The 72,089-nt window shown below is 47.1% G+C and overlaps 1 protein-coding gene across 1 annotated transcript; it reads left to right on the top strand.

Annotated features, from left to right (window-relative positions):
- Positions 1–12,057: 12,057 nt before the first annotated feature.
- On the top strand, positions 12,058–57,466 carry LOC141157715 (uncharacterized). The gene is made up of 5 exons (XM_073645261.1): positions 12,058–12,199; positions 35,172–35,309; positions 55,144–55,261; positions 55,378–55,592; positions 55,994–57,466. Exons 1-5 carry the CDS (start codon positions 12,058–12,060, stop codon positions 57,097–57,099), a joined length of 1,719 nt encoding a protein of 572 aa, XP_073501362.1. The 3' UTR covers positions 57,100–57,466.
- Positions 57,467–72,089: the final 14,623 nt, after the last annotated feature.

Genomic DNA, 72,089 nt, shown 5'->3' with positions numbered 1-72,089 from the left:
ATGGGGGTGTCTTATAGACGCCTCTCCATTACTAACCTGGGCTTGATGTCAGCTGGCATTATAAGCTGTCATCAACCCCAACCCTATTACCCCCTGCCACCGCACCAGGGCAGCGTGGAAGAGCGAGGCTAAGTGCCAGAATTGGCGCATCCTATGAATGCGCCATTTCTGGGGCGGCTGACGGCTGGTGTTTCTAGCCTGGGAGGGGGCCAATATTCATGGCTCCCTTCCTGGGCTATTAATATCAGCCCCCAGCTGTCTGCCTAGCCTTTGCTAGCTATTAAATTAGGGGGGACCCCACGTCATTTTTTTTGGGAGGTCCCCCATTTTAATAGCTAGTAAAGGCTATGTATTCAGCTGGGGGCTGATATTAATAGCCTGGGAAGCTCCGTGGGTATTACCCCCTTCCCAGGCTTCAAACATCTGCCCCAGCCGTCTGCTTAACCTCCGCTAGAGCCTAAAATTAAGGGGAACCCCACGCCAATTTTTTTAATAATAAATCCTTTATTTTAATACTAAATGACAAGTACAGTAACCAACACTATCACTGTACTTCATATATATGTGACTGACATGTTTCTATCTATCTAATCTATGTGTGATGCTCTATCTTTCTGTTCTAAATTGTCGGGTACCGCTGCTGAATTGCAGGCCGGCTTTTTTAAAGAGACAGTGCATGAAAACACTATTATTTTTTTAAATAAATCCTTTACACTAAATGACAAGTACAGTAAGCAACACTATCACTGTACTTATTATATATGTGACTGACATGTTTCTATCTATCTAATCTATGTGTGATGCTCTATCTTTCTGTTCTAAATTGTCGGGTACCGCTGCTGAATTGCCGGCCGGCTTTTTTAAAGAGACGGTGCATGAAAACACTATTATTTTTTTAAATAAATCCTTTACATTAAATGACAAGTACAGTAACCAACACTGTCACTGTGCTTCTTATATGTGTGACTGACATGTTTCTATCTATCTAATCTATGTGTGATGCTCTATTCCTTCTTGTCTAAATTGTCGGGTACCGGTGTATGCCGCTGCTGAATTTGCCGGCCGGCTTTTTTAAAGAGAGTGTCTTCTGAGCAGTTTGTCAGCTTTTGGACACCTTTGCAGGTGTTTTCTATGTGTTTCTATGTGTTTTTGTTTGCCTGCCATTGGTTTTAACGGTGTTCGACGGTGTTCTAAGGTGTTCGACGAACAGTTCGACGAACAGTTCCTCGAACATCCCGGTGTTCGACGAACCGAACCCGAACACTACGGGGGTGGCTCAACACTAATAGTGAGCAGTGTCAGCTGAGGATATCAGTGGAGGAGAACCCCCAAGTGTATTACAGCTCAAGGCTGCTACATCAGGGAGGAGCAGTTGTAGTATAAAGCTGGTACCTGCTCAGCCTGCACCTACTGGAGGATGCTATTAATTTATTCCTCAGAGCCGCCTTTTATGGCACTGAAGACTAATTGAATAACACACCCAAGCGGGTACAGGCTGTGTATCAGCTGTATACTACAGCCAACACCGTGCTGCACCAGACACATTGGAGCCTGACTGATCAGCTGCAAACAAGTCCGTCAGTCGCTGGATGCAAACACATTGAAAGTAGTGGCTGAGCCTCGCACCATTCAATGTGTGGCAGCTACTGCCAATTATTGGAGAGCAGCTTCTACCATTTTGATCAGGAGCTGTGTTGCAGGACCTGGCAGAGGCAACTACACTTGGAGATGCACATTTTCTTGTATGACACAGTGATGTAGCAGCTACACAGAGCAAACTTTAGCCGAACGACTTCTGTCGCTGTAAAATCCCAACCAAAATTTAACAATGCACAGTGCCATAACGGCATTTTTCTAAGTAGCCCCAGATCTCACTTTAGTTTTAGACCCCTGATATAAGCTAACCAAAATATGTATTGCAACTAGTGATGAGCGAGTATGTTCTGTTAACCCTTTCGGCGAGCATGCCCGAGCGAACACAGAGTATCTTCAGAGTGCTCAGGTGTTATGTTTCAGTCTCTGTGTGCATGATTTGCGACTGTTTGACAGCTTTAATACATGTGAGGAATGCCTAAGAAACAGACATTCCTTACATGTATTAAAGCTGTCAAACAGTCGCAAATCATGCACACAGTGAGACTGAAATATAACTCCCGAGCACGATGAAGATACTCAGTGTTCGCCCGAGCATGCTCACCGAAACTTTTAGCAGAACATACTTGCTCATCACTAATTGCAATCATTCAGAGCACACAGACCACTACATCAGACATGTATGGAATAATGGAATAAGCATGAGGATTCTATGAAAGAAAATGAAATGCAAAAACAATCTGATATTCCCCGTAATGCTAATAAAAAATATATAGATTATATAATTCAGCGACTACATTTAAAAAATTTAAAGTTATAGGCCTGAGACGGCTGAATAGGATTATCATATTACAATCATTCATGATTTCATTTCTAACTGTATTGTCGGCCCCATACATCTGAAACTGACTACTACATAGGCCAATTGTCATTTAAAAATAATGCGCCAATGCGCCCTCTGCAGGAGGGCAGAGCTTTATCAGCTTTACCACCACATCACCGCCACACTGTCAGGCTGAATCCGAATTCACATCATTGTTCAGAAATGATTCAATCAAATCTACTAGATGTGGACATTGATGTGGATGGTGAATTTCATCCAACCAAGATCTCAATACAAAGTCTTGTCATAGTTCTAGCAATCATAATTGTGAACATGTCAGTAATTGGTGAATAAATGTAGGAATCATCTGTACTAATACTTTCTATAATCCAGGATGAGATTCATAGAGATTTTATAGTGAGATCCACAAATAAGAAACGGAGCAGAAAAGTTTGTAAATGTTAATTATTCTATTTATGCAGAAACAACAATACCCACTATGGAACCAAGCACAGAACAAACTACTACTGCATTATCAACCAACACAGGACCAGCAACAACAATCACACAGCCTCCAACTCCCACAGAGGCTCCAACTCCCACAGAGGCTCCAAGTACCGCCACAGAAAAAACTACTACTGCATTATCAACCCCCACAGAGGCTCCAACTCGCACAGAGGCTCCAAGTACCGCCACTGCGTCTCCAGCCCCCGCAGACTCCACCATCGGCACTAAGCCCACAACGATTACTCTGCCAAAGATAACCACAACTCCTAAAAACGTAGTTCCGTTAAAATTCAGGATTATAAACAGATCATATACGGAAAGTCTCAGAGACACATCGTCTGCAGACTATAGAAGACAGTCCACTGAAATAGTTAACATAGTAAGTAACAGTGAATTTATCTCCATACTCTTTTTCATAATCTTATTGTTAAGAAGTAGTCTATATATATTTCATAGGACGTTGATTTTCTACCATGTACTACCAGGCAGATATATGGAAGTTTTTTTTCTCTCTTCTGATCCTCTCCACTGCGGGGGATTTCTTCTAATTGAATGGATTATAGTAAACCACATGCATTAAGGCCTCATTCAGACGTCCAAGAATTTTGTACATGTTCTGTTATTTTCAAAGATAAAACACGTACTTAATATTAAAGTCTATGGTGCTAGTCACATGTCTGTGGTTTTGTGCACTTTGTGTCCGCACAAAAATCCCTGGGACATGTCTATTTTTAATTGAGTTACATATCAAAATTTCCCAGACAAGTCTCTGGTCAGTGAAAAATTACGGACAGCACTTGGATGGCATCAGTGTGAGCTGCCCGTGTGCTGCCCATGATTAACATTGTAATAGATAGGAGAAGCTTTAATATCATTTTTTTTTCATACATGGAAATAACTGATGAACTCTTGACGGTAAAAACTCTAACACATGGACCAAACTGATGAAAATCGGATACAAAACACTGCTGGCACTCAGACTCTTTATACGGATGTCGGAATGAGGTCTAATAGTGTTTTTTTACACCAGTCTTCGAAGGGAGGTGAAATTAACTCATTAAACGGCGCCCACGATATCAGTAATGTTTTGCATTTTTAACTTTTTGACAGTTATAATAATGAAATCTACGACTGATCAGAACAGATGTAGTAGATTTGGGACACATTTTGCACCATTTCCTCTTCCTTTAATTACATGTTCATCATCTGCTGCGTCGGTCAAATCTAGGAGTGTAGACTGCAGCAGACCAGACTAGAAGCTACAACACCGGATGATGAGGGTATTACCACTGTCATTACTGGAGCTCTCACCCTTTTCTCCTTTCATCTCTCTAAAGGTGATGTTATTTTTAGGGAGAATTTTCATCGTTCGAAGCATATCCATCAAAGAATTAATGTAAGTAATTATTATTAGTGTAGAGCGAGCACTAAAATGCTCGGGTGCTCGAAGCTCGGGCCGAGCCCGCCGTGATACTCGGGTGCTCGACCCGAGCAACGAGCCCAATGTAAGTCTATGGGAGACTCGAGCATTTTTGCGGCGGCTCCCCCGGCAGTCTTTTAAAAGCCTAACAAGTGCCCAAAACGATAGTGACAGTGCTCAAATGACATGGGGACAGCATGGGGATCGCCCCAGGAAGCATTTCTGACCCCCAGGTCACTGCTGTCAACAACGTGGTCAGAGGTATTAAGCCACTTTTACAGGCTCAAAATAAAACGTTCTAAAACTAAAGTGAAAGTGCTTTCCTGTGAAATATGTTAAGGATAGTGTTGAGCGATACCTTCCGATATCAGGAAATATCGTATCGGATTGGATCGGACCGATACCCAAAAAGTATCGGATATCGCCGATTCCGATACCGGAAACCAATGCAAGTCAATGGGACACAAATATCGGAATGAAAATAAACCCTTTCTTTCCTTGTAGGTTAATTCTACATGAAGTAAAACAACTAAGAATAATGTAGAATGTATTACACGAAAAGCCGGCAATTCATCAGCGGCATACACCGGTACCCGACAATTTACAACAGAAAGAATAGAGCTTCACACATAGATTAGATAGATAGAAACATGTCAGTCACATATATATGAAGTACAGTGACAGTGTTGCTTACTGTACTTGTCATTTAGTGTAAAGGATTTATTTAAAAATATAATAGTCTTTTCATGCACCGTCTCTTTAAAAAAGCCGGCCGGCAATTCAACATCTGTACCCGACAATTTAGAATAGAAGGAATAGAGAATCATACATAGATTAGATAGATAGAAACATGTCAGTCACATATATATGAAGTACAGTGACAGTGTTGATTACTGTACTTGTCATTTAGTGTTAAAATAAAGGATTTATTTAAAAAAAAATTGGCGTGGGGTTCCCCTTAATTTTAGTCTCTAGCGGAGGTTAAGCAGACGGCTGGGGCAGATGTTTGAAGCCTGGGAAGGGGGTAATACCCACGGAGCTTCCCAGGCTACTAATATCAGCCCCCAGCTGAATACCTAGCCTTTACTAGCTATTAAAATGGGGGACCCCCTCAAAAAAATGACGTGGGGTCCCCCCTAATTTAATAGCTAGCAAAGACTAGGCAGACAGCTGGGGGCTGATATTAATAGCCCAGGAAGGGTGCCATGAATATTGGCCCCTCCCAGGCTAGAAACACCAGCCGTCAGCCGCCCCAGAAATGGCGCATCCATAGGAGAGCTGAAGCTGTCGTGGGAACCATGGAAAGGTAAGGATGAGGTTGCTTTATTATTTTTCTTTTATTGCAGGAGATCGTTGGCTTCAGCTGGAATGGGCGTGACGGTAAGTATAGTTTAATTTAGAACAATAAAGAATTGTGTGTTTATTTCAATTAAAGGACTTTTTTCTGGGTGTTGTGTTTTTTTTAAATACTTTACTAGAAATTCATGGTGGTCATGTCTAATATTGGCGTGACCCCATGAATTTCGGGCTTAGGGCCAGCTGATAATGCCAAGCTGGCCTTAACCCCTTTATTACCCAGTGAGCCCTGGATGAGTTGGGTACAGCGCCAGAAGATGGCGCTTCTATGAACGCGCCATTTTCCGGGGTGGCTGCGGACTGCAATTTGCAGCGGGTGGGGCCCAGAAAGCTTTGGCCTCCCTGCACTGCGGATTCCAGCCCCCAGCTGCCTAGTTGTACCTGGCTGGACACAAAAATAGGGCGAAGCCCCACGTATTTTTTTTTTTAATTATTTCATGAAATTCATGAAATAATTAAGAAAAAAAGGGCTTCCCTATATCGTTGTGTCCAACCAGGTACAAATAGGCAGCTGGTGGTTGGGGGCAGCCCGTTCCTGCCTGCTGTACCTGGCTGGACACAAATATAGTGCGAAGCCCCACGTCAATTTTTTTTAAATTATTTCATGAAATAATTTTTTAAAAAAAGGGCTTCCCTATATTGTTGTGTCCGGCCAGGTACAAATAGGCAGCTGGTGGTTGGGCGCAGCCCGTTCCTGCCTGCTGTACCTGGCTGGACACAAATATAGGGCGAAGCCCCACATCAATTTTTTTTTAATTATTTCATGAATTTCCTGAAATAATTTAAAAAAAAAATACGTGGGGCTTCTCCCTATTTGTGTGTCCAGCCAGGTACAACTAGGCAGCTGGGGGATGGAATCTGCAGCGCAGGGAGGCCCAAGCTTTCTGCCCCCCCCTGGTGCAAATTGCAGTCCGCAGCCACCCCGGAAAGAAGCTGGATGCTGTACCTGGCTGGCATACAAAAATATGGCAAAGCCCACGTCAAAATTGTTGGGAAAAATTAATTAAAAAATAAATAATAATTTAGGGACTGCATCTTTATTAACTCCTCAAATGTCATTTAGTGTTAAAATAAAGGATTTATTTAAAAAAAAATTGGCGTGGGATCCCCCATAATTTTAGGCTCTAGCGGAGGTTAAGCAGACGGCTGGGGCAGATGTTTGAAGCCTGGGAAGTGGGTAATACCCACGGAGCTTCCCAGACAACTAATATCAGCCCCCAGCTGAATACCTAGCCTTTACTAGCTATTAAAATGGGGGACCCCCCCAAAAAAAATGACGTTGGGTACCCCCTATTTAATAGCTAGCAAAGGCTAGGCAGACAGCTGGGGGCTGATATTAATAGCCCAGGAAGGGTGCCATGAATATTGGCCCCCTCCCAGGCTAGAAACACCAGCCGTCAGCCGCCCCAGAAATGGCGCATCCATAGGATGCGCCAACTCTGGCACTTAGCCTCGCTCTTCCACGCTGCCCTGGTGCGGTGGCAGGGGGTAATAGGGTTGGGGTTCATGTCAGCGCCAGCTGCCATGAAGCCCAGGTTAGTAATGATGGGCGTCTATAAGACACCCCCATTACTAACCTACAAATTGTTAAAAAGAAAAAACACACTACACCCAGAAAAAAAATAATTTATTTGAAATAAAACACACTATTTTATTTAATTCTTAGTTTACTAAAAAAAAATAGTTACCTTTCCACGTTCCTGCACTGATCTCCCATGCACAGCTGTCACATCTGGAGATGGTGACAGCTGTGCATGGCTGCTGTAAGCACACACTGCCGGGAACACGTCCGTTCCCGGCAGCGGGAGCCACTGACTGAGGTCACCGGAGTGCATTCAGGCAGCGCAGCTCCGGAGACCTCCTTTACGGCACTGCTGTACCGTGGGAATTTCTCATGATACAGCAGGGCTGTAAAGGAGCTAACCGGAGCAGCGCTGCCTGAACTCCGGCGAACCCGCTTATGCAATGACGCGGCTGCTTTACGGCCCCATCATTCTAGCGGCGGCAGCGGTTCAGAGCGGTCACATTCTATTTGGCTGCTCTAAACTGGAGATCATCGTGGGACACTCGTGGACTACTACGGAGGGGCAAGGATAAGGTTGTGGTTTATTATTTTATATTTTATTACAGGAGATCGATGGCTTCGGGGAATTAGGTGTCTAGGTGAGTATAGGTGTAGTTTTTTATTTTTTACTTTATTTTAGGTGGCGATCGGCGGGGACAGGTAATGTATGAACTAATTTATTGTAGGCAACCACTGGACACCAATGACATGTGTTTAAAATTTATTGGGGACACAGTAGGGCAATTTAAATAGCAGGATCAGGCTGATGGGAACTACTGCTCCCATCGAGCTGATCCTGCTGGCACGAGTGGACCGCGGACAGACATAGGCCGATGGGAGTAGTAGTGTCACATCGGCCTATGTCTGCCTGCACGCACACACCCGCAGACATCGCACAGACACCGCACACACTCGCAGACATCGCACAGACACCGCACACACCCGCAGACATCGCACAGACACCGCACACACTCGCAGACATCGCACAGACACCACACACACTCGCAGACATCGCACAGACACCGCGCACACATCGCACACCCGCACACATCGCACAGACACCGCACATACCCGCAGACATCGCACACAACCGCAGACATCGCACAGACACCCCGCACACACTCACAGACACACGCACAGACACCCCGCACATACTCGCAGACACACGCACAGACACTCACACCAATCATGACGGGCTGATCGTCTGGGAGGTGACGCTGTGCGGCCAGCCAATCACTGTAATGCCCACAAACAACATGGCTGCGGCATTACAGTGACTGGCTGGCAATCCCTGCATGTTCATTGGCTCTGTAAAGAGCACCAAACATGCAGGGCGGAGACCCGAGCTCCCGCCCGAGTAACGTGATGCTCGGGCGAGTACCGAGCAGTGTCGAGCATGTTCGCTCAACACTAATTATTATATATAAGAGTGAAGGATTTATTACAATTTTGAGCAAAATTCATCAAAATGATGAGAATATTCCCACTGTCATTACTGGAGCTCTCACCCTTTTCTCCTTTCATCTCTCTAAAGGAGATGTTATTTTTAGGGAGAATTTTCATCGTTCAAAGCATATCCATGAAAGAATTCATGTAAGTGATTATTATATATAAGTGTGAAGGGTTTATTACAATTTTGAGCAAAGTTCATCAAAATGGACTCACAAAGTTTGATAAATTAGTGCAAATTCAAAGATGCTTCTTTTTTGGGCTATTTTTGCACCTTTTTAGAGTAAAATGTCACACAATCTCCAATGAGTTTTAAAATGTCACATGTTAGTCTTCAACAATGCAAAATTATGACAGATTTTGTAAGGTACTGGGGTACAATTGCGCAAAACTTGTGACATTTTTAAAAGTCAAAAATGATGACTAAAAACCACCTCAATAATGCTGAAAGAAACAAAAAACACAAAAAAAAACAGCAAGTAAACTGAAAAAGGTTCAAATTAAATAATTAATATAGTGCAACTACAGAGTCGCTCTTTGAACAATTGTAATACTAAAAAAAAGGTGCAAAAGCCACGTGAATCGGCCCCTAAGACTTTTCTTTATCCAAGACATGTACTGAGTCAGACGTCAGATTACAGGTGATTAATATTAAAATGTTGTGACCCCCCATAATGAATAATGTAGGGGTCTGTTGTCCCCTTTTCTTCATCAACAGCACAACATGCAGAAGTTATAATGAGCAGTGGTTGAGCGTGTGCTGCGGCTTCATATAACTGCAGACTAATAAAGCACCACTCCAGCGTTTTGCTTTTTTTTTCAGCACTGGAGTGGCGTTTTAAATGTAAGCCCCCAGCCCCCCTTTCTTATACTCACCTTCTGGCGGCTTCACCTTTTACCGACAGCGCTCTGGTCCTGCGGCACCATCTTGTGCCTGTTACTTCTGACAAGTTACGTTACAAGAGCTCAATGCAAATCTATCAGAGCCAGAACCAGGCTCTCATAGACTTGTATTGTAAAGTGACCTCTGGCGCACTTCAAGAAACACTGGAGCTGCCCGCAGATAACTTTTTGCCAGAGACCTATGGGAATGACTCTTGTAATGCAGCGACTTGAGGTATTACGGTAATGGTCCAGGATGTGTTTTGGCTGACCATGTACCTCACCCTCAGGTGACTGGTCACATGACTGTGACATAGCACAGGTCCTGTGCACACAGAATGTCTGTCTGATCACATAACTGACATCAGCACAGGTCCTGTGTGCGTTGGAAGATATATAAACCCTGGTAGTTTTGAGACAGGTGTGTAAGGGGTGAGGCCTGTTCCCATGTGGGGCACCATTAGCCTGGAGAGGCTTAGTGAGGCCTAGACAGGCCTGATGAAGCCTGAAAGGCAGAGGCTGGATGTTGGCTGAGTAAACATACCAGTAGCCTTGGATGGTGCGAGGGCTGCAGACCCCCATCTGGGAAGCCGTAAAGCCACAGCGGTGGCCGAACAAACCTGAAGCAGCTAAAACCCGGCGAAGGTAAAAACACTGATTGATGTGGACATTTATGCTGTTGCCTAGCTGAGGGCTCTATCTGGAGCCAAGTGGACGTGTCTGTCGCTGGAGAGGCTCTTGGACATTATGTGTATGATATGTCGGCGAGACACTGAGTTCCTTTTACAGTACAGGTACCAGCCACGGAGCCAGCAGCAACGCCGGGAGCAGAGCGAGGGCCATCAGAAGGTGAGTATAAGGTTATTTTTTATTTTTACGTATAAAAAAAAAGAATTATAACATTATGTTGGTCACACAATATAAATCCATGCTGTTTGCATGGATTTATATTGTGAGACCAACTTTCAAGCACTTTTCCAAGTGATGCTAAAATCGCTTGGAAAGCGCTTGACGAAAGCATGCGAAATCACATGCTAAAAACGCTTGACAAATGCTTGTCCCTGGCAGAAAAAACGCATGTAAAATCTGCGTGCGTTTTTTCTGCCAGGGAGATGCAGAAACACTCAGGAAAAATCCGGTGAATTTCTGCATCGTGGGCACATAGCCTTACAGTTCCAGAAATGTGGATGGGATTTATAGAAATCTCATTCCCACTGTGCTTTTTTGTACTCAGCGTAAACTGACCTGTGGTGCGTTTTACATCTGCTGAATATACGCTGAGTTTTCTGTGCAGATTTTCCCCATAGACTTGCATTAGATTAGTAAAAAACACAGGTAAAAACGCACATGCGTTTTTAATGTTTTTGTGGCAGAAGCACATCAAAAACACATGTAATTCGCACCTAAGTATATATCAATATAGTTTTGTCACAGCTAAATACCAGGAAGCATCAAAAACAGCTTTACTTAAAGCACAACACACCAAAAAGAGACAAAAAACGCACACAAAAATGCAATAAAAACTGCAAGTAACCAATTTAAATAGGTGCAGAAATGGTTCAGAAATTCTGCAGCGTCAAAAACTCATCAAAAGCCCATCATGGGAAAGTAATCTTAGGCCACGTTCACACGTTCAGTATTTGGTCAGTATTTTACATCAGTATTTGTAAGTCAAAATGAGGGGTGGGTGAAAAATGCATAATTGGTGACGTGTTTTTATTATACTTTTTCTCTGATTATTCCACTCCTGATTTTGGCGCAGTCAGACGGCCGTGTAACACGGATGATGATCGCACCGCAATCCTCGGACTGGCCGGCGGCTCTCCTGATTCGAGCGTGAGAGCGGCATAGAAATATTGTGCTGTCACGCTCGGGTCTGGAGAGCCGCCGGTTTATAATGAGCGGTGGTTGAGCGTGTGCTGCGGCTTCATGTAACTGCAGACTATTAAATAAACCAATGGGCACTTTCCCTTAGCAGTTCCTGTAACTCCCATTGAATCATACAGTCATACCATATGGAGGAAAGTAAAATTTAACATATACTTCTATATAGGTAAATGACCAGGTGGTCAAAATTCCCATCAATAGCCACCAAAAAAGTCTGACTATGGCTGCAACTCCTTGTCCTCAGGTAAAGCAGACTGCAGCTCTACAGTAAAATTATAGAAATAGTTACAGGAAAATGTCTATTTCACGGGAGGGTGAAGGGTGTGAGGATGACTGGTATAAGAGGGATACAAAGAAACACACTTGTTTCTAAATAAGTGACATAAATGTGCAAGTGCAAATCTGCAGTGTCTGCAATGTAGAATATGTAGGTTTTGGTGCAGGAGTGAATTTCTCATGGAATAATCCTCTTCTACAGCCCCCGTTCTGCTGTTGTGCACAATACACTGGATGCTCCACACTTCTAACCTGATTTTTCTGGATCCTTTCTGCAGGAGCGGTTCCTTAGTGCCCTCCATGGACGTAGAATTTGCAAATGAGACAGTTACCCCGACCCACAGAGAGATGGTGGATAAAGTCGCTGCAGAACTGAAAAACTCCAACCCACCGAACACCATGGATTATTTACAGATTGATCCTCAGAGTATTCAGTCTAGAGGTAAGTCTACACTGGGATTATTCAGAGCTACGTAACAGTCACAGCTAAACTCCTAAACAAAAAACAGACCCCACACCAGACCCCCAAATAAATACTGACCATGTTCTTTTTATTATATTCAATGTTCAAGCGGGCAATTTTTGGGCGATTTAGGTGAGGTGGAGGTTCTGGCCTCACTGACTTCAGCCTCTAAAAAAACTTCCTTTATGTAATTGTCTATTGGATCTGATTATAAAGACTGAGAGTTGCTATTCCAATGTATGCTTAGAATACATTTTTGGCTTGAACTACAGACCCTAATATACAGATAGGTGATCTCACTTAGCATACTGTATGTTCACATGTTGCTTTTTTGACATTTATTTATCAGCATGAAAGATGCAGGCTATGGTCAGAAAACTGATGTGGAAATTACTGGTACTCATTTTTGATGCTAAGACATTTTGATCTTAATGGGGGAAAATTGCAGTTAAAATGCTGAATGAATTGTCATTGTCTGATATTTTTAAAAATCAACCAGACATCAACAAATACAAAAAACAAACAAACAAAAAAAAACACACCATATGGATGAGGTGTCAGGAATTTAATTCAATTTGCACATAATAAAAGCTAAATGTCAACAAGCCTTTAGGATGTGTTCACACAGAGTTTTTTCTTTTTGCAGAATTTTCAGAGTAAATTATCTCTAAAGGATATTTCATATGTCATTGTGTCTGTTCTGTCGCATCATTGGGACATTTACGGACTATAATGGACCTTCTTACAGTTGCTATGCACTACTATCTTATTGCATTTCTGTAGTGTTTACTTTCTTTAAGTCTGTCCCTTCTCTCTCCCTGTCTTCCTCTCATGTGACTTCTTTAGCTAACCCCTCCCTTCTTTTCTCCTCTCTTGCCTTCATTCACCATCTTGGCACCTTCTGAAGCTCATGTGCTCACAGCTTGTTCTGTGAAAAGTTCTTTTTAACCTGCTGCTCCTGCATGCATTTAACAAGAGTTCTTATAGAAAACAAAGTCTCTTCTGAATTCTTTACAACGTGCCAGCTTGCAGCCAAGTTAAGCTATCTTCGACCATTTCCATTGTAAGTACAGGTGAAGAGACCCTGTTTCACAGAGCCATATTTACAGCCACAGGCCATGGGGACAGAATAGTGTCCGGTGTAGAGATGTGCGGTGTTCGACTCGAACTGTTCGCCAATCTCAAATTCGAGCTGTTTTGGGCGGTGTTCGAGCCGTTCGACGAACCCGAACGATTTACAAAAAATTCAGCTGTTCGAGGTCATGTTCGATAACTGTTTGTGCACCAAAATCGTAACTGGATTTTTTCACAGTAATGCTGTTAATCAATGTTAATAGACAGTTTCAGTGTAGAGTGGGCGGGAGAAGGGGCAGGGGATGGATCTCTGCAGAAATAATGCCGATCTCCATTTTTCTTTTTTCCCCGCATTTACAGTGGGGCGGTGCAGTCTGTCAGCCTATCAGCAGCGCACACACGCAGCGACGTGCTTTTTTTTCACACAAGCAAGGGCATGTGTATGTCACATGTCCTTGCCCTATAAAACCCAGCCATTTTCCCCATCGCCACCATTTTCTCACTGCTGCAGCTGAGTGTTAGACGGCACCGCTGCTGCTGTGGGCGCTATACTTTGTAACTGTGTGAATTGCAAGCGAATTTTCTGTTAAATAGACAGATAGGTTTAGGGAGTAGGGACTAGTTGTAATTGCAGCCCTTTTGAGGGCTAGGTTACAGCAGTTTCTAGCACATTTTGTCAGGCAGGTCTGTGCCAGTGCTGTGCAAGTGTTTTTCACAGCATTTGGCTAAATGTACCTAAGCCAATCCTTTTGGGCCTCTAGCAGTGTGTGTTATTCAGTGGAGTAGCCTATCTGTGTTGCAAGCTACACCACCTGTGTATCTAATAACATTTTTTACTGCATCTAACCCAGCCAACACTTTTAGGCATAGTAGTAGTGTCTGGTAGTCAGTGGAGTAGCTCATCTGAACCAAGCTACACTTCCTGTGTATCTAACAACAATTTTTTACTGCATCTAGCCCAGTAAATCCTTTTGGACACAGTATCAGTGTCTCGTAGTCAGCGGAGTAGCCCACCTGTGAAGCAAGCTACACCGCCTGTATATCTAATAAAATTGTTTTACTGCAACTAACCCAGCCAATCCTTTTCGGCTAGTACCACAGTTTGGCCACTCAGCTCTGCTCGGTTGCCATCCATCATTTTTTGTGGAAACAACTACAGAGTTGTCAATTAGTTAACCACCAAAATGAGTGGCAAAAGGCCTGCTGCTGGTGGAAAGGGGAATATGCGTGTTGGAAAGGGAAAAAAAGGTTGTGTCCGTGGGGTAGGTGTTAAAGCAACAGTAACATCTGCAGAAGAAAGACCATCTTCCAGCCAAACTAAAATGACTACTTCTTTTCGTGGACAATGTGATACGATCCATTCTTACAGACACGCCTACCGCTACAAATTCCAGATGAGGCACAAAAACAGCAGGCGCTTCAATGGATATCAAGTGCTCCTTCAAGTGGGCTCTCCTCCACCTCAAATTCAACATCACAAATACTCCAGTCCTCAGAGGTGTCACCCCAATCACACTTGCTTCCTCACAGCTCCCAAGTCTCCAGCTGCCCGTCTGAGTATGGGGTAACACAGATGGTTGAGTCTGCAGAGCTCTTTACTCATGCTATAGCCTGGGAAACGGAGGTCTGCTCCAGAGCTTCTGTGAATCCAGACGAGGAAATGATCTGCACTGATGCCCAGAATGTTTGAGTCGGATCCAGGCCCAGATGAAGAAGGTTCTGAGCATAATGTAGACCCTCGTTCCCAAACTGTAACTCCTGTTGGTGTAGACAATATGGAAGACGATGATGAGACTCCGATACCTGATTGGAGCGACAACTTGACTTTTCGGTCAGGGCAGGAAGAGGTTGGCTCTGAGGACGACGGGTGTGAGAACCCACTTACTGTCAACCCACAGTCAGCCAGTCGATGAGGTCAGCAGAGGAGGTGGAAGAGGATGCTATTGACGACGAGGTTAGGTTGCGCCTTCCTGGACAAAGACGGAGTACTGCTAGCACGTCAACAACTGCATCCTCAACCACAACTCTGCCTCTGACCACAAGTCGTGGTGGCTCTTAAGGTCAAATGGGCTCTAAGCCTTGCATTGGCTGGGCATTCTTTTGGGCACAGGCATAAGAAGTTGTCGAGGTAATGGATAATATGTGTCCCCTTAGAAACGTCCATGACAACCCATTTGAGGAAGCAACTAAACGCCTCAAATATTGAGCAGGATCTGGAGCACTCCATGGGCAAGCAGCGATCTATATAGCACGCTCCTTCCCAGAAGCAGCCCAATAGGCGGACACTATTCGGAGGCACAGGTAGTAAGTAACCGGAACAGCCCCTCAATGTCTGTTTTGGCCATTAGGGTGCCCCTTCCCAACTTCTTGACCCGCCTGATTGCCTTGTCAAAGGAGGTACAGTATATACTACTGTACTTGGTTCCGCGTCGATGTTGTTGTTTACTGACCTGCCCCTTGGATATGACAAATGGAATAGTCAAAATCTATTGGGTTCCGTTTTTGGCACGACTCCCAATGGGGATACCACTGCGTCTTGTAAGGAAAGTGTTCTGAATGGAACCGCCATTCTACCTAAAGATATTTCTTTTTTTAATTTTCTTGTCACGACGTCTGGGTGTTGGTAGGCTGATTTTAGATTTTTACTCCAGCCTTTCTTGATTTTAGAAGGGCATGACATGCCTATATCTTTGTCTCCCCCTCCTTTTACTCCTCCACCTCTTTTCTTTTCGCATGACTGTATGTACTTGTCACTTTTCCATGTGTTAGTTGTGTCTTCTGAGCAGTTTGTCAGCTTTTGGAAACCTTTGAAGGTGTTTTCCATGTGTTTCTATGTGTGTTTGTTTGCCTGCCATTGGTTTTAACGGTGTTTGGCGAACATACCGGCGTTCGACGAACCGAACCCGAACACTACGGGGGTGGCTCAACTCAAGTCCGGTGTCCGTTACGTGTGATGACAGTTTCCACATGTACTGGAGTCATTGACACACGTAGACCCATTCTGGGTCTGTGCACATGTCAACGTGTTTCCACGGACCATGTGTCTGTGGGCAAAACATGCTGACATGTCAATGTTTTACCCGCTGCACAGGCCGCAAATTGTCCTACACTCATGACATGTGTGACAAGTACCGACGCCTGGGAATCAAGTTAGCGCTGTTCCCGAGTGCCAGGTGCTGAACGCTGCCCTCATCATTGTCCCCTGCTTGCGCTGTGATCAGTGCAAGCAAGGAACAATATTGAGAGTAATAGTCTGCTCTGGCTGTCTCCAACTGTAAGAATAAAATTAAAAAAAAGTCCTTATACTCACCTGTCCCAAGTGTCCCCTGCTGTAATCCATCTGACCACTAATGCCGAGGAGATGGGGAGAATGAGCCGCTACAGCAAGCTGGCCCCAGAGCTGCGCTCAGCGAGCGGTGTCCTGTCACTCACTGAGCTCAGCGCGGCTCCGGGGCCCGCTCTCTGCAGCGAGTCATTCTCCCCGGCTCCTCTGCATCATCGGTCGCATGGATTACAGCTAGAGACACTTTGGACAGGTGAGTATAAGGTTTTTTTTTATTCTTATTTTTACAGTTGGAGACAGCGGGAGCAGACTACTACTCTCATCAATGTCCATTCCTCAAGCTGATTGCATCATAAGCAGGGGACAATAATGAGTGTAGCTTTCACCACCCAGCGCTTGGTAACAGCGCTAACTGTACGCTGATTCCCAAGCACTGCTGCGTGTGGTCCTGATGTGGCACAAGGGCACCACATGGTTGTCACATATGTGCCACACAGGTGCACATGGACACGTATATCTCCGATACTGTTTTTTCCAGTACTGGAAATATCAGGAGGTGTGAAAGAGCCCCAACTATCTAATCAAAACTACTGTTTCTTGAACACTTTGTAGTTTTTGGAGAGTTTCTCCTCCAAAAACTCAACTAAAAAGGCACCCTAAGGCTGTGTGCCCACGATGCGTTTTTTAGGCATTTTTGCAGCGGCAATTCCACTGCAGAAACACTTAAAAAACACTTGGTAGAAAGCCTGCCATGTTCCCCAATGATGATCCGCATGTGCTGTGCACATGCTGCGGAAATTTCCTCTGCGAATTATCATTGCGGAAAACAACGCAGCACTACCACTTATTTTGCGGAAGTGCTGTGTTATCGCCGCCATTGACTTGTATTGGAACGCATGGATTACGCATCACTGCATCTATAGATGCCCATTCCATGCATTTCAATGTGCGGATGGTACCCGGGTCTGGAGGAGAGGAGACTCTCCTCCGGACCCGGGTACCATAGAACGTGTAAAAAAAAAAGAATGTAATAAAAAATACATCTTATACTTACCTTCTGATGGCCCCCAGTGTGCTTATCCTCACTTGCCGACATAGTTCCCGGTGGACTGAAGGACCTGCGCTGACGTCATTTAGTCATGTGATGGGTCACGCAACCGCTGACGTCGGCAGGTCCTTCAGTGTACCGCGAGCTGCCGGCAAGCCAGGACGGAGCGAATAAAGACTCTGGAAGCCATCAGAAGGTAAGTATAGATTTATTTTTTACCATTCTTTAAGGTCACACTATGTATATCCATGCCGTTTGCATGGATTTATATAGTGTGACCAAGTTGTCAAGCACTTTCCAAGTGATGCTAAAATCGCTTAGAAAGCGCTTGTCAACCCGAATGTGGAAATGCATGTGAAGAATGCTTCGCATCCTCTTGTCCCTGGCAGGAAAAACGCATGTACAATCCACATGCATTTTTTCTGCCAGGGAGATGCAGAAATGCTCAGGAAAAAATCCGGAGCACTTCTGCATCGTGGGCACATAGCCTTAGGCCACGGCTCCACTATCAGTATTTGGTCAGTATTTTTCCTCAGGAGTGGGAGCTAAACCAAGTGAAGAACAATCAGAGAAAAGGTATAATAGAAACAAGTCACCAATTCTGCATTTATCACAGACTCCTGGTTTTGGCTCCCACTCCTGAGAAATAATAAAAAGTAAATAGTGTCCTATAAACTCAATGCACTGCCAGTGTCTTAGGTAAACTATTCCAGACCAATTTACCTCCCCTTCTTACGTTTGTAATGTGTATTTTTTCATGAAGATATGTCTTGCATTGGTGACCTGTGTTCACGCTTCTGTGGTGCAAGCGAAGCTGAACTTTGGGATCCTGCAAAACAAACAAAAAAACGCAGCAAAAATGCACCAAAAACGTACTAAAACCTGTGTTTTTTACGCTGTTTCTTTCCTGCCAAGAGATCAGGTTTTGCTGCAGAAAAAAACGCTGATAAAATGCCCTGTGAGAACATAGCCTTATGCATTTTTTTTTTTGCTAACAGTGCTATATGAGGGTTTGCTTTTAATTTGATGAGTTGAAGCTTTCAGTGTATGTTTTTACTTATTTATTCTTTTCTACCTTATTCACCATATGGGTTATGTAATGGGACAGTTTTAACTCCAACCATTCCGAATATAGTGATACTATTTATTGGTATTTTTTTGTACATAAAAAAAAAAAAAAACATTTTTAATAGTGAAAGATATTTCTTGGATTATTTTCCCTTTTTATTTTGTCCCACCATGGAAACTGAACATTTTATATATTGTTCTCTGGTCTAATGCACGGCCATTCTTCTGTACTGCTGTGCATTAAACCTGTCAGGTTTAGAGGAACACATGGCCTGATAGATCTGCTTATGATAGGGGCTGACAGGACACCAGACACCATAGTGGCAGATACCATGGCTATTATTTGGTATTGGAGAGAAGAGTGCCAGCTCACCTGTACTTGCAGCACATCTCAAGGTTGGAGCACGGAAATAGATGTGAACTTGTAGGAAAAAATTGTAGATTTTCCAGCTCCAGATAAAAACATTTAAATTTATTCAATCTATTTTAAAAGACACATCCACTTGTGAAGAGGAAGGGAGGGTTGCTTTACGCGTTTCAGACACTATCCTGCATCCTTTATCAAGAGCTATTATTTGGTGTCACAGGTGGGTGTTGACAGAGTGAAAGGGCAAAAGAAGGCGCCGCAAGAAAAAGTACAACTATAAACACAACACTATATAGTCAATGGTGAGATACACCTATGTAACTGATTAATAGAAGGACAAAGGCATAAATATATTGGTATTAAATGTACCAAACCAATAATAATGTGGAATCCAAGACTATAGGGAGCAGTGTCAGCTGAGGATGTCAGTGGAGGAGAACCCCCAAGTGTATTGCAGCTCAACGCAGCTACATCAGGAAGGAGCAGTTGTAGTATACAGCTGGTACCTGCTCAGTCTGCACCTACTGGAGGATGCTATTAATTTATTCCTCAGAGCCGCCTTTTATGGCACTGAAGACTAATTGAATAACACACCCAAGCGGGTACAGGCTGTGTATCGGCTGTATACTACAGCCAACACCGTGCTGCACCAGACACATTGGAGCCCCACTGATCAGCTGCAAACAAGTCCGTCAGTCGCTGGATGTAAACACATTGAAAGTAGTGGCTGAGCCTCGCACCTTTCAATGTGTGGCAGCTACTGCCGATCATTGAAGAACAGCTCCTACCCTTTTGATCAGGAGCTGTGTTGCAGGACCTGGCAGAGGCCACTACACTTGGAGATGCACATTTTCTTGTATGACACAGTGATGTAACAGCTACACAGCTTCGTTAGCCGAACGACCTCTGTCGCTGTAAAATCCCAACCAAAATTTAACAATGCACAGTGCCATAATGGCATTTTTCTAAGTAGCCCTGGACCTCATTTTAGTTTTAGACCCCTGATATAAGCTAACCAAAATATGTTTTGCAACTAGTGATGAGCGAGTATGTTCTGTTAATCCTTTCGGCGAGCATGCTCGAGCGAACAGAGTATCTTCAGCGTGCTCAGGTGTTATGTTTCAGTCTCTGTGTGCATGATTTGCGACTGTTTGACAGCTTTAATACATGTGAGGAATGCCTAAGAAACAGACATTCCTTACATGTATTAAAGCTGTCAAACTGTCACAAATCATGCACACAGAGACTGAAATATAACACCCGAGCACGATGAAGATGCTCAGTGTTCGCCCGAGCATGCTCGCCGAAACGGTTAGCAGAACATATTCACTCATCTCTAATTGCAATCATTCAGAGCACACAGACCACCACGTCAGACAAATATGGAATAATGGAATAAGCAAGAGTTCTATGAAAGAAAATGAAATGCAAGAACAATCTGATATTCCCCGTAATGCTAATGAAAAATATATAGATGATATAATTCAGCGACTACATTTAAAAAATTTAAAGTTATAGGCCTGAGGCGGCTGAATAGGATTATCATATTACAATCATTCATGATTTCATTTCTAACTGTATTGTCGGCCCCATACATCTGAAACTGACTACTACATAGGCCAATTGTCATTTAAAAATAATGCGCCAATGCGCCCACTGCAGGAGGGCAGAGCTTTATCAGCTTTACCACCACATCACCGCCGCACTGTCAGGCTGAATCCAAATTCACATCATTGTTCACACATGATTCAATCAAATCTACTAGATGTGGACATTGATGTGGATGGTGAATTTCATCCTACCAAGATCTCAATACAAAGTCTTGTCATAGTTCTAGCAATCATAATTGTGAACATGTCAGTAATTGGTGAATACATTTAGGAATCATCTGTACTAATACTTTCTATAATCCAGGATGAGATTCATAGAGATTATATAGTGAGATCCACAAATAACAAAAGGAGCAGAGAAGTTTGTAAATGTCAATTATTCTATTTATGCAGAAGCAACAATACCCACTATGGAACCGAGCACAGAACAAACTACTACTGCATTATCAACTCCCACAGAGGCTCCAAGTACCGCCACTGCGTCTCCAGTAGAGATGAGCGTTGTTCTACTCGAACTGTTCGCCAATCTCAAATTCGAGCTGTTTTGGGCGGTGTTCGAGCCGTTCGGCAAACACGAACAATTTGAGAAAAATTCGGCTGTTCGAGGTTATGTTCGATAACTGTTCGTGCACCAAAATCCTAACTGGATTTTTTCTCAGTAATGATGAAAATTAATGTTAATACGCAGTTTGAGTGTACAGCGGGGTGGGGGGAGGGGCAGGGGATGGATCTCTGCAGGAACAATGAAGATCTCCATTTTTTTTTCTCTTTCCCGCATTTGCAGTGGGGAGGTGCAATCTGTCAGCCTATCAGCAGCGCACACACGGAGCGAAGTGCTTTTTTTCACACAAGCAAGGGCATGTGTCATTGGCAGTGTATGTCACATGTCCTTGCCCTATAAGACCAAGCCATTTTCCCCGTCGCCACCATTTTCTCACTGCTGCAGCTGCGTGTTAGACGGCACCGCTGTTGCTGTGTGCGCTATACCTTGTTAATTTCAAGCCAATTTTCGCACAAATCTACAGATAGCTTGGGAGTAGGGAATAGTTGTGATTGCAGTCCTTTTCAGGACTAGGTTACATCAGTTCCTATCAGTTTTTGCCAGGCAGGTCTGTGCCAGTGCTGTGCAAGTTTTTTTTCACAGCATTTGGCTGAATCTAGCAAAGCTAATCCTTTTTGGCCTATTGCAGAGTGTGTTAGTCAGTGGAGTAGCCTATCTGTGTTGCAAGATATACCACCTGTGTATAGAATACCAATTTTTTTTACTGCACCTAGTGAAGTAAAATCTTTTGGGCATAGCATCATTCTATTAGTCCATCTATACTGACCTCCATCAAGTTGCAAATTGAATATAATTTTTTTCTGCATCTACCTCTGAAAAAATATTGGGCTTCTAGCTGTGTGTGGGACTTGTTCTATTAATCCATCTATACAGACCTCCATCAGGTTGCAAACTGAATATATTTTTTTCTGCATCTAACTCTGAAAAAATATTGGGCTTCTAGCTGTGTGTGGGACTTGTTGTATTAGTCCATCTATACTTACCTCTGTAATGCACACGCCCGGGCTGAGCGGCGTGTGCGTGTGATTGTAGTGATTCCACTGGACCGTGCCGGAGAGTGAATGCCTGGAGGGGCGTAACTAGGTATTCACCCAATCCGACCAGGGTCGCACGACGGCATACGATGCCAGTACACCAAGGAGGAACCGAGCAGAGGGACCAGGTGCTACTCCAGGACAGACCCCGGACACGGCTGTTGACCCACACAGGGAAATACAGGAACAGACTGGTAGGCTGGCACACAGACTGGTGGGTATAGGCAGGCACGACTGGTATGCAGGCAGGCGGGTATGCAGGCAGGGGGGTACAGGCAAGCACAGCTAGAGTGCAGACAGGGAGGCACTAGCAGGTAGGAACACAGGCGGGATAGGACCCAGTACACACTGGGACTCAGGAACAATACAGGCAGAGTGAGGCCGCCCAGAGAGGTGAGCGAGAACAGGGCAGGACAAGGCCGCCTGGAGCGGTGAGCAAGAGTAGAGCAGGACAAGGCCGCCAGGAGCGGTGAACAAAGGGTCAGAGCTGAGCGAGACTGCCGGAGCAGTGAGCAAGAGTAAAGCAGGACGAGGCCGCCTGGAGCGGTGAGCAAGAGCGGAGCGAGACTGCCGGAGCAGCGAGCAAAAGGGTCCGAGCGGAGCAAGGCTGCCGGAGCAGCGAGCAAAAGGAGTCAGAGCAGACTAGAACCGCAGGAGCCGTGAGCAAAGGAGTCAGAGCAGGCTAGAACCGCCGGAGCGGTGAACAAAGGAGTCAGAGCAGGCTAGAACCGCCGGAGCGGTGAACAAAGGAGTAGGAGCAGGCTAGAACCGCCGGAGCGGTGAACAAAGGAGTAGGAGCAGGCTAGAACCGCCGGAGCGGTAAGCAAGGCAGAGCAGGGGGGACAGGGCTCTGTTCACACGGAACAGACAGGAAGAGAAAGGCAGAGCCAGATACCCACAGGATACTTGCAGTGAAGTAGCGAGTGGACCACAAACTCACAAACGGGAGTACAGAGACAACAAGCAGGAGTTAGGTACGAGTGCAGACTCTGCAGAAAAAGGAAGGGAACGGACATAGAGGCAAAACAGGTAAAGGATAGGAAAGAGTTCAGACTGGAACTGAGTGTACGGAGGAGACCGACACTGCAGCGGGATACAGGAGCGGGTCTGGGAATACGGCCCCCAGAGAGGCGGGACGAACAGGCAAGGAGCGAGTTCAGACAGGACAGACAAGATACAGGAACAGGTCTAGGTAATCGGCCCCTAGAAGGCGGGAGGAACAGGCTAGGAGCGTGTTCAGACAGGCCTGGAAATACAGCCTCCAGGATAGGCAGACAAGAGAACACAGACAGGACTCAGTTCAGACACGGGAACTGATACCGCAAAGCAGGAGACAAAGAACGGGACTCAGTTCAGACACGGGAACTGATACCGCAAGGCAGGAGACATAGACAGGACTCAGTTCAGACACGGGAACTGATACCGCAAGGCAGGAGACATAGACAGGACTCAGTTCAGACACGGGAACTGATACCGCAAGGCAGGAGACATAGACAGGACTCAGTTCAGACACGGGAACTGATACCGCAAGGCAGGAGACATAGACAGGACTCAGTTCAGACATGGGAACTGATACCGCAAGGCAGGAGACATAGACAGGACTCAGTTCAGACACGGGAACTGATACCGCAAGGCAGGAGATATAGACAGGACTCAGTTCAGACACGGGAACTGATACCGCAAGGCAGGAGACATAGACAGGACTCAGTTCAGACACGGGAACTGATACCGCAAAGCAGGAGACAAAGAACGGGACCTGGCACCTTCAGAGTGCAAGCACACACTGAAGGAAACACTATGCTCAGGCAGGGATAGATGGGAGCAGCTGAGCTATATACCAGGTGACAGACAGCAATAGGCTGAGGACGCACAAGGGGTGTGACCCACAGCAGGTACAAAAAGCAGGAAGTGATCGGGCGCCGCCCTTAAGCAGCAGAAACAGACACAAACAGACAGCATGGAGGGAAGCCAGAGAGACATTCTGGACTGGAGCTCAAGTGCGCGCTCTTGCACAGTGGGAGATGGACCACCATGCAAGGACGCCGCCAGGTATGTTACAACCTCCATCAGGTTGCAAACTGAATATATTTTTTTCTGCATCTACCTCTGAAAAAATATTGGGCTTCTAGCTGTGTGTGGGACTTGTTGTATTAGTCCATCTATACTGACCTCCATCAGGTTGCAAACTGAATATATTTTTTTCTGCATCTACCTCTGAAAAAATATTGGGCTTCTAGCTGTGTGTGGTACTTGTTGTATTAGTCCATCTATACAGACCTCCATCAGGTTGCAAACTGAATATATTTTTTTCTGCATCTAGCTCTGAAAAAATATTTGGCCTTCTAGCAGTGTGTGGGACTTTCTCTATTAGTCCATCTATACTGACCTCCATCAGGTTGCAAATTGAATATAATTTTTTTCTGCATCTAACCCAGCCAATAGTTTTGGCCTAATACCACAGTTTGGCCACTCAGCTCTGCTTGGTTCCCATCCATTGTTTTTTTGTGCAAACAACTCCAGAGTTGTTAATTAGTTAACCAGCAAAATGAGTGGAAAAAGGCCTGCTGCTGGTGGAAAGGGGAATAGGCGTGTTGGGAAGGGGAAAAAAGGTTGTGTCCATGGGGTAGGTGTTAAAGCAACAGTAACATCTGCAGAAGAAAGACCATCTTCCAGCCAAACTAAAATGTCTACTTCTTTTAGCGGACAATGTGATAAGATCCCTTTCTTACGGCCACGCCAATCGCTACAAATTCCAGATGAGGCACAAAAACAGCAGGTGCTTCAACGGATATCAAGTGCTCCTTTAAGTGGGCTCTCCTCCACATCAACTTCAACATTACAAATACTCCAGTCCTCAAAGGTGTCACCCCAATCGCACTTGCTTCCTCACAGCTCCCAAATCTCCAGCTGCCCGTCTGAGTATGAGGTAGAACAGATGGTTGAGTCTGCAGAGCTGTTTACTCATACTATAGCCTGGGAATCAGAGGTCGACTCCAGCGCTTCTGTGAATCCAAACGAGGAAATGATCTGCACTGATGCCCAGAATCTTTATGAGTCGGATCCAGGACCAGACGCAGAAGGTTCTGACCATAATGTAGACCCTCATTCCCAAACTGTAACTCCTGTTGGTGGAGACAATGAGGAAGACTATGATAAGACTCAAATACCTGATTGGAGCGACAACTTTAGTTTTTTGTCAGGGCAGGAACAGGTTGGCTCTGAGGACGACAGGTGTGATAACGCACAGGGTGATGATGATGAGGTCGGAGATCCCACTTACTGTCAACCCACAGTCAGCCAAGAGATGAGGTCAGCAGAGGAGGTGGAGGAAGATGCTAGTGACGACGAGGTCAGGTTGCGCCTTCCTGGACAGAGACGTAGTACTGGAAGCACGTCAACAACTGCATCCTCAAACACAACTCTGCCTCTCACCACAAGTCGTGGTGGCTCTTCAGGTCGCATGGGTGCTAAGCCTTGCATAGCCTGGGCATTTTTTCAGATCGATAAAGATGACCCAACTCGTGTTATCTGTAACATTTGTCAGCAAAAGCTAAGTAGAGGCCAAAAAATACATAGTTTGAGTACTTCATGCATGAACCGGCACATGGACATGAAGCATAAGTTGCAGTGGGAAGCTCAGTGTGCTACAATGCGGCCTAGCCGGCCGGGCCAACCACCGTCTGCCATATCTTGTGCATCCGCGGCCTCTTCATCCTCTGTGACTGGGGGGACAGCAGTCACACCTGTTTTGGGGCGCAGACCTGCCACCTCTTTACCCGCAACAGCCAGCGTGATTGGCAGGTCATCATTTTCTTTGGAGGTGGTAACACCAGCTGGTGTTGAGCGCTGTCCGACATCGATAGCACCACCTTTGGATCAAGGCAACCTAACATGTCCGCCTGCATCTTCCTCACAGACCGGCAGTTTGCCGGGGACACCCTTATCAACCCCGTCCAAGCACAATAGCCAGCCCTCGGTCCCTCAGATATGGACAAGTAAAAGACCATTTCCTCCTAGCCATGAGAAAGCTAAGAGGTTGAATTTCACCATCTGCAAGCTCTTGGCTACAGAAATGCTGCCTTTCCGCCTGGTGGACACAGAGGATTTTCGAGACCTTATGTCCGTCGCAGTGCCCCAGTACTAGATGCCCAGTCGGCACTACTTCTCAAAGAAAGGTGTGCCTGCGCTCCACCAGCATGTCGCACACAACATCACCGCTTCTTTGAGAAACTCTGTGTGTGACAGGGTGCATTTCACCACAGACACTTGGACGAGTAGGCATGGACAGGGGCGTTACATGTCGCTGACTGGGCACTGGGTAACTATGGTGACAGCAGGACAAGGGGCTGCTGTCCAAGTCTTGCCGTCCCCACGAGTTGTGCGTCAATCCTCTTTATGTCAAAGTTCCTCCACTGCTTCTGCCTCCTCAACCTCCTCTCGGTCTTCCACCTGCACCCAAAGCCTGTCTGGTCATGCCACAAGCTTTCTAACTGCGCAGAAGGGGTCCTGCACACCTCCTTACTATGCTGGCAGTAGGGCTCAACGTCATCAGGCGGTTTTTACTTTGAAATGTCTGGGAAATGTGAGTCACACAGCTGAGGAGTTGTGGTCAGCTCTGGAGAACCAATTTCATGAATGGTTGTCTCCACTGGACCTGAAACCAGGGAAGGCCGTGTGCGACAATGCTGCAAACCTGGGTGCGGCCCTTCGCCGGGGCAATGTCACACACGTGCCTTGTATGGCTCACGTGTTGAACCTGGTTGTCCAGCAATTTTTAGCCCACTATCCCAGACTAGATGGCCTTCTGCAGAGGGCACGGTCGCTGTGTGCTCACTTTCGCCGTTCGCATCCCGCAGCTCAGCGACTTACATCTCTACAGAAGTCGTTGGGCCTGCCACTTCACCGGCTAAAATGCGATGTGCCTACCCGGTGGAATTCAGCTCTGCACATGTTGCAGCGAATGTGGCAGCACCGACAAGCCCTGGTGCAATACGTTCTGATGTATAGCCTGGGCCAACGAGATCCAGAGGTGGGGCAAATCACGCTAGAGGAGTGGTCTCAGATCAGGGACCTATGCACCCTTCTGCACAGTTTTGAAATGGCGACGAAGATGTTTAGTGCTGACGATGCCATTATCAGCATGACTATTCCGGTGATTTTACATGCTGGAGCACATGTTAAACAGAATTCGGAGTCAGGTGGTGGCACAAGAGGAGGTGGAGGAAGTAGAGGAGGAGGAGTTGTATGCGGAAGGGCTAACATCTGCAAGGTCCAGACGGTCGGCAGCACCAGGGCGGCAGGCATGTGAGGGTGGGGGAGATGGTTTTACCAGGGCGCATGGTAGCAGCCAAACTAGTGAGGAAGGTGCAGGAGCCCAGGAAGAAGTGGAGGACGAACTGATGGAAGACTCATCAGATGAGGGAGACCTTGATCACATTTCTGTTGTGCGAGGTTGGGGGGAGAGGACAGAGGAAGGAAGCATGATTGTTACCTCGCCACCAACACAACAGGGACTTGGTGCTCCTGGATGCGCAACACACATGAGTGCCTTCTTGCTGCACTACCTGCAACATGACCCTCGAATTGTGAGAATTAGAAATAATCCTGACTACTGGGTTGCCACACTGTTAGATCCCCGGTACAAAAGTAAATTTGCAGAAATTATTCCTGCCATAGAAAGGGATGCACGCATGCAGGAGTATCAGCAGAGACTGTTGCAGAATCTTACATGTGCTTTTCCACAAAATACCAGTGGTGCACGTAGTGAATCTCACAGTTCCAACTTGCCAACCGTGGGACCGTCAAGTGTTCAGCACTCAAACCATAACAGAACCACAGTATCTGCTGGTAACATCAATTTTGCGGAATCATTTCACCACTTTTTTAGCCCATCCTTTGCAAGGCCACAGGAGACAAGAAGTCTGACACATAGTCAACGCCTAGAGACGATGGTACAGGAGTATCTCCAAGTAAACATTGAAGCCACGACTGTGTCACTGGACCCTTGCTCTTTTTGGGCTTCCAATCTGGATAAATGGCCGGAGCTAGCCACTTACGCCTTGGAGATCTTGTCATGCCCCGCAGCCAGCATTCTGTCTGAACGTGTGTTCAGCGCTGCTGGTGGTGTGCTGACAGATAAGCGCACGCGGCTCTCCACTGATAATGTAGACAGACTCACGTTCATAAAGATGAACAAATCATGGATCCGAAACGACTTTTCTACCCCTGTGTCATCCTGGGGAGAGTAAAAGCTTGATGATTGGTTAAAATCACCCTACCAACCGTTTTAAGCTTTCAAATTACTAATCATGTTTATCTGTATCTTGACTGGAAAATAATTTGGGCTTTGTAGCAGTGTGCAGCACTGATTCTATTAGGCCATCTATAATAAGCTTCACCAGATTTAAAATTAATAATAATTTTTAGCTGCATCTAGCCCGGAAAATAATTTTGGGGCTCCGAGATGAGCAAGACACATAAGTGCCTTCTTGCTGCACTACCTGCAGCATGACCCTCATATTGTCAGAATTCGAAGTAATCATGACTACTGGGTTGCCACACTCTTAGATCCCCCAAACTTTTCGATCAACCTTTTCATTTTAATAAAGACCAAAAAAATGGTCATTTTTGAAATTATAAGCATTAGCAGGTTGTTAGAAACTGAAATCAAACAGTTTTCAACTCAAAACTTTATTCTAGGTGATGTTACATTTTCACATAGGACCCCTTGTTCGAAAGGAGCTTCTGAACTCTCTCGTCCATTGAATTTGTCAGGTTTTGGATGGTTTCTGCTTCAATTGTTTTGCATGAGGACAGAATACCCTCCCAGAGCTGTTGCTTAGATGTGAACTGCCTCCCGCCATCATAGACACTCCTTTTAATGATGCTCCAAAGGTTCTGAATGGGGTAGAGGTCAGGGGAGCATGGGGGTCACACCATAAGTTTGTCCCCTTTTATGCCCATATCAGCCAGAGATGCAGATGTTTTATGTGCAGCATGAGATGGTGCATTATCATGCAGAAAAATGATCTTGCTGTGAAATACACGGTTCTTCTTCTTGAACCATGGCAGGAAGTGCTGTTTGAGAAAATCCACATACATTATGGAGTTCATCTTTAGCGCCTTCAGGGATCCTAAAGGGGCCAACAATCTCTCTCCCCATGATTCCAGCCCAAAACATTACTCCACCTCCTCCTTGTTGGCGCTGTAGCCGTGTTTGCGTGGGGTGTCCATCAACCAGCCATCCTCCACTCCATCCATCTGGACCATCGAGCGCTGCACGGCACTCATCCGTGAACAAAACTGTTTTGAAATCAGTCTTCATGTAATGTTTGGCCCACTGGAGCCGTTCCTGCTTGTGTGAAGTGGATAGAGGAGGTCGACAGGATGGCGTATGCACAGCTGCAAACCTCTGAAGGACCCTGCATCTTGTTGTTCGGGGGACGTTGGAGGCACCAGCAGCTTCAAAAACTTGTCTGCTGCTATGACAAGGCTTTTTTGCCGCTGCTCTTTCAACCTGATGTAATTGCCTGTAGGAAAGAGTCCTCAATTTGCCCTTATCAGCACGCACACGTGTGTACTGTGAATCAGCTACATACTTCTTGATTGCCAAGACACTTCATCCTGATCATCGCACAATGTTGATTGTAGTCATGCCTTGACCTAAACACTCCACAATTTGTTGCTTCTCAGCAGCCGACACATCCTTTTTCTTTCCCATTTTGGCAGAAAATGTAGGCTGCTTAATAATGTGAGACAGCCTTCTTAAGTAGTCTTGCCTTTCATTGGACACACCTGCCAAACTAATTAGCACAGGTGTCTGCAATTGCTTACAGTGATATAAAGAGCCCTGACACACATCACCATCAATGAGTTTAACTGACAAACAAACAAATTCTTCCCTTATCACTCCTAAACACTTTTTGCATAATAATTTGGAACACAGTTTACATGTGCTTTTCCACAAAACACCAGTGGTTCACGTAGTGAATCTTACAGTTCTAACTTGCCAACCGTGGTCTGTATGGAGTTGTTCAATAAAGGGCCCAAGATTAAGATAACATAGATGGGAGAGGTCTCTATGAATAGGAATTCCTAAGTATTTGATACCCTGTGAGGGCCAGGCAAAGGGAAAGTTGGACTGGATGGAATCCTATATGGATTTGGGGAGGGAGACATCGAGGGCCTCAGACTTCGCTGCATTGATTTTAAAATTTGACCATGTAACAAAGTGATCTATTTCAGCCATAACAGCATGGATGGATATATGTGATTGAGTGATATATACTAGGACATCATCAGCAAATAGAGAGCACTTGTACTCGGTGCCTCCCACCTCAATCCACCTAATATTGGGGTTATGACGAATTGATGAGAGCAGGTGCTCCGTCACTAGGATGTATAAGAGAGGGGACAGAGGACATCCCTGCCTTGTCCCATTGGTGATTGTGAAAGGTGATGAAAATGTTCTGATGCACCCCCTGGGCCTTGGGACACCCGGAGCCGGACCCTTTTTGATGGATGCTGGTGGTTGTAGTCTTCATGGTGGCGACCCGGTTCCGTGGCTCAGGGTGGTCAAACCAGTGGCGGAACTATTTATGTGGTTTTGATGTTTAAATGTCTGACTACGCCACCCATGGATTGCGGGTCAGAGTGAACCGCCGCTGCAGGGCAGACCGCTGAGGCTGGTGTTGTGGGTGCAGCAGAGCATAGCATAACTCCCCATGGGAGGAGTATAGCCTCAGGGCAGTGTATGCGGAGGATGGGGGTGATGGTGCAGGGCAGCAGCAGTAACGACACGGAGTCAGTGATGCAGTCCAGGGCCTTTACTCACAGTTCTTATTATCCAGACCACGTCTGCAGGTAACGGCTGCCCACGTCGTACTGTGCTCACCAGGTGAGGGGCTCAGACAACTCCCAGATAACTTTGGAGCACTTCACAGGACCCCCTTTGTGTGTCCTTTGTCTGGCCTTTCTTACCAACCCTTCTGTCCGGCTGCCTCGGGCCTCCTCTTGGTAAACTTGGCGCCAGTTTCCCTGACCCTATGTGATGCCTTCCTAGCGGGTGTAGCGAGGGGCTCCGCCACATAAAATGTCACAGCCTCCGGTTTCTAGCTGAGGGTCGTTTCCTGCCTCCACTAGTTTCGGGGACCGGTCTCCCCCTTTGGCCTGACCCCTCCACGCAGGTGGATTCGGGCGTGCGGTGGCGACTCGCCCGTCCGCACCCCTGGGATCCCTTCATTCCTCGTTCCTGGAGCCTTCTCCGCTCCTCTTCCTTCCTTCTCCCTCTTCCAGGCCTGGGCCTCTGTTACTAGGCCCGCCTCAGGAGCAGAGCTCATGCAGAGCCCCTGCTCCCTGTCACTTCTGCTCAGACTTCTCTGCATTGAACTAAGATGGTGCCCACCTTTTATACTCCCTACTCAATGCACCCAGGAACTGCTTCCTCCCTGCTCCTGCACTACAGGGTTCCCCTTCCTCAGTGTTCCCTCCCCCCACTCCAGCCAGGGACAGGGACTGCCGTGCCCATCTCAGAGGCATATTGGTCGCCCTGCCCTACGGCAATGTGGTGTAATGCATGCAGGTGTCGGGTCCTGATCCACACTCCATCCTTACCTGAGAGTGAGATATCACACCTCTGGGTGAGGTGCAATACCTCTGTAGCAACCGAGCCCTCAGGGTGCTACAGTTCCATTTATCTTCAACCTAGGTGACGTATTGTGATACAGGGCCGTGATTTTGGCTATAAAAGGGTCCCCTAGACCCCTACCCCAAGCTTTTTAAGAGAATCATATATGGCGTGCCAGGAGACTCTATGGAATGCTTTCTCAGCATCCAACGAGAGTATCTAATTACAAATTTTTAACTGCATCTAGCCCAGGAAATACTTTGTGCCTAGTAGCAGTGTCTGCTAGTCAGCGGATTATCCCGGCTGTTAAGCAAGCTACACCACCTGTAGTTTGGACACTTAATTTTTTCAAAGGAAATGCTTCGGGATCACGGGATACTCAGTGAAGAGCATCAGGAGGCACCCCAAGGCATAGGGGCTGGGACTGGCAGTAGGATGCCTTGCGGTGGACAGCCGAGCTCGATCCTTATAAAAGCTTTTTAACTGCAGCAGCTTTAGTGGACGCTACTGGAGCTGGAATTACGCGGCTGCTGGCATGAGACTTGCCCTCCAATATGAATTTAAAGTGTATTCATTCCAATTAGAGAGACAATTTAAATTAAAAAGCTTAGAGCTGCCTCCACCACAGGGGGGCTCGCTCGACCCACCAGCGGACAGGCACCAGTATTGGGAGAGGGGGGCTGGCCGTCAGGGTTCACCGCGGCTCTGGCACAAACCCAGCGACACGGAGGTGGCACGGGCAGGAGCGGACTGAACGTGTCGGCTTCTCACTTTTTGGATTTTAGAAGGGCATGACATGCCTATATCTGTGTCTCCCCCTCCTTTTACTCCTCCACCTCTTTTCTTTTCGCATGACTATATGTACTTGTCACTTTTCCATGTGTTAGTTGTGTCTTCTGAGCAGTTTGTCAGCTTTTGGACACCTTTGAAGGTGTTTTCTATGTGTTTCTATGTGTTTTTGTTTGCCTGCCATTGGTTTTAACGGTGTTCGAAGGTGTTCGGCGAACACACGGGTGTTCGACGAACCGAACCGAACTCGAACACTACGGGGGTGGCTCAACACTACTTTTGACACGACTCACTTCAGAAATAACAGTCTCAGAAGAGGAGAGAAGAGACTAATATTACTGAAAGAAATATTATGTAAGTACTACTTAGTGGATAAATAGAGGGAAGTCAAACGATCCAAAGTCAAGTCCAGGAAAATGGCACAGTACAACAAGGAGGAGTCAGAGCCTTAAGCCACTACACAAGCCGGGGTCAGGAAAACCAGAAAGACAAGGCAGCACACAGGGAGCAGACAAAAGAGTAGTCAGATAACAGTCAAATGGTCAAAATCCAGGTAAGGGAAAATAGTCAGGGTGGGTCAGGCATAGAGCACAGAGAGATCAGTCCTATACAGGCAATAGCAAGTGTACAATTGACACTGGGTGAAAGAGCTAGCATGCTTAAGTAGAAGACTAATCGAGGGAAGTGAACACAGATGATTGCAGAAACGACCCAGCAAAACCAAAACAGACTGACAGCCTACACAACAGTAACATAGCAGACAAAAAAAGTGTGGAGACCGTGACAGGACTCCACCAAGATGGAGAGCAGCGATGACGCCATAATTAGCGTCACCATCCTGCTTCTCTGTCTTCTGAAATGCTCTCTGCTCACAATCAAAGATGATGCATTTCAGGTGGAGCACGATGAGATGGAGCAAGGAACCATACAGGGTGATTACACACAGCCCAGCCTCTTCTCATCCCAACGTGGATTGGGTGACACTGAGGAAAAGGAGGAGGAAGAACAGAAGCTAGTTTCATGCGCTATAGACGGTACTACCTGTACAACTGTCATACCGTCTGTTCAGCATGGATGGCCAGAGGACAAAGACGAGGATGAGGAGGAGAGCATGGTCAGTCATCCTCTTGGTGAGGACACGGAAGTCTTGCCTGTTAGCAGTCTGGCACACATGGCTGAGTTTATGTTACGCTGCCTTTCCTATGGCCCTCACGTTCTCAAAATTTTGGGTGACAGTCATTACTGGTTGGTGACACTTCTAGACCCACGCTACAAGGAGAACTTTATATCTCTTATTCCTGAGCCGGACAGGTCTACAAAAATGGGGCAGTACCAGAAGGCCCTTGTTGCGGAACTATTAAAAAAATTCCCATCTGAAAACGCTGGTGGCAGAGGTCACAGTTCGTTGGACAACCAAGGAGTAGAGGCAAGAGAGACACAACTTCAATCCAGCAGAGGCAGGGGAACACTGTCAAAGTTCTGGGAGAATTTTCCCAGCGCCTCTCATCGCACAGGCCCTGATGTGCGGGGTACTCTCACAAGGAGTGCAAAGTTTGGGAAGATGCTGAGGGAGTACCTTGCTGACCGTACCAACGTCCTCCATGATTCCTCTGTGCCTTACAATTATTGGGTATCCAAGCTGGATACGTGGAATGAACTGGCTCTCTATGCCCTGGAGGTCCTGGCCTTCCCTGCCGCTAGCGTTTTATCAGAGCGGGTTTTTAGTGCCGCTGGTGGAATTTTAACTGATAAGCGCATTCGCCTGTCAAGTGAAAATACTAACAGGCTGACTCTTATAAAAATGAACTGGATTGGGCTGGATTGGGCCAGACTTCTCAACACCACCGAATGATAGCAGCGTAACATAAACTCAAATCCAGTGTCTTTTTTTGGGAGGTGTATTCCCATGCACCTCTTCACACCCACACATGGGTATACGCTTCCTGATTTTGGCTATTTGCTCTTGTCCTCCTCCTTCTCCTCATCCTCATCCTCCACCATCATGGTCCGTGATGTAACACCCACATAATTTTTTTTAACCCCTTCCCGACCCGTGTCACAGAGTCTGTGACATGGAAATCGGTGCGTTCCCGAACCATGTCACAGCGTCTGTGACATGGAGGGATCGCGCCCCTGCAGTGCGTGCGAGCAGGGTCACTCAGGTGTCACAGTTGCTGATGCAACTAGACAACCTGAAGTTGACCCCAGGGGGGTGGATTAACCCCCCCGTGCCTAGGACCCCTCCGATTGGCAGTTTCACTTTCACTTTTAGTGAAGCTGCCAATCGGAATGAATGAAATATTTCACCAATGAAAATTGGTGAAATATTTCAATCTGGGCATGGCCTGATGCTTATAGCATCAGCCATTGGCTGGGGGGGGAGTGTCACCTCTGCCCCCCCCAGATTTGATTGGGGCTAGTGTCCATGTGACGCTAGCCCTCCAATCAGATGTGAAGGAGGAAGTTTACCATAGCTAATCAAACTCCCCAGCCTTCATCCCGTCCGTGGACGCTGAGGAGTTTGGTTACCCACCGCCAACGTCGACCCCAGACCCGCCAGCGACCCGCCAGCGATCCACCGCCGTCAGCGATCAGCCGCCGCCCCACATTGCCGCCGCTGTCACCGCCGGTAATTATTTCTCCCCTTGTCCGACTCCAGCCCCCACTTAGCCCCCGACCTCCCCTCCATCCCCTACCACCCCCCCTCCATCCACTATCACCACCCCCCTGCACCCCAGTCCAATTTCCTACCACTCCCTCCGCTCCCTCTCCCACATCTTCATCCACCGTCTGGTGCTCTCCTTCTGCCAGCCGGTGTATGGTGATCACAGGCAGCAGCAGGCTCACTGTGAATCCCCTGCACCTGTGATCACCGATCATCCCCCCTTTCCCAGTGATCATCCCCCCTTTCCCAGTGATCATCCCCCCTTTCCCAGTGATCATCCCCCTGTCCCAGTGATCATCCCCCTGTCCCAGTGATCATCCCCCTGTCCCAGTGATCACGCCCCTGTCCCAGTGATCACTCCCCTGTCCCCAGTGATGACCCCCCCAGTCCCCAGTGATGACCCCCCCAGTCCCCAGTGATGACCCCCCCAGTCCCCAGTGATGACCCCCCTGTCCCCAGTGATCACCCCCTGTCCCCAGTGATCACACCCCCGTCCCAGTGATCACCCCCCCCCACCCAGTGATCAACCCCCCCTGCTGCTGCCGGCCTCCTACCCCCCTTGCTGCTGTCGGCTCCTGCCCCCTTCTGCCCCAGTGATCACCCCCCCTGCTGCTGCTATTGCTGGCTTCCTGCCCCACCTTTCTGCCCCTTCCTATGCCTCAGCGTGCCCCCTCCTGCGCCCCGTGTGCCTGAGTGCGCCCCATGTGCCTGAGTGCGCCCCGTGTGCCTGAGTGCACCCCCTCCTGCGCCCCGTGTGCCTGAGTGCGCCCCATGTGCCTGAGTGTGCCCCCTCCTGCGCCCCATGTGCCTGAGTGCGCCCCCTACGCCTGACAGTCCCCTACGCCTGACAGTCCCCTATGCCTGACAGTCCCCTACACCTAATTTTTGAAGTTTACACCAAGCACTCACACATACACACACGTACACTCACACTAATAATAAAGTTTTGATTTTTTTTTTTTTTGCACACAGCACACAAAATGTCCTGCCCATCCCGCTCAACCCAGTCTAGGGCGTACACAGCTGAAGAGGCATATTCTATTATAGCCTCCGAAGCTGATAGTGAGGGAGAGGACCCCACGTTCCTCTATTCCTCCAGTGACACCGAGCCGGCACCAAGACGACGTCAGAGGTCAAGACATCGTCCGGAGACCGTGGAAGAAGACCCACAGCCATCTGTGAGTAACCTTCCACCTGGTACAAGTCACGCCCAACCTAGCACCAGGGCCCCAGTGTGGACCCCCGTCCCTGACAATTACGTCCCACGGATTCCTGATTTCCTTCCCCAATCAGGAATCCAGTTTGAGACAGCAAACCTCAGGGAAATAGACTTTTTCAAAGTCTATTTCTCTGAGGCCATTGTCAGTCTCATAGTGGAGCAGACCAATATCTACGCCCAACAATTTTTGTCTGCAAACCCAAATTCAATGTTTTCTACTTGGAGTCCCGTTGACTCAGTAGAAATGTTGAAATATTGGGGACTGGTACTTCACATGGGGATTGTGAAGAAACCAGAAATCTGCCAATACTGGAGTACTGATATTTTATATCAAACTCCAGTGTTTGGAATGGTGATGACCCGCAAAAGATTTGAGGTCATTCACAAATTTTTACATTTCAGGGATAACGCGGACAGCCTTCCCCGCGATGACCCGAATCTTCACAGACTGTTCAAAATTCGTCCGGTCATCGAACGCTTCAGCAACAAGTTTGCTGAAGTGTACGTTCCCCAAAGGGAAATTTCTGTGGATGAATCCCTCATCCACTTCAAAGGGCGGTTCAATTCTGACAAAACCTGCCCAGTAAGAGGGCGAGGTATGGAATAAAACTCTACAAGCTGTGCGAGAGTGCCTCAGGGTACACTCACAGCTTTAGAGTGTACGAAGGAAAGGATTCGAGGATCGAGCCCCCAGAATGTCCACCTGCTCTGAAGGTGAGTGGGAAAATAGTGTGGGATTTGATCTGCCCACTGCTTGATAAAGGTTATCATCTATACGTTGATAGCTTTTATACAAGCATCCCACTATTTCAGTCCCTCTCTGCCAGAGCTACCGCCGCTTGCGGTACTGTGCGCAGAACCCAGAGGGGTCTCCCTGTGACGCTAATTGAGCTGCCTCTCCCGAAGGGTGATAGCCGAGCCCAATGTAGCGGCAACATGGTTGAGGTGAAGTTCAAAGACCAAAGGGACGTCTTTTTCTTGACCACAATCCATGGTCCCGGCACCACGGCCACCACCGTTAGAGGTACCCCAGCACCGGTCTACAAACCGGACTGTGCCCTGGGGTACAACAAGCACATGGGGGGAGTTGATCTTTCTGATCAAGTCCTCCAGCCCTACAGTGCGATGCGGAAGGCGAAAGTCTGGTATAAAAAACTGTCCGTGCACATCGTTCAAATGGCACTGTATAACGCATACATGCTATCACGATGTGCAGGCCAGACAACCAACACCTTCCTCAACTTCCAGGAGGTGGTGATAAAGGCCCTGATTTTTAGAGGTGAAGAAGAAGCGGGCCCCAGCACCCCTGGAACTCGAGTCTCTCGTGTGGTGCCAGTGCAACATTTTCCCGGTGAGGTCACAGTTAGAAAAAGGTGCCGGGTCTGTCATAAAAGGGGGATAAGAAAGGTCACCCGTTTCCAATGTGAAACGTGTCCTGACAAACCGGGACTGTGTTTGAATGAATGCTTCAAAATTCATCACATGTCCCCGGACTAAACACATCCTGACCTTCCCTACAGAACTCAACCACACTAGCATGACATACACAACATCACACACACACAACAACCTCACGTACACTACAACACACACACCAACCTATGTCAGGTTGGTGTGTGTGTTGTAGCGTATGTGAGGTTGTTTGTGTGTGTGTGTGGTGTATACACTACACTATACCACACCACACACAAACCTGACATACACTACACAATTTGTTAACCACCTGGGGGTGGTCACTATACATCTAGGTAAGTTCCCTGGGGGGTCTAGTTTCCAAAATGGGGTCACTTGTGGGGGAGCTCCAATGTTTAGGCACACAGGGACTGTCCAAACGTGACATGGTTCCAATTTGTTAGCGGACACCATGTCGAGTTTGGAGAGCCCCTGTGTGCCTAAACATTGGAGCTCCCCCACAAGTGACCCCAGTTTGGAAACTAGACCCCTCAGGGAACTTATCTAGATGGGTGGTGAGCATTTTGAACCCCCAAGTGCTTCACAAATTAATCTGTAAAAATGAAAAAAAAAAATCCACAAAAAAATTATTTTTTCATTTTACGGATTAATTTGTGAAGCACCTGGGAGATCAAAATGCTCACCACCCATCTAGGTAAGTTCCCTGGGGGGTCTAGTTTCCAAAATGAGGTCACTTGTGGGGGAGCTCCAATGTTTAGGCACACAGGGGCTCTCCAAACGCAACATGGTTCCAATTTGTTAGCGGACACCATGTAACGTTTGGAGAGCCCCTGTGTGCCTAAATATTGGAGCTCACCCACAAGTGACCCCATTTTGGAAACTAGACCCCCAAAGGCACCTATCTAGATGCATAGTAAGCACTTGGAACCCCCAGGTGCTTCACAAATTGATTCGTAAAAATGAAAAAGTGGAAAAAAAAACACTTTTTTATTTTTACTGATAATTTGTGAAGCACCTGGGGGTTACAAGTGCTCACAATGCATCTAGATAGGTGCCTTGGGGGTGTCTAGTTTCCAAAATGGGGTCACTTGTGGGGGAACTCCAATGTTTAGGCACACAGGGGCTCTCCAAACGCGACATGGTTCCAATTTGTTAGCAGACACAATGTCGTGTTTGGAGAGCCCCTGTGTGACTAAACATTGGAGCTCCCCCATAAGTGACCCCATTTTGGAAACTAGACCCCCCAGGGAACTTATCTAGATTGGTGGTGAGCATTGTGAACCCCCAGGTGCTTCACAAATTGATTCGGAAAAATGAAAAATAAAAAAATTACAGAAAAATTTTCTTTTTTCATTTTTACGGATTAATTTGTGAAGCACCTGGGGGTTCAAAATGCTCACCACCAATCTAGATAAGTACCCTTGGGGGTATAGTTTCCAAAATGGGGTCACTTGTGGGGGAGCTCCATTGTTTAGGCACACAGGGCCTCTCCAAACCCAACATGGTGTCCGCTAACAATTTGAGCCGATTTTCCATTCAATTTGTTAGCGGACACCATGTCACGTTTGGAGAGCCCCTGTGTGACTAAACATTGGAGCTCCCCCACAAGTGACCCCATTTTGGAAACTAGACCCCCCCAGGGAACTTATCTAGATTGGTGGTGAGCATTTTCAACCCCCAGGTGCTTCACAAATGAATCCATAAAAATGAAAAAAGAAAATTTTTCTGTATTTTTTTATTTTTTTTTCATTTTTCCAAATCAATTTGTGAAGCACCTGGGTGTTCACAATGCTCACCACCAATCTAGATAAGTTCTCTGGGGGGTCTAGTTTCCAAAATGGGGTCACTTGTGGGGGAGCTCTAATGTTTAGTCACACAGGGGCTCCCCCACAGGTTATTAATTGGATAGCAGATAATACTTTCAGTTACCTGGGCACCACCACCACCTCCGGTCTGTCTTCCACACGGTCAAATATTAGTAGCCGTGAGTCTCGACCGCATACTCCTCCTCACCCTGATGTTCCTTCCTCCCACCATGCCGAGTGTCGTCAGACAGCAACTGATCCCACAGTTGGACACTCTGAAGAACTGTTCACTGGTCCATTTCCAGATTTGTGCCCCTCGCCTGCTCCGCTTGAAGTGATGGAAGAGGAGATCCCATGTAGCGATGGCCAAATATTTGAACAGCCACGGCCACAGGAAGTCGATGCTGGAAATTTGTCACAAGAGGTGGACGATGACGAAACACAATTGCTAGGAAGTGAGGAGAAGGATCGTGGTGCGCAAGTGGAAGAGGAGGAGGTGGTGGATGATCTAGTAACTGACCCAACCTGGCAGGAGGACATGCAGAGCGAGGCCAGCAGCACACAGGGTGAGGGAGGCAGAGTACCCCAACAGACAAGAAGAAGCAGTGTGGTGGCTGCACACAGAAGGCAGGCAACAGTTCCCCCTAGCACCAACACGAGGGACGTTGCCAGTACAACCTGTAGGTCTTCCAGAGTCTGGAATTTTTTTAAAGACTCTGCTGATAACCCCAAAAGGACCATTTGTACCACCTGCCATGACAGCATCAGCAGGGGTGACAAAACTACCAGCCTGACCACCACCAGCATGATCAGGCACATGGCAGCAAAGCACCCGACTTTGTGGGGCAAACCCCAGGGTCCACGACCAGTGTCAGCGGGTGTCACCACTGCTTCTTCCGCTGTTGTGCATGTAATAGAACCTCCTGTTGTGCGTGCAAGGCAATCCCCTGTCCATACTGCATGCAAAGATTCCCCTCCTCTCAGTCTTCACTTGTTATGGCAGTTTCTCAAGAAACAGCATTAACGTCCACGTCCACGTCCCACCGCAGCGTTCAATTGTCCATATCCCAGACCTTTGAACGAAAGCCGAAATTTGCAGCTAACGCTCCACAGGCCACAGTCCTAAATTCGCACATTTCACGACTGCTTGCATTGGAAATGCTGCCTTTTAGGCTGATGGAGACTGAATCCTTCCGCAACCTTATGGCGGTGGCTGTCCCTCGGTACTCGGTCCCCAGCCGACACTATTTTGCCCGGTGTGCCATCCCCGCACTACACAAGCACGTGTCCCAAAACCGTGCCCTCAACAACGCAGTAACTGGGAGAGTCCACCTGACAACGGACGCGTGAATAAGTGCTTGTGGCCAGGGACGGTACATCTCCCTGACGGCACACTGGGTAAACATAGTGGAAGCCGGGACCCAGTCTGAACTTGGGACGGAACACATCCTCCCCACACCGAGGATTGCGGGCCCTATGTCAGTCAGAGTTGCCCACACTGTGTACAGCTCCTGCGCATAATCCTCCTCCTCCTCCTCATGTTCAGCCTCCATCTCAGATATCACCACATCAGTTACAAGCTGGAAGAACTGCAGTACTGCCTCCTCCAAGCGGCAACAGTCTGTGCTGAAACTTATACGCTTAGGTGAGAAACCTCACACTGCTTGTGAGTTGTGGACAGCTGTGAAAGAGCAGGCAGATCTGTGGCTGAGACCGCTGAACCTACATCCAGGCATGGTCGTGTGTGACAATGGCCGTAACCTGGTGGCGGCTCTGAGGAGAGGCAAGATCACACATGTACCATGCCTGGCTCATGTGCTTAACCTCGTGGTTCAGCGGTTTCTTAAATCGTACTCCGAGTTGCCAAATCTGCTCGTCAAAGTACGCCGCCAGTTGTGAAGTACCAGCTGCAACAAGGCCGTCGATATTCAGGTCAGACTCCACACATAAGACCTCAGGAGTGGACCTGGATGTCTGACATATGTACCATCTTGACAAACTTTGAGGAGTCCACCAAGATGGTGAGTGGCGATGATGCAATCATTAGCGTCAGCATTCCACTTGTCTGTCTTTTGCAATGCTCTCTGCAGAGAATTAAAGAGGAGGCATTGCAGTCAGAGTATGATGAGATGGATCAAGGAGCCGTAGCGGTCGATTACACACAGCTCAGCCTCATCTCATCCCAACGTGCATTGGGGGACAATGAGGGAGAGGAGGAGGAGGAGGAAGAGGAAGAACAGCAGCTTGTATTATGCGCTGTAGACAGTAGTACCTGTACAACTGTCATACCGTCGGTTCAGCGTGGGTGGCCTGAGGACAGGGGGGAGGAGGAGGAGGAGGAGAGCATGGTCAGTCGTCATCCTTGTAAGGACACGGAAGTCTTGCCCGTTACCAGTCTGGCACGCATGGCTGACTTTATGTTACGCTGCCTTAACTGTGACCCTCACGTTGTCAAAATGTTGGGTGACAGTCATTATTGGTTGGTGACACTTTTAGACCCCCCGCTACAAGGAGAACTTTCACTCTCTTATTCCTGAGGTGGAGAGGTCTACAAAAATGGGGCAGTACCAGAAGGCCCTTGCTGCAGTACTGTTAAAAAAATTCCCATCTGAACACGCTAGCCGCAGAGGTCACAGTTTGTTGCCCAACCAAGGCGTACATGCGAGAGAGACGCAACTCCAATCCAGCAGAGGCAGGGGAACACTGTCAACGTTCTGGGACAGTTTTCTCAGACCCTCCCTTTGGACAGACACTGAGGCTGGTACTCTCAAAAGGAGTGGAAAGTTTCAAGAGATGGTGAGGGAGTACCTTGCCGACCGTACCAGCATCCTCCGTGATTCCTCTGTGCCTTTTAATTATTGGGTATGCATGATGGATAGTGTTGAGCCACCACCGCAGTGTTCGAGTTCGGTTCGGTTCGTCGAACACCCGTGTGTTCGCCGAACTGTTCGTCGAACTGTTCGTCGAACACCTTCGAACACCGTTAAAACCAATGGTAGGCAAACAAAAACACATAGAAACACATAGAAAACACCTTCAAAGGTGTTCAAAAGCTGACAAACTGCTCAAAAGACACAACTAGCACATGGAAAAGTGACAAGTACATATAGTCATGCGAAAAGAAAAGAGGTGGAGGAGTAAAAGGAGGGGGAGACACAGATATAGGCATGTCATGCCCTTCTAAAATCCAAAAAGTGAGAAGCCGACACGTTCAGTCCGCTCCTGCCCGTGCCACCTCCGTGTCGCCGGGTTTGTGCCAGAGCCGCGGTGAACCCTGACGGCCAGCCCCCCTCTCCCAATACTGGTGCCTGTCCGCTGGTGGGTCGAGCGAGCCCCGCTGTGGTGGAGGCAGCTCTAAGCTTTTTAATTTAAATTGTCTCTCTAATTTGAATGAATACACTTTAAATCCATTTACAAGGATCTATTGGAGGGCAAGTCTCATGCCAGCAGCCGCGTAATTCCAGCTCCAGTAGCGTCCACTAAAGCTGCTGCAGTTAAAAAGCTTTTATAAGGATCGAGCTCGGCTGTCCACCGCAAGGCATCCTACTGCCAGTCCCAGCCCCTATGCCTTGGGGTGCCTCCTGATGCTCTTCACTGAGTATCCCGTGGTCCCGAAGCATTTCCTTTGAAAAAATTAAGTGTCCAAACTACAGGTGGTGTAGCTTGCTTAACAGCCGGGATAATCCGCTGACTAGCAGACACTGCTACTAGGCACAAAGTATTTCCTGGGCTAGATGCAGTTAAAAATTTGTAATTAGATACTCTCGTTGGATGCTGAGCAAGCATTCCATAGAGTCTCCTGGCACGCCATATATGATTCTCTTAAAAAGCTTGGGGTAGGGGTCTAGGGGACCCTTTTATAGCCAAAATCACGGCCCTGTATCACAATACGTCACCTAGGCTGAAGATAAATGGAACTGTAGAACCCTGAGGGCTCGGTTGCTACAGAGGTATTGCACCTCACCCAGAGGTGTGATATCTCACTCTCAGGTAAGGATGGAGTGTGGATCAGGACCCGACACCTGCATGCATTACCCCACATTGCCGTGGGGCAGGGCGACCAATATGCCTCTGAGATGGGCACGACAGTGCCTGTCCCTGGCTGGAGTGGGGGGAGGGAACACTGAGGAAAGGGAACACTGTAGTGCAGGAGCAGGGAGGAAGCAGTTCCTGGGTGCATTGAGAAGGGAGTATAAAAGGTGGGCACCATCTTAGTTCAGTGCAGAGAAGTCTGAGCAGAAGTGGCAGGGAGCAGGGGCTCTGCATGAGCTCTGCTCCGGAGGCGGGCCTAGTAACAGAGGCCCAGGCCTGGAAGAGGGAGAAGGAAGGAAGAGGAGCGGAGAAGGCTCCAGGAATGAGGAATGAAGGGATCCCAGGGGTGCGGACGAGCGAGTCGCCACCGCACGCCCGAATCCACCTGCGTGGAGGGGTCAGGCCAAAGGGGGAGACCGGTCCCCGAAACTAGTGGAGGCAGGAAATGACCCTCAGCTAGAAACCGGAGGCTGTGACATTTTATGTGGCGCAGCCCCTCGCTACACCCGCTAGGAAGGCACCACATAGGGTCAGGGAAACTGGCGCCAAGTTTACCAAGAGGAGGCCCGAGGCAGCCGGACAGAAGGGTTGGTAAGAAAGGCCAGACAAAGGACACACAAAGGGGGTCCTGTGAAGTGCTCCAAAGTTATCTGGGAGTTGTCTGAGCCCCTCACCTGGTGAGCACAGTACGACGTGGGCAGCCGTTACCTGCAGACGTGGTCTGGATAATAAGAACTGTGAGTAAAGGCCCTGAACTGCATCACTGACTCCGTGTCGTTACTGCTGCTGCCCTGCACCATCACCCCCATCCTCCGCATACACTGCCCTGAGGCTATACTCCTCCCGTGGGGAGTTATGCTACGCTCTGCTGCACCCACAACACCAGCCTCAGCGGTCTGCCCTGCAGCGGCGGTTCACTCTGACCGCAATCCACGGGTGGCGTAGTCAGACATTTAAACATCAAAACCACATAAATAGTTCCGCCACTGGTTTGACCACCCTGAGCCATGGAACCGGATCGCCGCCACGAAAACTACAACCACCAGCATCCACCAAAAAGGTTCCGGCTCCGGGTGTCCCAAGGCCCAGGGGGTGCATCAGAACATTTTCATCACCTTTCACAATCACCAATGGGACAAGGCAGGGATGTTCTCTGTCCCCTCTCTTATACATCCTAGTGACGGAGCACCTGCTCTCATCAATTCGCCATAACCCCAATATTAGGTGGATTGAGGTGGGAGGCACCGAGTACAAGTGCTCTCTATTTGCTGATGATGTCCTAGTATATATCACTCAATCACATATATCCATCCATGCTGTTATGGCTGAAATAGATCACTTTGTTACATGGTCAAATTTTAAAATCAATGCAGCGAAGTCTGAGGCCCTCGATGTCTCCCTCCCCAAATCCATATAGGATTCCATCCAGTCCAACTTTCCCTTTGCCTGGCCCTCACAGGGTATCAAATACTTAGGAATTCCTATTCATAGAGACCTCTCCCATCTATGTTATCTTAATTTTGGGCCCTTTATTGAACAACTCCATACAGACCACGGTTGGCAAGTTAGAACTGTAAGATTCACTACGTGAACCACTGGTGTTTTGTGGAAAAGCACATGTACACTGTGTTCCAAATTATTATGCAAAAAGTGTTTAGGAGTGATAAGGGAAGAATTTGTTTGTTTGTCAGTTAAACTCATTGATGGTGATGTGTGTCAGGGCTCTTTATATCACTGTAAGCAATTGCAGACACCTGTGCTAATTAGTTTGGCAGGTGTGTCCAATGAAAGGCAAGACTACTTAAGAAGGCTCTCTCACATTATTAAGCAGCCTACATTTTCTGCCAAAATGGGAAAGAAAAAGGATGTGTCGGCTGCTGAGAAGCAACAAATTGTGGAGTGTTTAGGTCAAGGCATGACTACAATCAACATTGTGCGATGATCAGGATGAAGTGTCTTGGCAATCAAGAACTATGTAGCTGATTCACAGTACACACGTGTGCGTGCTGATAAGGGCAAATTGAGGACTCTTTCCTACAGGCAATTACGTCAGGTTAAAAGAGCAGCGGCAAAAAAGCCTTGTCATAGCAGCAGACAAGTTTTTGAAGCTGCTGGTGCCTCCAACGTCCCCCGAACAACAAGATGCAGGGTCCTTCAGAGGTTTGCAGCTGTGCATACGCCATCCTGTCGACCTCCTCTATCCACTTCACACAACCAGAAACGGCTCCAGTGGGCTAAACATTACATGAAGACTGATTTCAAAACTGTTTTGTTCACGGATGAGTGCCGTGCAGCGCTCGATGGTCCAGATGGATGGAGTGGAGGATGGCTGGTTGATGGACACCCCACGCAAACACGGCTACAGCGCCAACAAGGAGGAGATGGAGTAATGTTTTTGGCTGGAATCATGGGGAGAGAGATTGTCAGCCCCTTTAGGATCCCTGAAGGCGCTAAAGATGAACTCCATAATGTATGTGGATTTTCTCAAACAGCACTTCCTGCCATGGTTCAAGAAGAAGAACCGTGTATTTCACAGCAAGATCATTTTTTTGCATGATAATGCACCATCTCATGCTGCACATAAAGCATCTGCATCTCTGGCTGATATGGGCATAAAAGGGGACAAACTTATGGTGTGACCCCCATGCTCCCGTGACCTCTACCCCATTCAGAACCTCTGGAGCATCATCAAAAGGAGTGTCTATGATGTTCACATCTAAGCAACAGCTCTGGGAGGGTATTCTGTCCTCATGCAAAACAATTGAAGCAGAAACCATCCAAAACCTGACAAATTCAATGGACGAGAGAGTTCAGAAGCTCCTTTCGAACAAGGGGTCCTATGTGAAAATGTAACATCACCTAGAATAAAGTTTTGAGTTGAAAACTGTTTGATTTCAGTTTCTAACAACCTGCTAATGCTTATAATTTCAAAAATGACCATTTTTTTTGGTCTTTATTAAAATGAAAAGGTTGATCGAAAAGTTTGGGGGATCTAAGAGTGTGGCAACCCAGTAGTCATGATTACTTCGAATTCTGACAATATGAGGGTCATGCTGCAGGTAGTGCAGCAAGAAGGCACTTATGTGTCTTGCGCATCTCGGAGCTCCAAAATTATTTTCCGGGCTAGATGCAGCTAAAAATTATTTTTAATTTTAAATCTGGTGAAGCTTATTATAGATGGCCTAATAGGATCAGTGCTGCACACTGCTACAAAGCCTAAATTGTTTTCCAGCCAAGATACAGATAAACATGATTAGTAATTTTAAATCTGGTGGAGCTTATTATAGATGGCCTAATAGAATCAGTGCTGCACACTGCTACAAAGCCCAAATTATTTTCCAGCCAAGATACAGATAAACATGATTAGTAATTTGAAAGCTTAAAACGGTTGGTAGGGTGATTTTAACCAATCATCAAGCTTTTACTCTCCCCAGGATGACACAGGGGTAGAAAAGTCATTTCGGATCCATGATTTGTTCATCTTTATGAACGTGAGTCTGTCTACATTATCAGTGGAGAGCCGCGTGCGCTTATCTGTCAGCACACCACCAGCAGCGCTGAACACACGTTCAGACAGAACGCTGGCTGCGGGGCATGACAAGATCTCCAAGGCGTAAGTGGCTAGCTCCGGCCATTTATCCAGATTGGAAGCCCAAAAAGAGCAAGGGTCCAGTGACACAGTCGTGGCTTCAATGTTTACTTGGAGATACTCCTGTACCATCGTCTCTAGGCGTTGACTATGTGTCAGACTTCTTGTCTCCTGTGGCCTTGCAAAGGATGGGCTAAAAAAGTGGTGAAATGATTCCGCAAAATTGATGTTACCAGCAGATACTGTGGTTCTGTTATGGTTTGAGTGCTGAACACTTGACGGTCCCACGGTTGGCAAGTTGGAACTGTGAGATTCACTACGTGCACCACTGGTGTTTTGTGGAAAAGCACATGTAAGATTCTGCAAGAGTCTCTGCTGATACTCCTGCATGCGTGCATCCCTTTCTATGGCAGGAATAATTTCTGCAAATTTACTTTTGTACCGGGGATCTAACAGTGTGGCAACCCAGTAGTCAGGATTATTTCTAATTCTCACAATTCGAGGGTCATGTTGCAGGTAGTGCAGCAAGAAGGCACTCATGTGTGTTGCGCATCCAGGAGCACCAAGTCCCTGTTGTGTTGGTGGCGAGGTAACAATCATGCTTCCTTCCTCTGTCCTCTCCCCCCAACCTCGCACAACAGAAATGTGATCAAGGTCTCCCTCATCTGATGAGTCTTCCATCAGTTCGTCCTCCACTCCTTCCTGGGCTCCTGCACCTTCCTCACTAGTTTGGCTGCTACCATGCGCCCTGGTAAAACCATCTCCCCCCACCCTCACATGCCTGCCGCCTTGGTGCTGCCGACCGTCTGGACCTTGCAGATGTTAGCCCTTCCGCATACAACTCCTCCTCCTCTACTTCCTCCACCTCCTCTCGTGCCACCACCTGACTCCGAATTCTGTTTAACATGTGCTCCAGCATGTAAATCACCGGAATAGTCATGCTGATAATGGCATCGTCAGCACTAAACATCTTCGTCGCCATTTCAAAACTGTGCAGAAGGGTGCATAGGTCCCTGATCTGAGACCACTCCTCCAGCGTGATTTGCCCCACCTCTGGATCTCGTTGGCCCAGGCTATACATCAGAACGTATTGCACCAGGGCTTGTCGGTGCTGCCACAGTCGCTGCAACATGTGCAGAGTTGAATTCCACCGGGTAGGCACATCGCATTTTAGCCGGTGAAGTGGCAGGCCCAACGACTTCTGTAGAGATGTAAGTCGCTGAGCTGCGGGATGCGAGCGTCGGAAGTGAGCACACAGCGACTGTGCCCTCTGCAGAAGGCCATCTAGTCTGGGATAGTGGGCTAAAAATTGCTGGACAACCAGGTTCAACACGTGAGCCATACAAGGCACGTGTGTGACATTGCCCCGGCGAAGGGCCGCACCCAGGTTTGCAGCATTGTCGCACACGGCCTTCCCTGGTTTCAGGTCCAGTGGAGACAACCATTCATGAAATTGGTTCTCCAGAGCTGACCACAACTCCTCAGCTGTGTGACTCACATTTCCCAGACATTTCAAAGTAAAAACCGCCTGATGACGTTGAGCCCTACTGCCAGCATAGTAAGTAGGTGTGCAGGATCCCTTCTGCGCAGTTAGAAAGCTTGTGGCATGACCAGACAGGCTTTGGGTGCAGGTGGAAGACCGAGAGGAGGTTGAGGAGGCAGAAGCAGTGGAGGAACTTTGACATAAAGAGGATTGACGCACAACTCGTGGGGACGGCAAGACTTGGACAGCAGCCCCTTGTCCTGCTGTCACCATAGTTACCCAGTGCCCAGTCAGCGACATGTAACGCCCCTGTCCATGCCTACTCGTCCAAGTGTCTGTGGTGAAATGCACCCTGTCACACACAGAGTTTCTCAAAGAAGCGGTGATGTTGTGTGCGACATGCTGGTGGAGAGCAGGCACACCTTTCTTTGAGAAGTAGTGCCGACTGGGCATCTGGTACTGGGGCACTGCGACGGACATAAGGTCTCGAAAATCCTCTGTGTCCACCAGGCGGAAAGGCAGCATTTCTGTAGCCAAGAGCTTGCAGATGGTGAAATTCAACCTCTTAGCTTTCTCATGGCTAGGAGGAAATGGTCTTTTACTTGTCCACATCTGAGGGACCGAGGGCTGGCTATTGTGCTTAGACGGGGTTGATAAGGGTGTCCCCGGCAAACTGCCGGTCTGTGAGGAAGATGCAGGCGGACATGTTAGGTTGCCTTGATCCAAAGGTGGTGCTATCGATGTCGGACAGCGCTCAACACCAGCTGGTGTTACCACCTCCAAAGAAAATGATGACCTGCCAATCACGCTGGCTGTTGCGGGTAAAGAGGTGGCAGGTCTGCGCCCCAAAACAGGTGTGACTGCTGTCCCCTCAGTCACAGAGGATGAAGAGGCCGCGGATGCACAAGACATGGCAGACGGTGGTTGGCCCGGCCGGCTAGGCCGCATTGTAGCACACTGAGCTTCCCACTGCAACTTATGCTTCATGTCCATGTGCCGGTTCATGCATGAAGTACTCAAACTATGTATTTTTGGCCTCTACTTAGCTTTTGCTAACAAATGTTACAGATAACACGAGTTGGGTCATCTTTATCGATCTGAAAAAATGCCCAGGCTATGCAAGGCTTAGCAGTCATGCGACCTGAAGAGCCACCACGACTTGTGGTGAGAGGCAGAGTTGTGTTTGAGGATGCAGTTGTTGACGTGCTTCCAGTACTACGTCTCTGTCCAGGAAGGCGCAACCTGACCTCGTCGTCACTAGCATCTTCCTCCACCTCCTCTGCTGACCTCATCTCTTGGCTGACTGTGGGTTGACAGTAAGTGGGATCTCCAACCTCATCATCATCACCCTGTGCGTTATCACACCCGTCGTCCTCAGAGCCGACCTGTTCCTGCCCTGACAAAAAACTAAAGTTGTCGCTCCAATCAGGTATTTGAGTCTCATCATCGTCTTCCTCATTGTCTCCACCAACAGGAGTTACAGTTTGGGAATGAGGGTCTACATTATGGTCAGATCCTTCTGCGTCTCGTCCTGGATCCGACTCATAAAGATTCTGGGCATCAGTGCAGATCATTTCCTCGTCTGGATTCACAGAAGCGCTGGAGTCGACCTCTGAATCCCAGGCTATAGTATGAGTAAACAGCTCTGCAGACTCAACCATCTGTTCTACCTCATACTCAGACGGGCAGCTGGAGATTTGGGAGCTGTGAGGAAGCAAATGCGATTGGGGTGACACCTTTGAGGACTGGAGTATTTGTGATGTTGAAGTTGATGTGGAGGAGAGCCCACTTAAAGGAGCACTTGATATCCGTTGAAGCACCTGCTGTTTTTGTGCCAAATCTGGAATTTGTAGCGATTGGCGTGGCCGTAAGAAAGGGATCTTATCACATTGTCCGCTAAAAGAAGTAGACATTTTAGTTTGGCTGGAAGATGGTCTTTCTTCTGCAGATGTTACTGTTGCTTTAACACCTACCCCACGGACACAACCTTTTTTCCCCTTTCCAACACGCCTATTCCCCTTTCCACCAGCAGCAGGCCTTTTTCCACTCATTTTGGTGGTTAACTAATTCACAACTCTGGAGTTGTTTGCACAAAAAAACAATGAATGGGAACCGAGCAGAGCTGAGTGGCCAAACTGTGGTATTAGGCCAAAACTATTGGCTGGGTTAGATGCAGAAAAAAATTATATTCGATTTGCAACCTGATGGAGGTCAGTATAGATGGACTAATAGAACAAGTCCCACACACAGCTAGAAGCCCAAATATTTTTTCAGAGGTAGATGCAGAAAAAAAATATATTCAGTTTGCAACCTGATGGAGGTCAGTATAGATGGACTAATAGAGAAAATCCCACACACTGCTAGAAGGCCAAATATTTTTTCAGAGCTAGATGCAGACAAAAAATTATTTTGAATTTGCAACCTGATGGAGGTCAGTATAGGTGGACTAATAGAACAAGTCCCACACACTGCTAGAAGGCCAAATATTTTTTCAGAGCTAGATGCAGACAAAAAAATATTTTTAATTTGCAACCTGATGGAGGTCAGTATAGATGGACTAATAGAGAAAGTCCCACACACTGCTAGAAGGCCAAATATTTTTTCAGAGCTAGATGCAGATAAAAATTATTTTTAATTTGCAACCTGATGGAGGTCAGTATAGATGGACTAATAGAGAAAGTCCCACACACTGCTAGAAGGCCAAATATTTTTTCAGAGCTAGATGCAGAAAAAAAATTATATTCAGTTTGCAACCTGATGGAGGTCAGTATAGATGGACTAATAGAACAAGTCCCACACAGAGCTAGAAGCCCAAATATTTTTTCAGAGGTAGATGCAGAAAAAAATTATATTCAGTTTGCAACCTGATGGAGGTCTGTATAGATGGATTAATAGAACAAGTCCCACACACAGCTAGAAGCCTAATATTTTTTCAGAGTTAGATGCAGAAAAAAAAATATTTTTAATTTGCAACCTGATGGAGGTCAGTATAGATGGACTAATAGAGAAAGTCCCACACACTGCTAGAAGGCCAAATATTTTTTCAGAGCTAGATGCAGAAAAAAATTATATTCAGTTTGCAACCTGATGGAGGTCAGTATAGATGGACTAATAGAACAAGTCCCACACACAGCTAGAAGCCCAAATATTTTTTCAGAGGTAGATGCAGATAAAAATTATTTTTAATTTGCAACCTGATGGAGGTCAGTATAGATGGACTAATAGAGAAAGTCCCACACACTGCTAGAAGGCCAAATATTTTTTCAGAGCTAGATGCAGAAAAAAATTATATTCAGTTTGCAACCTGATGGAGGTCAGTATAGATGGACTAATAGAACAAGTCCCACACACTGCTAGAAGCCCAAATATTTTTTCAGAGCTAGATGCAGAAAAAAATTATATTCAATTTGCAACCTGATGGAGGTCAGTATAGATGGACTAATAGAATGATGCTATGCCCAAAAGATTTTACTTCACTAGGTGCAGTAAAAAAATTGGTATTCTATACACAGGTGGTATATCTTGCAACACAGATAGGCTACTCCACTGACTAACACACTCTGCAATAGGCCAAAAAGGATTAGCTTTGCTAGATTCAGCCAAATGCTGTGAAAGTAAACTTGCACAGCACTGGCACAGACCTGCCTGGCAAAAACTGATAGGAACTGATGTAACCTAGTCCTGAAAAGGACTGCAATTACAATTAGTCTTTACTCCCACAATCTATCTATTTAAGAGCACAGACCTGCCTGATAAAAGTCGTAGGAAATGCTGTAACCTAGTCCTTAAAAGGACTGCAATCACAACTATTCCCTACTCCCAAGCTATCTGTAGATTTGTGCGAAAATTGGCTTGAAATTAGCAAGGTATAGCGCACACAGCAACAGCGGTGCCGTCTAACACGCAGCTGCAGCAGTGAGAAAATGGTGGCGACGGGGAAAATGGCTTGGTCTTATAGGGCAAGGACATGTGACATACACTGCCAATGACACATGCCCTTGCTTGTGTGAAAAACAGCAGTTCGCTCCGTGTGTGCGCTGCTGATAGGCTGACAGACTGCACCTCCCCACTGCAAATGCGGGAAAGAGAAAAAAAAATGGAGATCTTCATTATTCCTGCAGAGATCCATCCCTTGCCCCTCCCCCCACCCCGCTGTACACTCAAACTGCGTATTAACATTAATTTTCATCATTACTGAGAAAAAATCCAGTTATGATTTTGGTGCACGAACAGTTATCGAACATAACCTCGAACAGCTGAATTTTTCTCAAATCGTTCGTGTTCGCCGAACGGCTCGAACACCGCCCAAAACAGCTCGAATTTGAGATTGGCGAACAGTTCGAGTAGAACAACGCTCATCTCTAATGATGGATACTAGGAATGAACTCGTTCTGTACGCCTTGGAGGTCCTGGCCTGCCCTTCCGCTCGCGTGTTATCGGAGCGTGTTTTTAGTGCCACTGGGGGAATTATAACTGATAAGCGTACTCGCCTGTCAACAGACAATGCTGACATGCTGACCCTTATCAAAATGAACAAGGGCTGGATTGGGCCAGCCTTCTCATCACCACCAAATGACAGCAGAGTAACATAAAGTCAAATCCACTGTGTTTTTTCGGGAGGTGTATTCACATGCACCGCTTCACACCCACATATGTATATACGCTTCCTCATTTCGGCTGTTTTATGTTCTTCTCCATATCCTCAGCCTCCACTACCACTATACCACCAGGGTGACCGTGGTCCATGTTGCCATTATTGAAAGTTCCTCTGTCCTTATTTTTGTCAGCTTTTTTTGGAAGGCATAAGCAAAGACTCTGGGAGACCCACTCCCCAATAATGGTAATAATATTTTTAAGATGATGTACTGTATGGTTCTTGTAATGGGCATTAAAACTCTCTTGGTAAGCTACTGCGACCTCCACCACTTTTCCAAGGGGCATTATAACTGTCTTGTTAAGCTACTGTGACCTCCACATCTCTTCCGAAGGGCATTAAAACCGTCTTGTTAAGCTACTGGGACCTCCACGTCTCTTCCGAGGGGCATTAAAACTGTCTTGTTAAGCTACTGCAACCTCCACCACTTTTCCAAGGGGCATTAAAACCATCTTGTGAAGCTACTGCGACCTCCACGTCTCTTCCGAGGGGCATTAAAACCATCTTGTTAAGCTACTGTGACCTCCACGTCTCTTCCGAGGGGCATTAAAACCGTGTTTTTAAGCTACTGTTACCTCCACATCTCTTCCGAGGGGTATTAAAACGGTCTTGTTAAGCTACTGTGACCTCCACGTCTGTTTCGAGGGGCATTAAAACCGTCTTGTTAAGCTACTGTGAACTCCACCACTTTTCCAAGAGACATTAAAACCGTCTTGTTAACCTACTGAGATCTCCACGTCTCTTCCGAGGGGCATTAAAACGTTTTTGTTAAGCTACTGTGACCGCCACGTCTCTTCCGAGGGGCATTACAACCGTCTTGTTAAGCTACTGGGACCTCCACGTCTCTTCCGAGGGGCATTAAAACCGTCTTGTTAAGCTACTGGGACCTCCAAGTCTCTTCCGAGGTGCATTAAAACCGTCTTGTTAAGCTACTGTGACCTCCACGTCTCTTTTGAGGGGCATTAAAACCGTCTTGTTAAGCTACTGTGACCTCCGCAACTTTTCCAAGGGGCATTAAAACCGTCTTGTTAAGCTACTGTGACCTCCACCACTTTTCCAAGGGGCATTAAAACCGTCTTGTTAAGCTACTGTGACCTCCACGTCTCTTCCGAGGGGCATTAAAAACGTCTTGTTAAGCTACTGGGACCTCCACGTCTCTTACGATGAGCATTAACACTAGAACTACTGATGGAGTCATTTTGACTCCTTTCGTTTTTTATTTCTCTTCTGTGACTACATTTTTCAGAATTCCGGCTTGAAACTCGGTGACTTTTCCTCAAATATGATGTGAAAAAAGATTTTGTGAGAATAAATAATTTTGGTGAAAAATTTGCGCGTTTTTTTCAAAATTTACCAAGAACTACTGAAGGGAGTCATTTTGACTCCCTACTATATTTTGAGGTCCTTTTGTCACTAAATGTTGCTATAAAGTTTTGTGCATAATTTTTTCACTCTGTCTTATTTACCCTGATGTTCATATAGATGTAGTTCAATTTACATGTCAACTTTTCACATTTTCCTTGTGTTTTACCTGCTTGTATTACTGTGTAATGCTGAACAAAATAGCTTGTTTACTCTAGGCTCTTATCTTATGCTAATGAAGGGTGGTGTTTTTCTAAGATCCTAGCAGGAGACAGTATTCTGGATAGTAACTTTACTTTCAGTTCAGCTGAAGAGACAGAGAACAGACGCAGACATACGAGCTCTGAAGACTCATACAGGTATGAATTGTTATGAAATAGTTTAGCTGTCTGTCAACTGATTCAGCCCACCTACTTTTGAAGGTGGCAGAACAGTTATTATTTCTTTTAGTTTTCATTTCATTTCTATTTTTCAGCAGGGAACTATATAGAATTATGGAATTTGTGAGGAATATGGAGAGAAGACGTTTGATAAAGCCTCAGGATATTCTGGCTACTTTGCAATCCATACCGGAGGATGAATCGGAATCCGAATTGCAGGAACATGTATTTGATTCTGACAGTGATGAAGATTTCATTCCTCAGAACATATCAAGTGAATCTGAAGACTCAGAAGGAACAAATCCAGAAGGTAAGTAGTTATGTGTATTTATTTGTTCTTCCACACACTGAGTTAGGGCCTGTGCACACTAGCAGAATTCTGGCTGAATAGCCATCTGGATATTCTTGCCGCAATACAGGCCGTACCTGCCCGCTCATGCCTGAAGCTCCGCTCCGAACCCCGGGCTGGAGCCGCTGTCAGGGACAGAGCAGCGCTTGCTTACGCGCGAGCACGGCTCCGTCCCAGACAGCGGCTCCAGCCCGGGGTTCGGAGCGGAGCTTCAGGTATGAAACTCCGCTCTGTACCTGAGCAGGCAGGTACGGGCCGGATTGTGGTGAGAATATCCGGTCGGATATTCCGCCGCTAATCCAGCCAGTGTGCACGGACCCTTACAAAACAAAAATTCTAAATATTCATCAACTTTTTTCCAGATATTCCAAGCACATCAACTGGGGATCGGGCTCATGCAGTTATGTTGCCTCGTGACCATCCTCCTGGTCGTGGACAGAAAAAATCAGCAAAACGTCCCAGAAATGAAAGAACAACAGATAACGATGGCGGCGAAGGTAATGCAACAACAAACACCAGAGAAGGCGAATCTGAAGGAATACTAGTTTCAGCGGATGGTATTCAATGGAAACCTGTTGAAATTGGAGAACACTTGCCTGGTAGGCGTGACAGCCAAAATATTCTTCGAGAAGCACCTGGCCCTACAGGATACGCCAGAAGAAATATCATTATCGATAGTCCTTTGAGCGCATGGCGTTTATTTTTTGATTCATATATATTGACACATATAAAGAACTGTACGCTTGCAGAAGCATGCAGGAACAATAATTTACAGTTTACTCTATCTGATGAGGAGCTAGATGCATTCATTGCGATATTCTATGCTCGTGGAATATCTGGCACGAACCGTCACTCGATTAGCAGTATTTGGTGTAATGACTGGGGAATACCGTTTTGCAAAGCGACAATGTCTAGGGACCGCTTTGTTGAAATTATGAGGTTTCTCAGATTTGATGAGAAATCTACTCGATCGGAGAGACTGCAAACGGACAAGTTTGCTCTATTTTCTACTGTGTGGGACAGGTTTATTGAAAATTGTATTGCGTGTTACAAACCTGGCCCATACATAACGGTGGATGAGCAACTTTTCCCAAGCAAAACTAGGTGTCCATTCACGCAGTACATGCCTTCCAAACCAGATAAATATGGCCACAAATATTGGCTAGCTGTTGATAAGAGGAGCAAATATCTGGCAAATGGCTTCCCTTATCTAGGCAAAGATGACACACGCCGTGCTGAGGACCGTTTAGCTGACCATGTGGTAATGAAGTTATTGGACCCGTTTTTGAAAAAAGGTCGCAATGTTACAACCGATAATTATTTTACTAAAGTAAAATTAGCTAAACAGCTAAAAAGCAAAGGAACAACCATCGTGGGAACACTGAACAAGATAAGGCGAGAAGTGCCTAAAGAAATAAAATCCATGAAAGAGGAATTGTACAACACTAGTGTTGAGCCACCCCCGTAGTGTTCGAGTTTGGTTCGGTTCGTCGAACACCCGTGTGTTCGTCGAACTGTTCGTCGAACACCTTCGAACACCGTTAAAACCAATGGCAGGCAAACAAAAACACATAGAAACACATAGAAAACACCTTCAAAGGTGTCCAAAAGCTGACAAACTGCTCAGAAGACACAACTAACACATGGAAAAGTGACAAGTACATATAGTCATGCGAAAAGAAAAGAGGTGGAGGAGTAAAAGGAGGGGGAGACACAGATATAGGCATGTCATGCCCTTCTAAAATCCAAAAAGTGAGAAGCCGACACGGCCAGTCCGCTCCTGCCCGTGCCACCTCCGTGTCGCCGGGTTTGTGCCAGAGCCGCGGTGAACCCTGACGGCCAGCCCCCCTCTCCCAATACTGGTGCCTGTCCGCTGGTGGGTCGAGAGAGCCCCCCTGTGGTGGAGGCAGCTCTAAGCTTTTTAATTTAAATTGTCCCTCTAATTTGAATGAATACACTTTAAATCCATTTACAAGGATCTATTGGAGGGCAAGTCTCATGCCAGCAGCCGCGTAATTCCAGCTCCAGTAGCGTCCACTAAAGCTGCTGCAGTTAAAAGGCTTTTATAAGGATCGAGCTCGGCTGTCCACCGCAAGGCATCCTAGTGCCAGTCCCAGCCCCTATGCCTTGGGGTGCCTCCTGATGCTCTTCACTGAGTATCCCGTGGTCCCGAAGCATTTCCTTTGAAAAAAATTAAGTGTCCAAACTACAGGTGGTGTAGCTTGCTTAACAGCCGGGATAATCCGCTGACTAGCAGACACTGCTACTAGGCACAAAGTATTTCCTGGGCTAGATGCAGTTAAAAATTTGTAATTAGATACTCTCGTTGGATGCTGAGAAAGCATTCCATAGAGTCTCCTGGCACGCCATATATGATTCTCTTAAAAAGCTTGGGGTAGGGGTCTAGGGGACCCTTTTATAGCCAAAATCACGGCCCTGTATCACAATACGTCACCTAGGCTGAAGATAAATGGAACTGTAGCACCGAGGGCTCGGTTGCTACAGACGTATTGCACCTCACCCAGAGGTGTGATATCTCACTCTCAGATAAGGATGGAGTGTGGATCAGGACCCGACACCTGCATGCATTACACCACATTGCCGTGGGGCAGGGCGACCAATATGCCCCTGAGATGGGCACGACAGTCCCTGTCCCTGGCTGGAGTGGGGGGACGGAACACTGAGGAAGGGGAACCCTGCAGTGCAGGAGCAGGGAGGAAGCAGTTCCTGGGTGCATTGAGAAGGGAGTATAAAAGGTGGGCACCATCTTAGTTCAGTGCAGAGAAGTCTGAGCAGAAGTGGCAGGGAGCAGGGGCTCTGCATGAGCTCTGCTCCGGAGGTGGGCCTAGTAACAGAGGCCCAGGCCTGCAAGAGGGAGAAGGAAGGAAGAGGAGCGGAGAAGGCTCCAGGAACGAGGAATGAAGGGATCCCAGGGGTGTGGACGGGCGAGTCGCCACCGCACGCCCGAATCCACCTGCGTGGAGGGGTCAGGCCAAAGGGGGAGACCGGTCCCCGAACTAGTGGAGGCAGGAAACGACCCTCAGCTAGAAACCGGAGGCTCTGACATTTTATGTGGCGCAGCCCCTTGCTCCACCCGCTAGGAAGGCACCACATGGGGTCAGGGAAACTGGCGCCAAGTTTACCAAGAGGAGACCCGAGGCAGCCAGACAGAAGTGTTGGTAAGAAAGGCCAGACAAAGGACACACAAAGGGGGTCCTGTGAAGCGCTCCAAAGTTATCTGGGAGTTGTCTGAGCCCCTCACCTGGTGAGCACAGTACGACGTGGGCAGCCGTTACCTGCAGACGTGGTCTGGATAATAAGAACTGTGAGTAAAGGCCCTGAACTGCATCACTGACTCCGTGTCGTTACTGCTGCTGCCCTGCACCATCACCCCCATCCTCCGCATACACTGCCCTGAGGCTATACTCCTCCCGTGGGGAGTTATGCTACGCTCTGCTGCACCCACAACACCAGCCTTAGCGGTCTGCCCTGTAGCGGCGGTTCACTCTGACCGCAATCCACGGGTGGCGTAGTCGGACATTTAAACATCAAAACCACATAAATAGTTCCGCCACTGATTTGACCGCCCTGAGCCACGGAACCGGATCGCCGCCACGAAGACTACAACCACCAGCATCCACCAAAAAGGGTCCGGCTCCGGGTGTCCCAAGGCCCAGGGGGTGCGTCAGAACATTTTCATCACCTTTCACAATCACCAATGGGACAAGGCAGGGATGTCCTCTGTCCCCTCTCTTATACATCCTAGTGACGGAGCACCTGCTCTTATCAATTCGCCATAACCCCAATATTAGGTGGATTGAGGTGGGAGGCACCGAGTACAAGTGCTCTCTATTTGCTGATGATGTCCTAGTATATATCACTCAATCACATATATCCATCCCTGCTGTTATGGCTGAAATAGATCACTTTGTTACATGGTAAAATTTTAAAATCAATGCAGCGAAGTCTGAGGCCCTCGATGTCTCCCTCCCTAAATCCATATAGGATTCCATCCAGTCCAACTTTCCCTTTGCCTGGCCCTCACAGGGTATCAAATACTTAGGAATTCCTATTCATAGAGACCTCTCCCATCTATGTTATCTTAATTTTGGGCCCTTTATTGAACAATTCCATACAGACCACGGTTGGCAAGTTAGAACTGTAAGATTCACTACGTGAACCACTGGTGTTTTGTGGAAAAACACATGTACACCGCGTTCCAAATTATTATGCAAAAAGTGTTTAGGAGTGATAAGGGAAGAATTTGTTTGTTTGTCAGTTAAACTCATTGATGGTGATGTGTGTCAGGGCTCTTTATATCACTGTAAGCAATTGCAGACACCTGTGCTAATTAGTTTGGCAGGTGTGTCCAATGAAAGGCAAGACTACTTAAGAAGGCTCTCTCACATTATTAAGCAGCCTACATTTTCTGCCAAAATGGGAAAGAAAAAGGATGTGTCGGCTGCTGAGAAGCAACAAATTGTGGAGTGTTTAGGTCAAGGCATGACTACAATCAACATTGTGCGATGATCAGGATGAAGTGTCTTGGCAATCAAGAAGTATGTAGCTGATTCACAGTACACACGTGTGCGTGCTGATAAGGGCAAATTGAGGACTCTTTCCTACAGGCAATTACGTCAGGTTGAAAGAGCAGCGGCAAAAAAGCCTTGTCATAGCAGCAGACAAGTTTTTGAAGCTGCTTGTGCCTCCAACGTCCCCCGAACAACAAGATGCAGGGTCCTTCAGAGGTTTGCAGCTGTGCATACGCCATCCTGTCGACCTCCTCTATCCACTTCACACAAGCAGAAACGGCTCCAGTGGGCCAAACATTACATGAAGACTGATTTCAAAACTGTTTTGTTCACGGATGAGTGCCGTGCAGCGCTCGATGGTCCAGATGAATGGAGTGGAGGATGGCTGGTTGATGGACACCCCACGCAAACACGGCTACAGCGCCAACAAGGAGGAGGTGGAGTAATGTTTTGGGCTGGAATCATGGGGAGAGAGATTGTCGGCCCCTTTAGGATCCCTGAAGGTGCTAAAGATGAACTCCATAATGTATGTGGATTTTCTCAAACAGCACTTCCTGCCATGGTTCAAGAAGAAGAACCGTGTATTTCACAGCAAGATCATTTTTCTGCATGATAATGCACCATCTCATGCTGCACATAAAACATCTGCATCTCTGGCTGATATGGGCATAAAAGGGGACAAACTTATGGTGTGACCCCCATGCTCCCCTGACCTCTACCCCATTCAGAACCTTTGGAGCATCATTAAAAGGAGTGTCTATGATGGCGGGAGGCAGTTCACATCTAAGCAACAGCTCTGGGAGGGTATTCTGTCCTCATGCAAAACAATTGAAGCAGAAACCATCCAAAACCTGACAAATTCAATGGACGAGAGAGTTCAGAAGCTCCTTTCGAACAAGGGGTCCTATGTGAAAATGTAACATCACCTAGAATAAAGTTTTGAGTTGAAAACTGTTTGATTTCAGTTTCTAACAACCTGCTAATGCTTATAATTTCAAAAATGACCATTTTTTTGGTCTTTATTAAAATGAAAAGGTTGATCGAAAAGTTTGGGGGATCTAAGAGTGTGGCAACCCAGTAGTCATGATTACTTCGAATTCTGACAATATGAGGGTCATGCTGCAGGTAGTGCAGCAAGAAGGCACTTATGTGTCTTGCGCATCTCGGAGCCCCAAAATTATTTTCCGGGCTAGATGCAGCTAAATATTATTTTTAATTTTAAATCTGGTGAAGCTTATTATAGATGGCCTAATAGGATCAGTGCTGCACACTGCTACAAAGCCCAAATTATTTTCCAGTCAAGATACAGATAAACATGATTAGTAATTTGAAAGCTTAAAACGGTTGGTAGGGTGATTTTAACCAATCATCAAGCTTTTACTCTCCCCAGGATGACACAGGGGTAGAAAAGTCGTTTCGGATCCATGATCTGTTCATCTTTATGAACGTGAGTCTGTCTACATTATCAGTGGAGAGCCGGGTGCGCTTATCTGTCAGCACACCACCAGCAGCGCTGAACACACGTTCAGACAGAACGCTGGCTGCGGGGCATGACAAGATCTCCAAGGCGTAAGTGGCTAGCTCCGGCCATTTATCCAGATTGGAAGCCCAAAAAGAGCAAGGGTCCAGTGACACAGTCGTGGCTTCAATGTTTACTTGGAGATACTCCTGTACCATCGTCTCTAGGCGTTGACTATGTGTCAGACTTCTTGTCTCCTGTGGCCTTGCAAAGGATGGGCTAAAAAAGTGGTGAAATGATTCCGCAAAATTGATGTTACCAGCAGATACTGTGGTTCTGTTACGGTTTGAGTGCTGAACACTTGACGGTCCCACGGTTGGCAAGTTGGAACTGTGAGATTCACTACGTGCACCACTGGTATTTTGTGGAAAAGCACATGTAAGATTCTGCAAGAGTCTCTGCTGATACTCCTGCATGCGTGCATCCCTTTCTATGGCAGGAATAATTTCTGCAAATTTACTTTTGTACCGGGGATCTAACAGTGTGGCAACCCAGTAGTCAGGATTATTTCTAATTCTCACAATTCGAGGGTCATGTTGCAGGTAGTGCAGCAAGAAGGCACTCATGTGTGTTGCGCATCCAGGAGCACCAAGTCCCTGTTGTGTTGGTGGCGAGGTAACAATCATGCTTCCTTCCTCTGTCCTCTCCCCCCAACCTCGCACAACAGAAATGTGATCAAGGTCTCCCTCATCTGATGAGTCTTCCATCAGTTCGTCCTCCACTTCTTCCTGGGCTCCTGCACCTTCCTCACTAGTTTGGCTGCTACCATGCGCCCTGGTAAAATCATCTCCCCCACCCTCACATGCCTGCCGCCTTGGTGCTGCCGACCGTCTGGACCTTGCAGATGTTAGCCCTTCCGCATACAACTCCTCCTCCTCTACTTCCTCCACCTCCTCTTGTGCCACCACCTGACTCCGAATTCTGTTTAACATGTGCTCCAGCATGTAAATCACCGGAATAGTCATGCTGATAATGGCATCGTCAGCACTAAACATCTTCGTCGCCATTTCAAAACTGTGCAGAAGGGTGCATAGGTCCCTGATCTGAGACCACTCCTCCAGCGTGATTTGCCCCACCTCTGAATCTCGTTGGCCCAGGCTATACGTCAGAACGTATTGCACCAGGGCTTGTCGGTGCTGCCACAGTCGCTGCAACATGTGCAGAGTTGAATTCCACCGGGTAGGCACATCGCATTTTAGCCGGTGAAGTGGCAGGCCCAACGACTTCTGTAGAGATGTAAGTCGCTGAGCTGCGGGATGCGAACGGCGGAAGTGAGCACACAGCGACCGTGCCCTCTGCAGAAGGCCATCTAGTCTGGGATAGTGGGCTAAAAATTGCTGGACAACCAGGTTCAACACGTGAGCCATACAAGGCACGTGTGTGACATTGCCCCGGCGAAGGGCCGCACCCAGGTTTGCAGCATTGTCGCACACGGACTTCCCTGGTTTCAGGTCCAGTGGAGACAACCATTCATGAAATTGGTTCTCCAGAGCTGACCACAACTCCTCAGCTGTGTGACTCACATTTCCCAGACATTTCAATGTAAAAACCGCCTGATGACGTTGAGCCCTACTGCCAGCATAGTAAGGAGGTGTGCAGGATCCCTTCTGCGCAGTTAGAAAGCTTGTGGCATGACCAGACAGGCTTTGGGTGCAGGTGGAAGACCGAGAGGAGGTTGAGGAGGCAGAAGCAGTGGAGGAACTTTGACATAAAGAGGATTGACGCACAACTCGTGGGGACGGCAAGACTTGGACAGCAGCCCCTTGTCCTGCTGTCACCATAGTTACCCAGTGCCTAGTCAGCGACATGTAACGCCCCTGTCCATGCCTACTCGTCCAAGTGTCTGTGGTGAAATGCACCCTGTCACACACAGAGTTTCTCAAAGAAGCGGTGATGTTGTGTGCGACATGCTGGTGGAGCGCAGGCACACCTTTCTTTGAGAAGTAGTGCTGACTGGGCATCTGGTACTGGGGCACTGCGACGGACATAAGGTCTCGAAAATCCTCTGTGTCCACCAGGCGGAAAGGCAGCATTTCTGTAGCCAAGAGCTTGCAGATGGTGAAATTCAACCTCTTAGCTTTCTCATGGCTAGGAGGAAATGGTCTTTTACTTGTCCACATCTGAGGGACCGAGGGCTGGCTATTGTGCTTAGACGGGGTTGATAAGGGTGTCCCCGGCAAACTGCCGGTCTGTGAGGAAGATGCAGGCGGACATGTTAGGTTGCCTTGATCCAAAGGTGGTGCTATCGATGTCGGACAGCGCTCAACACCAGCTGGTGTTACCACCTCCAAAGAAAATGATGACCTGCCAATCACGCTGGCTGTTGCGGGTAAAGAGGTGGCAGGTCTGCGCCCCAAAACAGGTGTGACTGCTGTCCCCCCAGTCACAGAGGATGAAGAGGCCGCGGATGCACAAGATATGGCAGACGGTGGTTGGCCCGGCCGGCTAGGCCGCATTGTAGCACACTGAGCTTCCCACTGCAACTTATGCTTCATGTCCATGTGCCGGTTAATGCATGAAGTACTCAAACTATGTATTTTTTGGCCTCTACTTAGCTTTTGCTGACAAATGTTACAGATAACACGAGTTGGGTCATCTTTATCGATCTGAAAAAATGCCCAGGCTATGCAAGGCTTAGCACCCATGCGACCTGAAGAGCCACCACGACTTGTGGTGAGAGGCAGAGTTGTGTTTGAGGATGCAGTTGTTGACGTGCTTCCAGTACTACGTCTCTGTCCAGGAAGGCGCAACCTGACCTCGTCGTCACTAGCATCTTCCTCCACCTCCTCTGCTGACCTCATCTCTTGGCTGACTGTGGGTTGACAGTAAGTGGGATCTCTGACCTCATCATCATCACCCTGTGCGTTATCACACCCGTCGTCCTCAGAGCCGACCTGTTCCTGCCCTGACAAAAAACTAAAGTTGTCGCTCCAATCAGGTATTTGAGTCTTATCATCGTCTTCCTCATTGTCTCCACCAACAGGAGTTACAGTTTGGGAATGAGGGTCTACATTATGGTCAGAACCTTCTGCGTCTGGTCCTGGATCCGACTCATAAAGATTCTGGGCATCAGTGCAGATCATTTCCTCGTCTGGATTCACAGAAGCGCTGGAGTCGACCTCTGATTCCCAGGCTATAGTATGAGTAAACAGCTCTGCAGACTCAACCATCTGTTCTACCTCATACTCAGACGGGCAGCTGGAGATTTGGGAGCTGTGAGGAAGCAAGTGCGATTTGGGTGACACCTTTGAGGACTGGAGTATTTGTGATGTTGAAGTTGATGTGGAGGAGAGCCCACTTAAAGGAGCACTTGATATCCGTTGAAGCACCTGCTGTTTTTGTGCCTCATCTGGAATTTGTAGCGATTGGCGTGGCCGTAAGAAAGGGATCTTATCACATTGTCCGCTAAAAGAAGTAGACATTTTAGTTTGGCTGGAAGATGGTCTTTCTTCTGCACCTACCCCACGGACACAACCTTTTTTCCCCTTCCCAACACGCCTATTCCCCTTTCCACCAGCAGCAGGCCTTTTTCCACTCATTTTGGTGGTTAACTAATTCACAACTCTGGAGTTGTTTGCACAAAAAAACAATGGATGGTAACCGAGCAGAGCTGAGTGGCCAAACTGTGGTATTAGGCCAAAACTATTGGCTGGGTTAGATGCAGAAAAAAATTATTTTTAATTTGCAACCTGATGGAGGTCAGTATAGATGGACTAATAGATCAAGTCCCACACACCGCTAGAAGCCCAAATATTTTTTCAGAGCTAGATGCAGAAATTTTTTTTATTCAATATGCAACCTGATGGAGGTCAGTATAGATGGACTAATAGACCAAGTCCCACACACTGCTAGAAGCCCAAATATTTTTTCAGAGCTAGATGCAGAAAAAAATTATATTCAATTTGCAACCTGCTGGAGGTCAGTATAGAAGGACTAATAGAACAAGTCCCACACACTGCTAGAAGCCCAAATATTTTTTCAGAGCTAAATGAAGAAAAAAATTATTTTTAATTTGCAACCTGATGGAGGTCAGTATAGATGGACTAATAGACCAAGTCCCACACACTGCTAGAAGCCCAAATATTTTTTCAGAGCTAGATGCAGAAAAAAATTATATTCAGTTTGCAACCTGATGGAGGTCAGTATAGATGGACTAATAGAATGATGCTATGCCCAAAAGATTTTACTTCACTAGGTGCAGTAAAAAAATTGGTATTCTATACACAGGTGGTATATCTTGCAACACAGATAGGCTACTCCACTGACTAACACACTCTGCAATAGGCCAAAAAGGATTAGCTTTGCTAGATTCAGCCAAATGCTGTGAAAAAAACTTGCACAGCACTGGCACAGACCTGCCTGGCAAAAACTGATAGGAACTGATGTAACCTAGTCCTGAAAAGGACTCCAATTACAATTAGTCTTTACTCCCACAATCTATCTATTTAAGAGCACAGACCTGCTTGATAAAAGTCGTAGGAAATGCTGTAACCTAGTCCTTAAAAGGACTGCAATCACAACTATTCCCTACTCCCAAGCTATCTGTAGATTTGGCTTGAAATTAACAAGGTATAGCGCACACAGCAACAGCGGTGCCGTCTAACACGCAGCTGCAGCAGTGAGAAAATGGTGGCGACGGGGAAAATGGCTTGGTCTTATAGGGCAAGGACATGTGACATACACTGCCAATCACACATGCCCTTGCTTGTGTGAAAAAAAGCACTTCGCTCCGTGTGTGCGCTGCTGATAGGCTGACAGATTGCACCTCCCCACTGCAAATGCGGGAAAGAGAAAAAAAAATGGAGATCTTCATTGTTCCTGCAGAGATCCATCCACTGCCCCTCCCCCCGCCCCGCTGTACACTCAAACTGCGTATTAACATTAATTTTCATCATTACTGAGAAAAAATCCAGTTATGATTTTGGTGCACGAACAGTTATCGAACATAACCTCGAACAGCCGAATTTTTCTCAAATTGTTCGTGTTCGCCGACCGGCTCGAACACCGCCCAAAACAGCTCGAATTTGAGATTGGCGAACAGTTCGAGTAGAACAACGCTCATCTCTATACAACACTAAAGTGTTTAGAAATGAAGACAATTTTACACTTACAGTATATCAAGGAAAGCCCAACAAAAATGTTGTCATTTTGAGTTCCGTCCATCCAGATGTTGTTGTTGCGTCTGATTCCGCTAAAAAAACTCCAGAAACGGTAAAGTTTTGTCGGGGAAAAAGAGAATATATATATTTGTAACTTTTATATTCTTGTAACTTTTATACGCTTTTTTGCTAATGTACTAACCACCATTTTGTGTCATATAACAATAAGCTTTCCTTGCTACGTAATACTCAAATCGAAACTTAAACTAAGACATTTCCAGTGTTGCCAAGACTTATTTCAGAGAAACGAAATAAGATTATAAGCTGACGGCTGCAATATCTGCCCAGGGACTGAGATAAGGAGATGTGGACCAATCAGGAGTGGCCAGACACTGGACTTTCATGGTTTACCCCGCCCCGGACAACCCCTTTTCCCTCCCATTATGTAGTGTATTTAGATTTGTGTATGTAAAAATAAACGCAGAACATTGCTGAGGACGTTGACTGTAGTAGTCTTCTGAGCATGCTCTGAGCTTGAACCAGCTTGTTGTCTGACTCATTCTTTGAATGGTTGACCCATGCTCATAGTTTGAATTTGGAGTGACTGGAGGACGAGTGGAATGTCATCACGACCCCCACAAATGGCGCCCAACGTGGGGCGTGGCTAGCGGTACGCCGCCCTCCCGGACCCATATTGCTGATTTCCCTGGTGGTGACCGCGGTGGCTGAATTTGAGGCCTGATCAACCTCCATCGAACACGGTAAGTTGAGATGTATTTTATATGTCTCACTTGCCTGTGTGTCAGCCGCAGCGGTTTCTGTGGGATTGTCAGGTTGGATCTGGGTGGGTGACCGGTCGAGTGGTGAGACCTTGGGCGTCCCGCACCACGTCCTGAACCAGCAAGTGTTAAACCGAGTGACGTCGCATGCCTGCGCGTGCTCGTGTGCACACCACCTCCTCCTCCCCCGGTCACTGTACTTTTCTTAGATAGCTGCCTCCCGTAACTGATAGTCGAAGTTTCAAAGCATTCCTGAATTGTAGTGTAAGGTGTTGTGCTGTCAGAATCTGTGACGAATTGAGGAGTATTCTTCGTCTAATACAGAGACTGCTGTAAAGTCAAGGTTAGGAAACAGTGTATTGAGAGGTGACTCTACACTGACGGGTGATGCCGTGTTAGGAAAGGAGACAGATTGAGAGGTTACTCTCTGTCTTGTCAGTGTATTGAGAGGTGTACTCTACACTGACGGGTGGTGCCGTAGTAGGAAAGAAGACGAATTGAGAGGTGCTCTTCGTCTTATACAGAGAAACCTCATAAGGAGGGGTTCTGCTGTCAGGGTGCCGTGGTGAGTCGTACTGTAAAGTCGCCATTCAAGGTTAGGGAAGGGACAGATTGAGAGGTTACTCTCTGTCTTATCGGTGTATTGAGAGGTGCCTCTACACTGAGGAGTGGCGACCTGTCGGCTGCACCAGTGATCTGAGTCGCGACAGATCATTGCATTCTATAAGAAAATGTTGTGTATATTCAAATTTGAAAGATCTCGTAAGTTGCGGAATGCTGCTGTAGGAGTTAAGCCAATTAGTGGAGTTACGGGAAGGCAAGAAGGCAAGAAGAATGTTAGGAATTTGTATAACATGATAAGTTTATCCAGTACAGGCAGGCTTTAGTCTTCAGTTTGGAAAGAATGTGTTACACAGAAGTTGGGAAAGTTGGGTGACGACTTTTGCATCAGGCTCAGGCACATCTTAGAGTAGATGGTGCAGGGGGGAACAGAGAATGCCGAGCCTTTGTTCGGATACATGAAAGCTGCAGATTGTGATTTGTTATGTGCCCTCAAATTGGCCGTAACCCCGTTGATGCCTGTTACTACACCTTTCCCTGCCCCCAAGAACAATCCCACCCCCACTCCCACCTCCTCCCTCCAACGGCCATCTTACTACACCTTTTCCTGCCTCCAAGAATAATCCCACTTCCATTTTAACTCCTCCCTCCCACGGCCATCTTGCTACACCTCTTACTTGTTGTGGGAGGCCCGGAAAGCCCCAATCCAGCCTATATCCACTACTAGATCCGTCCGGTGCATATTACCAGCCACCAGCACAGGTGGAAAAGCCCGTAGTCCCAGAGTACCCATCTGAAACTAATGTGATACCCTCTGCTCCAGTCCACGATGCTGAGACGCTTCCCCTGTTTCCTATGGGAGTCACCCACAACCCTGGGGATATCCTCCTCAACCCCCCCAGAATTTCAGGCCAGACTGCTCTCCCTCCGCCAACATACTGTTACTCAAGACGATACGGAGCCAGATGAGGGATGGGCTCAAGATACTCCAGCCCCCCCCCCTTTACCCCATACGTTTCCTATGGCATCCTCCGCCCCACATTCATTGCCCATACTCCGGCCCTTGCTCCAAGCAACTGCTGAAAGAGCACCACCCCCCCCAGCCCCTCAGAAGTCTGGGACCCCTGCCGCTCCCGGAACCTAGTAGACCCATCAGGACGCCCTGTCACTCTGTCAATAGGCTATGGTGACATCCTTACACATCGGGTGGGGGCCATAGTCAACCCTGCAAACACCTGTATGAGCCATGCTGGAGGATTGGTTCGTAAAATTGCCCTTGCTGCTGGTTCTACTCTGGCTGCAGAATGCCAGGCTCACTTAGCCGAAAACGGAGAGCTTTCAAAAGGCTATGGATTCCACAAAAGCAGGACCCCTTAGTACGTATGAATCCGGCCTAGAATATATGAAACAGTTAAAAGTCTGGGCTCAGGATCGCTTGTCAGATCAAGCTGGGTCTGTACAAGATGTTCAACAAAACCCTGATGAATCTGTGGAAAGATATGCTGCAAGACTCAGCATGCATTTTGAGCATCTTGGATACAGTCCTCACGTCAAGACGCAGGCCGCCCTGTTGGTTCAGGCCCTAATAGATGGCCTACAAGACGCTCTCAGAGATGAAGTCCTGAGAGTACGGCCCGAGATTCGTTCTTCTTCTTTCAACGACGCGGTGGATATCGTTAAAGCTTTCCAAAAATCAATGCTAAAAATGGAAAAGGATACTAAGCCAAAGAAGAAAACCGCTCCTGCCATGGTATATCAAGCTCAAGAAAGCTACCCACCCCCTCCCTGGCAACCAACATAGAATCAAGTGGGTAATGGTTAAAGGCACAGGTGATGATACTCCTCCCACATATAGAAGACAAGACCGAAGAGATGACAAGGGATCATCTAGAAACAGAAGACAACCTCGTGATTCTGAAGGATGAATGTTATGTTGGGAGTGTGGTAGCCTTGACCACATCCTCAGAGACTGTCACTTTACAGGTGGACCATCAACCACTGGAGTTTCTGGTGGACACTGGGGCGGCCACATCTGTCATTTCCTCTGCACAGCTCCCTCCTTCTGTATCCCTATCACCGGATACCCTCACCTGTGTTGGGGTGGAAGGCCAACATATTTCCTCTCCACTCACAGTCCCTGTGTCTGCAGGACCGTTCACCGGAGTACTCACAAGATTCTTGGTCTCTGAAACTTGTCCTGTCAATCTGTTGGGAACCAATCTCTTAGAGCGGATGAAGGCAATAATTACCTTCGGAAACTATGGTATGGAGCTTCTTTTGCGGGACCCTCATTCCGAACAAGGGACTGAAGACCGCTGTGTTCTTAAAGCCTTCCCTCTCATGATGATGACCATACAACCTAACTCTCTGTGGTCCAGTGGGCCAGAGGACGTCGGCCTCCTGCAGGTTCCCCCGGTCCGAGTACACCTCAAGCCTGGACACAGGTATCCACGGTTGCCACAATACCCCCTCAAGGCTGCACAAGAACAACACTTGGGTACCCAAATCGTTTCCCTCCTGGAATCAGGAGTCCTTGTCAGATGTGTATCTCCATGCAATACACCCCTCTTTCCTGTAAAAAGGAAAACCGCTCCAGGAGAGCCTCCAAAATACCGGTTGGTTCAGGATCTCAGAGCCGTCAATGCAGCTACCATTTTAGAAACTCCAGTGGTACCCAACCCAAACACCCTCTTGTCTCAGCTGCCTCCAACGGCCACTTTGTTTACGGTGTTAGATCTGGCCAACGCCTTCTTCAGTATACCCTTACATGAAGATTCGTGGTTTCTTTTTGTTTTCACCTTTCAAAGAGCCCAGAACTCTCCTAACCAATTCACTCATTCTATAAAGTCTATTCTGGAGCCATGGGTTCAAGAGAACCCTCAGGTCACCCTTCTACAGTATGTGGATGATCTTTTACTCTGTGGCACTGAAGAAAATTTGCCAGAGATGTCAGTATCCCTTCTCTGGTTTCTTCACTCAGCTAACTGTAAAGTCTCGAAAGGCGAAGTCCAATGGTGTCTGCCCAAGGTCATTTTCCTCGGACATTGTATATCACAAGGTGCTAGACATCTGACTGAAGAAAGAAAACAAGCCATCATGGATATCACTTTCCCAACCACCTACTCCGCTATGCAGACTTTCCTTGGCCTCATCACTTACTGCAGGCAATGGATCCCTGATGCCTCAAAGCTCATGCAACCTCTGTACGACTGTCTCAAGAATGAAGGCTCAGTTTGGTTTCATGCTGAAGATCCACGTGTTTCTCATCAACACAGACTATGTTTTGACCGCCTTAAACAGGCTGTTGTCTCTGCCCCGGCCTTGGGCTTACCGGACTATACTCAGCCATTTCACCTTTTTGTCTCGGAATCGGAAGGTCATGCCTCTGGAATTCTAGCACAACGCTATGATCATAAGTATCAGCCTTTGGGCTACTACTCAGCCCGCCTGGACCCTGTCGCCCGAACTGCCCCCACGTGCCTTAAGGCGGTCCACGCTGCTCACATCCTTTTTGACAAGTCAGCTGATATCGTCCTTGGACATGATCTAGTTATACAGGCCGGCCATGATCTCTCAGCTGTTCTGCAACAAACATCTCCGAAACATCTAACCAACGAAAGACACCTGCGGCTGCAGTGTTCCCTATTGTTGCCCTCCAATATAACATTTACCAGATGTCTGACTATCAATCCTGCCACTTTGCTTCCACCTTCTAGGGGGGAAGGTGAAGAGGGTGAAGGTCCATTGGTGGAACCTCATGATTGTATAAAAATTTTGCAGGAAGAGACTTCTGCTCCAGAGAATATGGTGGCACATCCGCTCGCAGACCCTGCCTTGCACCTATGGACTGATGGATCCCGTTTCGCAGACCCTCAAGGGAAGTTCCACACGGGATATGCTGTCACAACAGACCTAACAGTTCTGAAGGCTGAAGCTCTACCACCATACATGTCTGCACAAGAAGCTGA

This window comes from Phyllobates terribilis, unplaced genomic scaffold (genome assembly GCF_046119375.1).
Source record: "Phyllobates terribilis strain yellow unplaced genomic scaffold, ASM4611937v1 Scaffold_8__6_contigs__length_399053987, whole genome shotgun sequence".
In the NCBI taxonomy this organism is placed as follows: domain Eukaryota; kingdom Metazoa; phylum Chordata; class Amphibia; order Anura; family Dendrobatidae; genus Phyllobates; species Phyllobates terribilis.
Note: the sequence above shows the minus strand (reverse complement) of the source record. Positions and strands in the feature narration are given on the sequence as shown.

Excerpts from the sequence above, each read along its gene's own strand:
- LOC141157715 (XM_073645261.1), top strand. The coding sequence starts at position 12,058 with ATGGACGTAGAATTTGCAAATGAGACAGTTACCCCGACCCACAGAGAG. Across the intron at positions 12,200-35,171 it reads TCAGAGTATTCAGTCTAGAG|CCTTCATCCCGTCCGTGGAC; the intron begins GTAAGTCTACAC and ends CAAACTCCCCAG. Across the intron at positions 55,593-55,993 it reads AGAAGGAACAAATCCAGAAG|ATATTCCAAGCACATCAACT; the intron begins GTAAGTAGTTAT and ends ACTTTTTTCCAG.